We start from the raw sequence: 72,089 nt of genomic DNA, 5'->3' as shown, positions 1-72,089 counted from the left end.
GCCAGAACCAGAATTTTCCCAGCTCCCTTGCAGCGAGGGTTCTGGATGTGAACACACTGCAGTGTGAGACCCACCGTGGAGGGTGAAGAGGCGCAGGGGTCCTCTCTGTGCGGCTGAGACGGCTGCCGCGCTGGGTCAGGGAGGCGCGGAGGTTTACGGCATCCCAGTGTGCGGCCCGCAGTCCAGTGAGGATGTGAGGCGTCCGTGATGGGAGTGGCGGTGACAGCAGGTTCGGCCTCTGGTCTCTGAACCTCACCTGTGGAGGTCAGTCCGGTAGCAGCTCTCCAGCTACTCCTGCACTCGGCTGTGATTTTGTGTAGGTGCCCAGTATCCTGTATGAAATCCCATTCTGCTTGAAAACCTGGACTGTGACTGTTAAAACCCCACTAAGGACCCAGTCAGGCTACTGAGCTGGACTCTACATGGCTGCTTTGGGCTCTCCTTGGGGAAATAGGAAGTTTTCCTTGACACATAATAAACATTTATTAAACACACTGCTTGTCCAACGTGAAAGAGCTTCATTGAAAGATTAACTCATATGTCCTACATTAAGCAACTTACAGTATTTTAAAATCTCTAAATACTCCAATTTCTCAAAATATAAGGCACACATGGAGGATACAAGATGATGAAAACCTAGTTCTTTTTTAAAAATAAATTTATTTATTTATTTTAATTTTATTTTTGGCTGTGTTGGGTCTTTCTTGCTGCACGTGGGCTTTAGTTGCGGTGAGCAGGGGCTACACTTCGTTGTGGTGCACAGGTTTCTCAATGCAGTGGCTTCTCTTTTTTTAAATCTAATTTTAATCTTTTATACAGCAGATTTTTATTAGTTATCCATTTTATAGATATTAGTGTGTATTCGTCAATCCCAATCTCCCAGTTCATCACACCTGCAGTGGCTTCTCTTGTTGTGGAACGTGGGCTCTAGGTGCGTGGGCTTCAGTAGTTGTGGCATGTGGGCTCAGTAGTTGTGGCACATGGACTTAGTCGCTCTGCGGCATGTGGGATCTTCCCGGACCAGGGATCGAACCCATGTCCCCTGCATTGGCAGGTGGATTCTTAACCACTGCACCACCAGAGAAGCCCGAAAACCTAGTTCTTAATGAGATTGGTGGTCTCCAGAGGTGGGGGTAGGTGAAATGGGTGGAGGGGGTCAAGTGTAAAGTACATGGACCAGGAAGTACAGCACCTAGAAACCTTCCCAGCACACAGTTCACTGGCGCTCAGGAAACGTCTGACCCCCCTTTGGTTTTCCTCTATGTAATTTACCAGGTCCTTGAATATGGACTCTTTTCAGGCCGGAGCCCCCAGGCCGTTAAGTCCTCTCTCCGAGGCCACCACTTTCCATCTGTGCTCTCCCAGGTGCCGCCCACGCCAGAAAACCCCCACGTGCACTCTTCATGGCTCACAGGCTGGCCTCCCCCTGTCAACCCCCTTCTCAGAGTCAGTGCTGACAGTTTGGGGTAAATTTCATGCACAGTCTAATCTCAGCCCTTTACAGCCTTGTTGACTCACGTGGCTTCTTGCAATTCTAGTCACAGGATTAGACACTGGAGAAGTGGCAAACTTGGTTTTCAAGTAGATGCTGCATCAAAGATGTACCTCAAATCTAACAAAATAAATGAAGCCAGCACGAATCTCCTGCTTGGCACTGAGCGGGGCTGGCAGAGATTCTTCCCGGGCACAGCATGGAGGAACAAGTGAACAGCGGTCCCCATCGCAGCCCCAGGAGTTCTAAGCTGCAGAGTCGAGCCAGTTCAGCTGCTAACCCGACAAAGACTTGGTGTGAATATACATGTATATGCTACGTTTCTATGACAGCACAGAACACGCGTCTATAAATAGTCAGCTGAAGCTGGCAGTGACAACGGAAGCTCTGTACTTTCTCGGCTTACTAAACTGCACAGAAAGAGGGAACGCTGCGTGAGCCCTGCTGCTGGAGGGGTGTGTACTCAGCCCACCGTGGAGGAGTCTGCTGAGAACGTGACATCAGACGCCAGGGCCAGCTCTCGGCCGTGTTCTAGGCTAGTTCAGTGTGACGGCTTCAAGGAGGGCTTTGAGCTCAGGCAGGAAGGAGGAAGCGTTTCTCTAAGCTGGTGTAGGTTAGAGAAAAGCCCAGTAAATACCCAGGTGCTGGCGAGGGAGGGGTGGGGGGAGTCCAGGAGAACCAACACTCACAATGTGTGTGACGTTTACGTGTGTCCCACGGACGCACAGACACAGCTCTGCATCTGGTGCATGTGCTTTCGAGAACTCAGAGTTTCAGGCACTGGGCAAAACCTTCCGGTGATTATAAATATAAGTTGTATATAATAATTTGATTACAAATTAATGTAACTTTTTTTGACGTCTGTACCCTCTAAGGGATAGTTTATTCAACATGCATCTTGAGTATCTCCCAAGTTCCAGGCACCGTGCTTGGTGCCAGGCACAGAAAGATGAGTAGAGCAGGGTTCCAGTCTTTGGGGAGCCTGCAATCCAGTGACGAGGATTCTGCAGGGCTGTTGAGTGCTGTAACATTGGAATATACAAAGCCTTTGGGACTCACAGAAAGTTGCTCCAGTCCCTTTCGCTGGATGATAATAAATTAGCCCAGGACTTAGCGGCATAAGGCAACCATCGTATTATTCTCACAGATTCGGTGGGTTAGGGATTTGGAGAGGCACGGAGCATGGAGGAGGGGGCTGCCTGTGTTCCACCGTGTCTGGGGCCCCACCTGGAAACAGGACGACCAGGTCTGCCCACCAGGTGTGTACACGGGGCCTCTGCAAGGAGCTAGGCTTCCTCACAGCTCCAAGGGGATGAGTTCCAGCCAACAGGGTGGAAGCCACATTGTCTTTCAGGGCCCAGCCTCATAAGACACCAGTGTCTCTCCTGCCACAGACTCTGTTGGATGAAGCCCACCCAGAAGCAAGAGGAGGGACGTGGACCCAAACTCTCAGTGCGGGGAATGTCGAAGAATTCTGTGGCCATTTATAAAAACTGCTGTGAAGAGAGCACCTTCCTAGCTGGGGAGTCAGGGAAGGCTTCACAGAAGAGGTGACGTTTGGGCTGCATCTTGAGGAGTGGAAGTTTGCCAGGAGAAGTGGCGAGGGTGTGAAGAACAGCATCCCAGGCTCACACACCCATGGGGACACAGAGATAGGAGAAGGAGGAATCCAAGGGGGGACCATGAACAGATCAAGCATCAGAGGAAAATCAGTCTCGCTGCTCTCCCACGCCCTGGGTACATCAAGTGTCGGAACTGCTAACTCAACGCAACCACGGCTCACTGACCCTTAAACCAGGTGCATCGCCTCGGGACAGTGCCGTGGAGCAGGTGGGTTTAAAGTCAGGCCTGGGGCTTCCCTGGTGGCGCAGTGGTTGAGAGTCCGCCTGCCGATGCAGGGGACACAGGTTCGTGCCCCGGTCCGGGAAGATCCTACATGCCACGGAGCGGCTGGGCCCGTGAGCCATGGCCGCTGAGCCTGCGTGTCCGGAGCCTGTGCTCCGCAGTGGGAGAGGCCACAGCAGTGAGAGGCCCGCGTACCACAAAAGGAAAAAAAAAAACAGTCAGGCTTGAAAGTGAGGGGACGGCTGTTGTTTAGCGAACACCTGGCACGTGCTCCCTGTGGGCGCCAAGCACAGGGCCGTTTCCGCTCACCCGATCCTCACCACCACCCTACAAGGCGACTCCTGTTACTACCTCGCTGACAGATGGGGAAGCTGAGGTCCGGAGACGTGCGGTTACCCGCTCAGCTGGCTAGAGGCACACCTAGGATTCAAAGCAGGTAGCCTGACCACAGAGTCTGGACACCTGACCCCTGCACGGGGCCACGCCTCAGACAGCTGGGGCAGAACAGAGGCCGAAACTGAAGGCCACCCCGGGAGCTTGAACTTGATCTGTGTGGAGACCAGGAGCCGTTTCGGGCCACCCGAAACGGCAAGGAATGCGATCTCAACTGTGCGCACACAGCTCACGCGGCTGGTTCTCGGCTGATCCAGATCAGACAAGTCTCTCGCTTCCCTATTCAGGGTTCTTCCCTGTTCCCTAAAGCTCGCGCGCCGGAGAGAGTATTTTCTGGTCCAGCACCTCTTCTGATCTCTTCAATGATGATGTAAGAGTCTAGACTCTGGAAGAAACCAGCAATGGGGCTACCCCATGGGGTCACGGGCAGGGTCTCCCAGGCGAGGTCTTGACCTACATGGGATGTTTTAAGGCTAATCTAGAACAAGGCCAAGCATATTCTGTGGTTTGACTTGCAAAGATAAAATGCAATATATTACAACAGCTTAATTTCCCCGTCAACTCAGCACTCTTTTTACCGCCCTGAGCTGTGGCTGACCTAATGCTTTGCTGTGCCATGTGGCGCCATTTAGATGCACATGCTGACATCAGGACAGACAGCATCACATGGGCAGAAGGTCTGAACGAAAACACCACAATATTATCATCCCTCAGGTACTTAGTATAGAACCTAAGATGCACAATGGTTAAGAAAGTGGTGGAGGTACACTGTGACCTCAGGAAAACAGTGGGAGCAGCTGGAAGCTCACTTCCAGGTTCTGGGGAAGTGCTTTTAAATGGATATTGTGCTAATCTCATCATCTTCTATAAAAAATTTAGACCGTTTACTTTGTGAGGACTTTACACGTTCACTGAGATATATTAGAAAGTGGTAGGAATCATAAAAACAACAAAAACCATAATATCAAGCCCTTGGCTCAAAAACGTCCTCCAAGCAGACTCATGCAAAAAGACCAGGGCAGGTGAAGTGGATCATTTTGAAATTGAAGGTAGTTTAAAGGATCAAATCAACAGTTCTAGAATTTGTGTACAGAGTCTAAAGGCATGACCTGGGAGGGAAGTCAGGCTTGTTTTGGCAGGAGGTGTGTGATCACGGGGCTGGACCAAGCTGGGACCAGAACTGTGTGCCCTCAATCTCATGAATCACCTCTGGTGAGCTTCAGTGGACACACAAAATATGTAGTTTTGCTGCACAGCAAAGGAAACCATAAACAAAATGAAAAGACACCTATACACTGGGAGAAAATATTTGCAAATGATGAGACCAACAAGGGATTAATTTCTAAAATACACAAATGGCTTCTTATACACCTCAATATCAAAACAAACAAACAAACAACATAATCCAAAAATGGTCAGAAGGTCTAAATAGCCATTTCTCCAAAGAAGACATACAGATGGCCAAGAGGCACATGAAAAGATGCTCCACACCACTAATTATTAGAGAAATGCAAATCAAAACTACGATGAGGTATCACCTCACACTGGTCAGAATGGCCATCATCAAAAAGTCTACAAATAATAAATGCTGGAGAGGGTGTGGAGGAAAGGGAACCCTCCTGCACTGTTGGTGGGAATGTAAATTGGTGCAGCCACTATGGAGAACAGTATGGAGGTTCCTTAAAAAACTAAAAATAGAGCTACCATATGATCCAAGAATCCCACTGCTGGGCATATATCCAGAGAAAACCCTAATTCAAAAAGACACATGCACCCCAGTGTTCACAGCAGCACTATTTACAATAGCCAAGACATGGAAATAACCTAAATGTCCATTGACAGATGAACGGATAAAGAAGATGTGGTACATATATACACAATGGAATACTACTCAGCCATAAAAAAGAATGAAATAATGCCATTTGCAGCAACATGGATGAACCTAGAGATTATCATACTAAGTGAAGTAAGTCAGACAGAGAAAGACAAATATATGATATCGCTTATATGTGGAATCTAAAAAAAGAATACGAATGAATTATTTATAAAACAGAAACAGACTCACAGACTTGGAAAACAAACTTATGGTTACCAAAGGGGAAGGGAGGGTGGATAAATTGGGAATTTGGGTTTAACAGATACACACCACTATATATAAAATAGATAAACAACAAGGACCTACTGCATAGCACAAGGAACTATGTTCAATATCTTGTAATAACCTATAATGGAAAAGGATCTGTAAAAGAATAAATATATATAACTGAATCACTTTGCTGTACATTTGAAACATTGTAAATCAATTATACTTCAATAAAAAAAGTCTACACAACTATTCAGCCTTAAAAAGGAAGAAAATTCTGATACATGCTGCAACATGGATGAACCTTGAAGACACAGGCTAAGTGAAATAAACCAATCACAAAAGGGAAAAACAAAACAAAATAAAAAAACCCAAAACACATATTTTTGGCGAGTTTTCTAAAAAGTGGTTAATTAAATAAATGACTCTAAAAACTATGCTTCCTGCATGGATGGAGGGATGGATGGATGGAGGGATGGATGGATGGATTTCACTAAACGCCTTTCTCTCTAGTGAAATGACCTGCGTGGTCCCCTACCTGACTTCCTGTACCAAACTCCAGTGGCAGCAGAAACAGAGAAATCAAAGCACCTAGTACTGGTTTGTCAACCAGACCAACAGCCAGAAAAACAGCCTCCTTTTTCTCTTTCGTGAGCCCATGATACATGTTTTTTGGTGCAGAGTAAAAGTGATCCAAGAATACCCATTTGTATGCCACAAGCCTTCTGCACAGACTAGACATTCACACACACTGTAGCCGTCTCTTGGGGAAGCTATGAGAATATTCGTGGATTTCTAAGCTGTCATTTCAAAGACACAGTGGTGGGAAAATGGCTCTACAAGCATTAAAGCATTCTTGCTTTTGTGACATTAAGGTGACATGAAAAGATCTCATATTCTCTTCTAGACTTGAATCTACTAAGTACTTGTTTGGGTATATGGGTATATATCAATGTCTATTATAGACATTGAAATTTTTCTTTAGAAAGTCTTTCCTGCTGACAAAGCGAGCGTGTCATTAGCAATGGAATATCAAAACTTCCACTTAGATGGGCCTAAAGTAAACATAAGAGAGAGGACCGAGTGTTCCTTTTTATTTGTAAGTTATCTTGATAACAAGGGTTGAAGAGGGTATATCTCATGCCCAGGGCATTTAAATCATCGCTGTTCCCCAGTATTTACTCTCCAAGGTTTTCATGCATATTGAAACTTGGCTACTAACATGGTTATTCCATGCTGAAACCATACATGGGATGTTTAGAAAGAGATGATTATTCAATAGGTTGAGTTTTGGGAAGGAGTTTGTTTTACCTTCCAGACTGAATTTGCTTACAAGAAAGTGAGACTATTTTTGGCTTCCTTTTTATTCTATGAATGTTAGGCCTATTGAAGCTCTTTGATTCTTCTACCTTGTTGCTTAGAAACATTTTATTAAATACTGTCAGTGCTTCAATCTGATTTAAAATGTTACTTTTCTCTGACACTGAAGAATGAACTTGTGCTTTGCCATTTTTCCCAGCCACGGCCTTTTAAGTTATTTATAGTTGTTAATATTTTATTGACACAAGAATGCTAGGTCAGAGTGACCCAATAGTTCTGGCCTTTCTATTTTAAGGGCATCGGTCGGGGGTTGGTCTGGAAAAGTTTGCGGCAGGCGGACACAGGAGTGATGGGGTGTCGCCAACATCCTTCATCTCCGACAGTTAGAACCTAAGAGGTGGCAGGTAGATGCATAAACCCCATTTCCGATTCTTTCCCAGCACACCGCCTGGGTCCAACTGCCTATCCTCTGCCTGAAACCCCACCATTGGTGATATTTCTTGGATGTTGTTTAAACAGTTATCAGATTCAAACTTACTTGGAGAGTCACTGAATAGCTGGATGAGCATAAGGCCTGGAAGAAGTGTGGGCTGAGACAGGACTCTTGAAAGCAGGGGCATCAGGAAGGGGGGTGGGTAGGGGGGACTCGGGGAAGAAGGGAAACTGACAAAACAAAGATCACAGTTTAATTGGGTTTAATTTAGCCCAATTTCCTCAAAGAGCTACTTCACAAAAGAGTTAATTAGGCCAGTAACTCATGTTAAACCTGAACTGCTAGTCTGGAAAAACACAAATTCTGCCTTTAAAAGTAAGACCCAATTCATACCTTCTGAATAATGAAACAACTATACTTCAAATGAACGTATCTGTATTCTGTCCACTAATAGAGAGGATTTTATGTGGCTTAGAATGGTTACCTCAAGACTGGAAGCTTATTTAAAACCAAGTGAAATAAAACTTCCCAAATGATCACTCCAATTAAATACACACACACACTTCACCTTTATACGGTGGTCCCTGTACCTCATGCTCCCTGTTAGATAAAGGGCACTGCCAACTTACACAAATGACTTGACCATCCTGACTGAAGTACCTTGTGTAACAGGTAATTCTCACTGTTTTAGAATCTCTCATCCTCCAGGGTGATTAGCTTCAGTGTTACAACCCTAGACCTAAAATAATAGTAGCTATATCCCATACCAATGTTTTATAAGTAAAAAGCTTGTTACCATAACATATACAGTAGGTCAGACTTCTTGAAAGTTTCAAGTTTTATGGGTGAACTGACTAAGCTTAAGGAAGGATGCTTCGTTCATTTATGAGAGGCTTTCTAACTGAGAGCTGCTAATAGGGGCACAAGCTGGGAAGAAAATATTCAAATGGACTGTGATTTGATTATGCCAATATCACTTCTGAAGACAAAGAGAACTTAGCCATGATTCAGACAGAAAAAGCTAATAATAACTTAATGTGGAGTTATTATTTTTGCCCATAAGCATCTGGGTGGTTGAAGCAATCTGATTGTATGATTAGGCACAAGTCCAATCTGTAGAAATATTTTGGTCAAAAATAGTTATGTGGGAAACCATTGGAAATATGTCTCAGCTTCTGGGAGATTTCAACCTGGTGAATCAGTACATTTTTACCGTGATATTTCATTTGTATACTCCACTGGTAAACAAACACACAAAGAAACAAACAAAAAAGCATGTTCCCCAGAATTTTATATTAATGGCCCAAATCATGGCTGATATTATGTACCTCAAGACTCTGTGGAGCTTGTGATGTTTGACAGTTATATTTGCTCACTGATCCTTAAGACAGCTGAGAAGTACAAGGTAATGGCAAGATGCTATTTCCAGACAAAACTTGGGCCATCTCAGTGGAAAGCTGTTCATAAATAATACATCTATAGATAGATGGGATTCAAAAACCAGAGCCTCCCTACAAAATGTTGCTCTTTGTATATGATAGCTTCAACTTTCCAATTTTAAGAAGAGTCAAAATCTACAGCATGTATTCTTAATTTCCTTTCCCCACCCCCAACCCCTTTTTTTCTGTTGTTTCAACTGATGACCAGTTTCAGTGCCCTAAGACCTACCAGTCTGAAAAAGAATTGTCTGTTGACAGCTCTAGGGAGGTGGCCTGCTCAACTCAAGTGTGCTGACAAACTGAAGATGGATGGAGCTTTCAAATCTGGCTGGGACATCTGGGAATGTTTTTCTCTTTAGCAGCAAGATGCCAGATCAGAGGAGAGGAAAAAAAAAACAAATATAATTTGTACAGACCCAAGGTTCTATGTTTACAAAGTCTATGAACCGATTTTAGGGATGACAACAGTTTTAGATTTAGAGAATTCAAGTCTTTTCCATATATGGTCAATTAATTTATAACAAAAGAGCCAAGAACATAAAACGGTGGGAAAACTGGACAGCTACATGCAAAAGAATGAAACTGGCCCCTGTCTTATGCCACATACAAAAATCAACTCAAAATGGAGTAAACACTTGAATGTAAGACCTGAAACCATAAAACTCCTAGAAAACACAGGCAGTAAGCTCCTAGACACTGGTCTTGGCAAAGATTTTTTGAATCTAACACCAAAAGCAAAGGAAACAAAAGAAAAACATAAACAAGTGGAACTGTTTCCAACTAAAAATCTTCTTCACAGCAAAGAAAACCATCAATAAAATGAAGAGGCAACTATGGAATGGGAGAAAATATATGCAAATCATATATCCGATAAGGGGTTAATATAAAAAAATATTTTAAGAATTCCTAAGACTCAGTAGAAAAAAACTGACTTAAAAATAGGCAAAGGGGCTTCCCTGGTGGTGCAGTGGTTGAGAGTCCGCCTGCCGATGCAGGGGACACAGGTTTGTGCCCCGGTCCGGGAGGATCCCACATGCCACAGAGCGTCTGGGCCCGTGAGCCATGGCCGCTGAGCCTGTGCGTCCAGAGCCTGTGCTCCGCGAGGGGAGAAGCCACAACAGTGAGAGGCCTACGTACCGCAAAAAAAAAAAAAAAAAAAAAAAAAAAAAAATAGGCAAAGGACCTGAATAGACATTCTTCTGAAAAAAGACATACAAATGGCCAACAGGCACATAAAAAGATGCTCAACATCGCTAATCATCAGGGAAATGCAAGTCAAAACTACAATGAGATATTGCTTCACACCTGTCAGAATGGCCATGATCAAAATGACTAAAAATAACAAATGCTGCTGAGGATGTGAAGAAAAGGGATCCCTTGTGCACTGCTGGTGGGAACATAAATTGGTGCAACAACTCTGGAAAATGGTACGGAGTTTCCTCAAAAATTTTAAAATAAAACTACCATATGATCCAGCAATCCTACTTCTGGGTATTTATTCAAAGGAAATGAAATCACTACCATGAAGAAATATCTGTACCCTCATGCTCACTGCAGCAGTATTCACAGTAGCCAAAACATAGAAACAACCTAAGTGTCCACTGACAAATGGATAAAGAAATTTATACATCTCTATCTACAAATATATATGTAATACATATATACATACTATACATATATCACTATACATATATACACACACACATATGTGTGTGTGCACGTGTGATGGAATATTATTCAGCTGTAAGAAAGATGGAAATCTTGCCATTTGTGACAATGTGGATGGAACTTGAGGCGATTATGCTAAATGAAGTAAGTCAGACAGAGAAAGACAAACATGGTATGATCTCATTTATATGTGGAATCTAAAACAAACAAACTCATGGGAACAGAGAACAGATTGGTGGTTGCCAGAGGCGGGGGTGGAGGGTGAGGGAAATGGGTGAAGGGGGTCAAAGTGTACAAACTCCCAGTTGTAAAATAAATAAGTCCTGGGGATGTCACACACAGCACAGTGACTATAGTTAACAACACTGTACTGCATGCCTGAAAGTCGCTAGGAGAGCAAATATTAAAAGTTCCCTCACATGCTCAAAAAAACTTTGTAACTAGGCGAGGTGATGGATGTTAACTTACTGCGGTGGTCATTTTGCAATGTATACATACACAAAATAATTATGTTGCATACCTTAAACGAATACACTGTTATATGTCAACTATATCTCAATAAAACTGAAGGGGAAATAAAGTACAGTACGAAGTCAGTGAAATGTTATAAACACCCCAGGTACTCCAGCAGAGTGTCAGTGTATAAGGAATAAATACTCCCTCTGCCATTATTTATTAAATTCCCTCTCTCTACATTAAAAAAATTAGACCTAAATGTAAGACTGGAAACCATAAAACTCTTTGACCTACCTCATAGCAATATTTTTTTGGATCTGTCTCCTAAAGCAAAGGAAATAAAAGCAAAAATAAACAAAGGGGACCTCATGAAACTTAAAAGCTTTTACACAGCAAAGGAAATTATCGACAAAATGAAAAGGCCTACTGTGTGGGAGAAAATATTTGCAAATGATATGACTGATAAGGGGTTAGTATCCAACATATATAAACAGCTCACACAACTTAACATCAAAAAAAACAACCGAATCAAAAAATGGGCAGAAGACCTGAACAGACATTTTTCCAAAGAAGACATACAGATGGCCAACAGGCACATGAAAAGATGCTCAACATCAGTAATCATGAGGGAAATGCAAATCAAGATATCATCACATACCTGTCAGAATGGCCGTCAACAAAAAGAACACAAATAAACAAATGTTGTCAAGGATGTGGAGGACAGGGAACCCCCCTACACTCTTGGTGGGAATGTAAACTGGTGCACCCACTGTGGAAAACAGTATGGAGGTTTCTCGAAACATTAAAAATAGAACTACCATATGACCCAGCAATTCCACTCCTCGGTATATATCTAAAAAAAAAAATACTAAGGGTGGGGACCCTGCCTGTTCACTGCTGGTTTCCAACACCCAGAATAGCGCTTGGCAGACATATGAGTAGGCAAGAAACAACATCTGTTAAATGAACAACAGTGGTCATCATGCCCATCGTTGTTATGTGCTGCAGTATTGTATTTTGATATCGGTATATTGATATATAGTCTTCACGTTGATTTATAAGAACGTGGCTATAGAGGAATGGAGAAAAGTCCAGCCAGCAAGTGGGCCAGGGTGTCCTGGATAACCTGGTAGTGGTAGTATCTCTATGACCCAGCGAGTGTAGACAGGGTGGTCTATTACCCTGCTCCTAAGAATAGGTGTCCAGGCGGTTGGCTTTGGACAGTTGGGCATATGCATTTTTCAGGCTTTCATACTGGCCGGCGATGGCCAATGCACACATCTTCAGATTGACGTGAAGACGCCAAGAGTTCAGTTCTGCACGCAATCTTCATGCTACCCACACCTCACACCTGTATCAGCCACCCCCTCATCAGGTAAGAAAAGTCCCGGAGGCACGACAAACAGAAAGGCAAGCTGGATTCACGTGGAAATACTCTCATGAATTTGAGGAGGATGGGTTTAAACAAACCCGAGACAGTCTGATGTACCGCGACGCTTGTATCAAGCAAGTGTAAATGGAACATCAGAGGCTGCAGCACTTCTGTTCTGAACCACAGCATAATGACTATTAGGCATTCGTGACAGAATCAATGACTCCACTTTTCTGACAAAGCCTGCCTGCCCGCTGTTCCCACGGGCTGCCTTCCCTCCGCTCCCAAGAGGGCATTTAGAACCAGAAGCCCTTTCCCTGCGCTGGGTGACTGTGCTCGTTGCAGAGCTGCCCGTCCCAGCCAGCCTGGCAGCCCCAGTCCCACGTCCTCCTAGGAAGAGCGCCAGCTCCCTGAGGGGGTAGAATTCCCTGACAAACCATGGCTGTGGCTGGAGAACTTGATTCCAAGTGGTCCTCGTTTCTATGGCTACGAGACGTCCCTGAGTGACAGAAAATCAGGGCAGACTGCTCTCAATTTCTCAATACATTGATGTAAAATGTTAAAAGAAAACCCACCCTCTAGTTGCTCATCCTCCCCCTCTCCACCTCCTACCACTGGCATTACAGCGAGTGCCACTGAGGCCTCCCAGCCTCCATCTGCCTCTACTGCCCTCCTTTCTAATATAACCCTGGTTTTGCTCAGCCCTCCTCACCCCTCTTCATAGCTGACGTGGTTAGATTTCAGGCGAGGCTGGCCCTGTCCACGGGGGATTCATCATGGCTGACATAAGCCAGGGACTGATTTAGGGACAGGCATTTCACTCAGTCCAGGAAAAAAAGAGATGTCTGCTCAGCTCAGCTGCGTGTGCTTCTGAGAAAGACTTCCCTTCCTTAAAACAAACAAAACAAACAAACAAGAATAAGAAGAAATGGCCCTTTTGTGTTTTCTGTTTCCGCATGCCGAGTGTGAAGGGTGATGCCTGTACTTGCTTTTCCACCTGGAGACCATGAGGGCAGCCAGTGAAGGTCCAGGGGAAATGGAACTGTTGGAGGCTGGATAAAACCTCAGTACTTAATTATGCTGATGATTTAATCACCCTGAGAAACTCTCCACCGCCAGAGCTCTTATCATGTGAGAGTACAAAAAAAAAAAAAAAAAATCCTAACGTTGCTTCAGTCACTTTGAATTGCGTTTTCGACCTTCCTGGCAGCCCAAAGCACCCTAACTAAGCCATGTGACTCAGCTGTTTGCTCAACATGTCTTTATAATCCCCTGGCTTGGGGACTTTTGAACAGTAGGATTTGCTAGTAGTTAATACGTCAATACATCAAATAGATGAGTCTCTACCTCCAACAGAAGACAAATGACTGATTCTATTTTTCAGTGTTGTTTGTATCGTATTTTCAGTTTACAAAGCCCCACTGCACACTCTCAAGTCCTGCCCTGTGAGCAAGTCCAAGAACAAGCAGGCACTTCCTAACTGCAAAGGTACTGAGGGAAAGCAGTGGTCAAACTACGTGTTTACAGACATGTATCTGTCAATCTCAAGCAGCCGGAAAGGACTTGCAAAAATCACAGCAGTAATGGGTATAACTGTTCCAAGTGTTCGATTTTTCTTACGTTTTCCTCCCCACTTCTCTGATGGCAATGTGATTCTCTTAGTCATCCAGGCTTAAAACCTCCAATTTATTTCTGCTTCTCCTGCCCTCTTACTCCAGAAACTACTGTGGCCAAGCCCCCGGCGAGGCCCTCAGAAACATCTCTCAGGTCCAGGCAGATCACCCTGCCGTTCCTGCCAGTCACCTGGTTCAGACCCTCATCAAGAGCCTCTGAAATCCCCACGAGGGGCTTCACTCTCTCCCGAGCATCTTTCCAAAGCAGAGGTCTGTCCTGTCCACTCTGCACACTGGCCTTCAGGAGACCTCAGCCCACGTCCCCCCTGCACCCCACGTTCCCCACTCCAGCCCAATAGACGGCCCTCTGGGCCCTTTATTGCCTTCACCCCTCACCTCACATCCAGTCCATCTCCATCTGCCCAAATCCCAACTACCCTTCACAGATTATCTGAAATTACTTTTTTAAAAAAATTTATTTATTTTTGGTTGCATTGGGTCTTTGTTGCTGTGCACGGGCTTTCTCTAGTTGCAGCAAGCGGGGGCTACTCTTCGTTGCGGTGCGCGGCCTTCTCATTGCGGTGGCTTCTCTTGTTGCAGAGCACGGGCTCTAGGCACACAAGCTTCAGTAGTTGTGGCACATGGGCTCAGTAGTTGTGGCTCGCGGGCTCTAGAGAGCAGGCTCAGCAGCTGTGGCTCATGGGCTTAGCTGCTCCATGGCATGTGGGGTCTTCCCGGACCAGGGCTTGAACCTGTGTCCCCTGCATTGGCAGGTGGATTCTTAACCACTGCACCACCAGGGAAGTCCCCTGAAATTACTTTTTTATTCAGAGTTCCCTGATTTCTCCCAGTCAAAAGTATGGCATTCCTCCCTTGACTTTTACTAGGATTTCTGTTCTCTATCCATGAGGGCATTCATTATTTATTTATTTATTTATTTATTTTACAAGATTCACTTTTTTTTTTTTTTTTGCGGTACGCGGGCCTCTCACTGTCGTGGCCTCTCCCGTTGCGGAGCACAGGCTCCGGATGCGCAGGCCCAGCGGCCATGGCTCACGGGCCCAGCTGCTCCGCGGCATATGGGATCCTCCCAGACCGGGGCACGAACCCATATCCCCTGCATCGGCAGGCGGACTCTCAACCACTGCGCCACCAGGGAGGCCCAAGATTCACTTTTAATTGATTTGATAGTCAGGTGCAAATTTGAGCATTATATATAAGAGCTGATGCTTCTATAGAGCTATGTCTGTTTGAACAAGAACAGACTTTCAAAATACAACATAAACCTGAACCAACTAGATTTTTTTTCTGCAAGTTATAATATTCTGATCAAATAAAATATAATAAAATTCTTGCTTCCCCACAGGTGTAGTGTTTCCTTATAGGCACAAGGAATGGTATCTTAGGTGCCTGACCACAGTTCTAGGCATTTCTTGAGAGCTGGATTAAGTGGATTTATGCATCACAGTACATAATCAGTTTTATCCACAGAGCAAAAACCTGTCTTCATTCTGGCCTCTCTTTAACATTAAGTAAGGGTTTTTACCAAGAATGGGGTGTTGGTAGTTCTTCCCCTTGTAATGAGATCCATGCTGCTCTGGAGGTTTCACACTCTGTGATTACTAGTAGCAGAAGACAAACATCTGAGGCACGTGTTTCACAATGATGTTGCAATCTAATCTTGAGCTACTCTTTTCAATCCCTAAAACCTCTGATGGTGTGCCACCTTTTTTCCAACATTTATTACTTTTTGAAAAATCATCTATTGTAGATATTTACTACATACCTTAAGTACTTTCTAAAAAGGTGAAGTTTTAAGGACAGGAACCAGGTCTTTTTCATTTTTATATTCTTGGGGCCTAGTATTTCCTTGACCCTTACAAACATCCAATAAAGATACGTGTCTGTAAACACACAGTTTGACAGAACTGCTTTCTCTCGGTGCCTCTGCAGTTAGGAAGTGCCTGCTTGACATTGGACTTACTCACAGGGCAGGACTTGAGAGTGTGCAGTGGCGCTTTGTAAATTAAAAGAAAGCTGAGTTACTAAAGAGGGACTGGCTTTCTGCTGAATCCTGTTTTGTGTGTCCAAGCCTTATCATCATCTGATTAATTAAAATGAAATAAAATTTTGCAAAAAAATAAAGGGACATTATTTGGTTCAGCTGGTCACTGATTGACTGACTGTATGAGGGGGAATTCTTTAAGGGTTGATGAATGCAGAACCATATTAACTGCAAAACAGGATAGATACCTTTGTTTTCCATTTCAGAGAGATTCTTATTAATCTGAAAGAGTTTGATAACATACATACTTCAGGATTATTCCCCCAAATTTATAAGCACTTTTTGGCCTTTCATCTGAAGATTATCATTTGAACTTTACAAAAAATGACTGTTTTGCTTTACTGAAAAACACTTTTCAATGAGTCAAAAGATTATGTGTACCAATATCAATATGAAGGATGCTTTTATTATTATTATTTTTTTGCGGTACGCGGGCCTCTCACTGTTGTGGCCTCTCCCGTTGCGGAGCACAGGCTCCGGACGCGCAGGCTCAGTGGCCACGGCTCACGGGCCCAGCCGCTCCGTGGCACGTGGGATCTTCCCGGACCGGGGCACAAACCCGCATCCCCTGCATCGGCGGGCAGACTCTCAACCACTGCGCCACCAGGGAAGCCCTGAAGGATGGTTTTAAACAAGCAAATGCCTATTTCTTCGCTGGGCAGACTTCTCTACTGATCAAGGCGATGTCCTACTGTTCACGTGTAGGCACCATGAGACGATGAGGTGCATGTTACCTAGTGGGCAGTTAACACCAGGACTTCCTGTTGGACCCCAGGAACCTGTACTCAGCTAATCTGCAGAAAAGAAACGCACCACAGACTCATGCTGGGGGAACTCTGAGACACATCTAGGTTTACCCTCCACATTTTCTTACCCTTAATTTTTTCCCCTACTATTTAGATTGAATTGAATACACAGTGTAAAACAGAAGTAGACCCAGAGGTTATCAGATCAGGAAAACTGTAGAGTAAATAAACCCTATTCATTTCCATGAACTTACTGCTTATTGGGTAAGAAGATAATGTAACTAGATACCATAGTAGGATTTGTTCTGACTCAGTTTAACGAGAGGTGACGAAGTAAATACTTGATAATTGGTAAAACTGAATTCCTGAGTATTTAATAGAAGCAATTAAGATTTTATTTGCACAATATTCGTGCAAAAGTAAAAACCAACTGGACCCACCTTTAATCCATATCAGGATGGAACAGGCCCTTTATCGGGTGGAGATAAAGAAATCAAGGGCAGCTGAGACACAGAGCAAAGTAGAGAGAAGTCACAAAGGGTTCAAAAGGATTTCTACCCTATAATAAATACCTAGAGTCTAACCTCTTGTGACTGCAGAAGCCAGGAAAGAGGATTTACAGCGAGGTTGGGCAGGGCTGATGTTACATAAGCAAGTAGGCACCCAGTCACCCTGCCGGACGCCAGGGCAGTGGACAGAGCTCTGGGTCTGGGCCCTTCTCCGGTCTGGGCAGCAGCGATTACGGAACCGGGCTCCACAGGGGAGTGGGACAGAGTGGCCGCCGTGGACCCCAGTGGAAATGTTCCCTCTTTACTGCCCCTGGATGGTTACTCAACTTTCGGATGGGACGGTGGTGTTAGGACCAAGACAGAGACCTGGATGACCTGGTGGCAGGTGCATTTCTGTGCAGGTGGATGCCATGGAGGGGGTGCCAGGGGTTCTTATAGTTCAGATCTCGGTCCCCGCATTGCAAGACCGCGTGTGTGCCACTTGATCTTCCATAGTTACTGTTTCTGGGAGGGACCAGGAGGGATCACAGCCCTGGAAGAAGCTCTTCTTCCTCCTCGCCTGCCTCTGGTTGCAGGGGGTGCTGGGTGTGCGTGTGTGTGTGTGTGTTTGTGTACATGTGCAGCGTGATGGGAAAGTCGGGCTCACAGCACCTCAGCACTTTGATATACAGGGAAGCAGTTCAGGGCCCAACAGCTCGAGGCCTCTCAGAAGGGTCTGCACAGTTCCCGAGGTCAAGGGTGAACAGTGACGATGATGCTCTGATGCTGATGCCGGGGCCGGGGCCGGTCAGTGGAGGGAGGCTGGGTTTGTGCGACCCGGGCTAGGACAGTAAGGAGGAATCAGCCCTAGTGGAGGTCAACTTGGCCTGATCCCCTGTGAAGTTTGGAAGGAAAGGTGGAATTGAGCAAGTAGGCAGGCTTCTCTTTCAAAAAGCCTGGTAAGCACCAGGGCGGGGGGAGGTAACTCACAGCATTGAAAGCAGTCGATGTTTGGACGTGTTTATGTGCCTTAGTAGCGGCACATGGTGACCAAAAGAGTGGCTGGAGGGGACCAGAGGTCACTAAGATGGAAACACAAGAGCCGGTGAAAGCCTCCACCTCCTGGGCTGCATTCTGGGGTCTCCTGTGTGAGCCTGAGTCCAGCCCGTCCCCAGGAAGCATCTGACTTCAAGACAGGAGGAAAACACAGGAGCTCCCTGCCCACCGGGGGCTGAGGCCCCACGACAAGACCAAGATGGAGGGGAAGCTGGGGAGGAAATGATGGTGACCCCTTGAGCGAGGCTGCCGCCGCAGAGGCCTTCATCTCCCCAGGAGGGTGGCGAGCGGTGGCCCTTCACAAACTCCAGGCACCGGCAGCACCAAGCAGCCCTCGTGGGCGACGCCACAGCACGCAGCTCAGCGGCAGCACACGTGAGTCGGGGTGACATGCCTGTTATGTCACATCCTGTCCCTCCTCAATCCTGAAATAATTCCCTCACTTAACGAGCCCGGTTTTCCCGCTCCTACAATGAGGCCCGTGGGCAGCGCTGCCCTGCCGTGTCCTGAAAGCAATTCAGGGGGGTACACACCCCTGGTCGTTTAGGAACATTTAAACCCATCAGCTGTGTGTGGGTTCATTTTCCACTGGGGCTGGTCTGCCCCGGTGAAGATTTAAGGAGAGGGCAGCTTGGGCTCGAGCAAGGGGCTTCTCCACTAGAACTTTGTTGTTTCTTTTGAGGTAAAAGAGACTTAGAAGGGGGCCAGGGCAGCCTGGGCGGTTAAGCACTGACCTGTCCCCGGGATGCATGGACTGTCCCCAGCAGCATCTGAGCTGCAGAAAGGATGTGGTTTTTATTCTGCTCGACCCTCCAGGGTCTGAAAAGTGCCTTCAGAGAATACGACATGAAATGACATAGAGGTGATTCCAGTGTCACTATTCCTTTCTGTTGAATTCACTGCAGGTTTCTAACTGTGGAAAGCTGTCTCACCAAGACACCACCAGAGTGGACAGAAGACTTTTAAACGGCACTTTAAAAAAATATATTAGGTTAAAGTTCGACAAAAAGAGAAGAGTTATATTCTACGCCTTGAAAGAGAAACCTACCCCATCCTGTGAAGCGGGGAGTCTGTACAAGTTTGGTTTTAGGTCCCAAGAGATTCTTCAAAGTGTACTTTGTACCCTTCACTGGCCCTATGAATGAAGACATTTAATCCAATATCAAGAAATCCTAATTAGCTAGAAGACAGATTTGTTTTCATTTAATTAACGTTTACTAAAGGCTAGTAATCTTTACGCTTCTGTAGGAAGCACTGTGGGGATACAGACATGATTGCTGTCTGCACAGAGCTCACGGTCTGGTAGCTGTAGATTCTCGTATGGTCTTGGGAAAATGACTTTTTTGTTTAGAACATGGGATCAGCTGTTAGGCTACCCTGCCGGTAAGACAGGGAAGAAGAAGAAGTGTGTCTTGTTATGAAGGGGAAACCAAAGAAAAGACTTAAGGGTTTATGCAATCATATATCTGATAGGAGACTTGTATCTAGAATATAATAAAGAACTATTACAATCCAACAACAGCAAAAAGACTTAAGGGTTTACCCAGCTTTACCTAAATACTCTTTGATATGAAAAACGACAGGAAATGTTACATCCCACTGCTGATGAATGGCATAAACAATTTTGTAAGGCTGTGAAATACTGCCTATACAGAGGAAATAGAGCAAAACTTAGGTGGTACAGAATAAATCTGATCATAGCCAGTGCATGGTGTGCACATCTCGTGCTTAGTCCTGAGTTTGGAGTGGAAAATACAGGACAGCAACTTTTCTGATGCGGCAATTATGACGAAAACATTTTTCAACTTGATGGAGACAAAGTATCCTAATGTAGCACACTCAAAATAAATATTCGAAAGAGGCTTCAATGTTGCTGCTTAAAGGAAAGTCTGCCATCCAGTATCACTGGGAATCATTTCTGAGTACTGGTTTAATAACTTGAGTTTTGAACAGGACCCTACTGATTAGCTTAGAACAAAATGCTCAGTCGTTGAGGTTCGTGTCACCAAGGGGACAACCAGGACCAAAACTGGAGGGGTTTCTTGGCTGGAAATTAGGTTATGAGTATAATTTTCTGTAATTTTTATGACTGATTCACACAAGCTAATGCATTTATCATTTTCCGTATTTTAAAAATTCCCTTTTATCTGGGCACAGCTGCCCCCGGCTAACAGTACGAACGAGAGTTTTCAGTTTTCTCCTGCTTTCCTTAGGCTGCTCGTCTCCTGCTTCCAAGAGGTCAGAGTCCAGCTCCAGGCTGCTCAGGACCTCCAGCCAGGGCTGACCTCCTGGAAGTCCCATACCCTCAACACTCCTGGGTCCTGGGCACTCAGATTTCAGCTGGTTATTAGATAGAGTCATAGGAGCAAACCAGCCCACACTTGTACCCATAATGCCTGATGGAAGCCAAATGTGATGACGAGTCCAGGGCATTTGCACAGTGAGAGAAAACTATTACTTAGAAGGCTTCTATCATGGCGCCTTTCCAGTGGCTTCGAATGAGGACTCTTCGGGACTCCTCAGATGTCCCCGTTCTGGAATCTGCCTCCTGTGCCTTCCTGAGCTGGGCAGAGGATCTTTTCCTCAACACTGTGGCCGGCTGTCTTAAGTTCAACACTTGAGATGCTTTCTTTTTTTTTTTTTTTTTTTTTGTGGAATGCGGGCCTCTCACTGCTGTGGCCTCTCCCGTTGCGGAGCACAGGCTCCGGACGCGCAGGCTCAGCGGTCATGGCTCACGGGCCCAGCCGCTCAGCGGCATGTGGGATCTTCTCGGACCGGGGCACGAACCCGTGTCCCCTGCATCGGCAGGCGGACTCTCAACCACTGCGCCACCAGGGAAGCCCTGAGATGCTTTCTTAACATAACATCAGAAGTGACAGGTACCTCATCACGGCCTAGGGGCTAGCACTTACCTGCCCACCCCGTCTTACCCAAGGGAGCGGAAAACAAGGCTATCGAGATCCCCAGCATCAGAGGTTGTCTGAGCCTTTACCCATGACTCGTTAGCACTCTGCGCCTTAGTCCTGGAACTTCTGGACTGTACCTAGACGTTGTACATTTGGGAGGGAGGACTTTCTCTTTGAGACCTTTAAAGGCATGTAGCAACCACGCCTTTGTTCTGTGCTCCGCATCTTCTGGCTGCTCTAGAGTGCAAGGCATGAGCTGGGCATCCCAGAGCTCCTCCACCAAGACACCTGCCTCAGGTTCCTCCTTCTCAAGGATTTTCTAGGATTTCAAATGTCTGGCTGTCTTTCCTTTGTGTTTCAGAAACCACACCTGTCTGTCTTCATTGTACAAGTCCTTTTAAAGCAACAGGAATTCAGACATCAAGAAACTGATAAATTTCCATATATTTCTATTGGTAAAACATACTTATTACAGTTGGTTCCAGACAAGCTTCAGTTATCTAGTTAAGTTTACTGATGTAAAAAAAAAAAAAAAAAAAAAAAAAAAAGGGCCTCCCTGGTGGCGCAGTGGTTGAGAGTCCGCCTGCCGATGCAGGGGATACGGGTTCGTGCCCCGGTCTGGGAGGATCCCATATGCCGCGGAGCGGCTGGGCCCGTGAGCCATGGCCGCTGGGCCTGCGCGTCCGGAGCCTGTGCTCCGCAACGGGAGAGGCCACAACAGTGAGAGGCCCACATACCGCAAAAAGAAAAAAAAAAAAAAAAAAAAAAAAAGTGTTCTCTGGTGGGAGGGAGGGAGGTGTGCTTGTGAAAGGGCAACTCAGGGGTCCTTGTACTCATGGAATATTCTGCATCTCGCTGGTGGTGGTGGATGCACAGACCTACATGTGTGGTAAAATTTCACAGAACTAAATGCTCACACACAAATGAGCGTGTGTAAAACTGGGGTGACCTGGTTAAGACTGGAGAACTCTATCAGTATTGATGCCCTGATTGTGATGGTGTGCAATGCTTTTGTGAGAGAGAACCACGGGGGGAACTAGTCAAGTGTACGTGGGATCTCTCTGTAGTATTTCTTACAACCACGTGGGAATCTAGAACTCTCAAAATAAAAGGCCTAATTACCATAGACTGGCATCTTAAAAAAAGCATTTATTTCTCAGAGTTCTGGAGGTTGTTAAGTCCATAACCAAGGCTCTGGATGGTTCAATGCCTGGTGAGGCTGGCTTCCTGGTTCAGAGATGGCTATCTTCTTGCTGTGTCTTTGGTGCGCTCTGGGCCTCTTTTATAAGGACACTAACCCCATTCATAAGGGCTCCACCCTCATCACCTTCCAGAGGCCCCACCGCCAAATACCATCACATTGGGGTTTAGGATTCCAACATATGTTTTTTTTTTTTTTTTTTTTTTTTTTTTTTTTTTTTTATGGTACGCGGGCCTCTCACTGTCGTGGCCTCTCCCGCTGTGGAGCACAGGCTCCGGACGCACAGGCTCAGCAGCCATGGCTCACGGGCCCAGCCGCTCCGCGGCATGTGGGATCTTCCCAGACCGGGGCACGAACCTGTGTCCCCTGCATCGGCAGGCGGACTCTCAACCACTGCGCCACCAGAGAAGCCCCAACATATGGTTTTTGAGGGGACACAAACATTCAGTCTGTTTGTGAGTATGACATAATCATCTTATTCTTGCGTTACAGCAGAAAACCTTCCATTTTTAGCTACAGATAAAGAAAAGCATTTCTAGATCATCCAGCTGTTCTGCTTTTATAGTCATACTGAAAATCTCTCATGGATTCAAAATGATTGGGAATAAAATGTCTGATTAATAAAGTAGTCTGGTTATTGAGTTAGTGAACTTGTATGAAACACAGCAATTACTATTGTCAAAGGATGCACAGAGAATAAAATATATGTAACTCAATCACCTCAAATCCATTATGGGATGAGAGAAGGTAACATAAAATCATTAGATGATATCTAACTATTTATCTGCATGTAGTTTTTAAAAACTTGGGGTTTTTTTTTTCAGGATCTGGTGGGGTTTCAGAAATATCACTAATGTATCTCAATAACTACTATAATGACAAAAAGGAAAGTTGTATTCTGAACACACAAAAAACCTGATCCCAGACTTTCCATATGAGCTGTCATCTTTTTCTTTTCCTACAAATGTATTTAAATTTTCTATAATTTCTGAGGTCTTAACACTTTCAAAATTTCTTCTTCATTAGATGAAGACATTTCTACAAATAGGGTGCCAGGTCTTAATTTTTGTAATGTTTCAGCTTTAAAATAATCTCACGTGGAGCCAATATTAAAATGTACCTCTTGTATGTTCACGTGTCTACTACATGGTGGATGAATTTTCTCAGTCTCTAACTGTAATCAAGCATCTTACTTCATGCATAACAGCTTGGTCCACTGGCCCAACAGGTGAGGTATTGCCAGCAGGAAAGACAGGAGACATCATCTGACAGTGAGGGCTATCTGCACAGCTGGTATGGAAGAAACGTACCTCTTTTCTTCAAACTTGTCATTTCTTTCCGACTTCATGTAAAAACCTTGAGGTTTAGAACTAGGAATATTTTTAAAGCTTTGGGACAACTTTATTCACCTCATCAAATGGCTGGGTGGAATAAGTATGCCACAGTAGAAGTAATAATCCATCAGACCTAAGAATCAGAGACGCCGATCACGTCAGGGTCTCCAATGCATGTGAGCGTCATACGAATCATGAAAACTTTCAGGAAACAGATGCTGTACAGCATGAAAACTGAACAACAGAAAGACCCTCAATCTAGCTAGAGTTCTATGCGCAGGTAATTTTTTTTTTGCATGATTCATGTGAATTCCCATTCCATAATGAGCTTTAAAACATGAGTCTATTATAAGAAAACCTACGCCATTGGTAGTGAGAAATTTGTTTCTCGACAAATTCGTATTGCTATGCATCAACCTTCATTCATATTTTTAGCTTATTTGAGTTAATATCTTATGGAAATCCTTACTTTACTCTTGGCATCTTTATTTTACCTAACAGTTAAATGCAATTGGTACTGGCTCTGATTCACCTATTATTGAAAAATACCCCAATAAGCCACTTAACACATACATACACTTCTTTCATTGTGTCATCTCTAATGGTCCTTCCAAAACATACTCATCTCCTGAGGCACTTAATCTGCTGGTTCTTTCATTTTTCTGGCAGTTGAACCATCCTTTACTTAATGAGCTGTAGCATCAGGGCATCTCCAGGGTTGGGGGAGCACCTGATTTGCCTACTTCTGCCTCCAACACCATTGGCAGAAACCATTTAAACTCAAAAGGGTCTGTGCCACATGGCGTGTAATTCATGTAGTGGTGCCAGGAGCACCCACGTTTTTTGGTAATCCTCTCTTTGACATGAATACACTTATAATTTTCATTTTGCGTTGACAGTAAAGGAAAATTTTATTGCGGCAGGACACACTCACACTTTCAGCTCCAGATGCTCAACAAAGACCAGCGTGGAATCACTTTTAAGATTTCTGACTTAGCGCTCAAAACCTGCCAACACCGGAGCATGTCCTAAACGTGGTCACAGCCTCTGCCACACCAGAGATGTTCAAGCAGAGCTGAACCCCTGTGTGTTAGGGACTCTGCCGAACAGACAGGGAAATCAGAAAACCTGACACTTATTTTCCAGCTCTGTGACTACACGCTTTGAAAATCACTCATATTAATATTAAGCCTTACCTAGGCTCCTCTGATTAAGGCCCATGAAGAATGCACTATTCCAAAACCTGTAAAACAAAAAAAAATTAGCAGCTGTTTGTTCTGGGTCTGAACATATGTACCAGTCAAAATTATGCAGTTAGGACAAAACTTTCCTATTTTCTTTTCCCTGGTGGCACAATTGTTAATTTTTCCATGAATGCCACCACAGTTCTCTTAAACCATTTTTTTGCTTGACAGAACCTATGGATCTTATATGCACAGTTTATCCGGTAACCCATTCAATAATTTTGTTGGCCTCTCCAGATCTACAGCAAAACACTAATTTTCTTTCCCATTTGGTGTTGTCCTTTCTTGTTTTGTTTACTTGACCTCATCCTATCTGAGAGGAATCCAGCTTTCAAAGCTTTCAAAGGGCACCTCCTTAGCATATTCTTGGATTTGGTCTGGACTGGGTTCTGTCTAGGTATTTCGTATTGGATCTATGACTAATGCCTTCTCCCATGGAATGTTCTGGGTAGGTGAGTTTCCTGGTCTTTGTGGATTTTCTACAATAAGCTTGATGTTACATGTTAAAAATTATTTCTTCATATAGATAGCCATTTATAAAAAATAAATGGCTATCACGCTTGTCAGGACAGTTAGGATTTTTGAATTTGGATAAAGTTTGTAGATTCACATAACAATTACTTCATTTTTCCCTTTTCCCCAAGATATGCCACAGATGCAAAAGGTAGGGATGAGGACTGACTACAGATTTCTTACCACTGGACAGAGTTAATCAGGCCACATTCACACAGCCTTGAGCTGGGACACGACACGCTCAGCACACCTGTGCAAATCCTTTATTAAAGCAACAACCAAAATACAGGATGGCTCACATGTTTTTTTTTGCTGCTATATCAATTTAAATATTAGTCATTTGTTTATACCTTTAAATTATTCTTAAAAGGTGAACATTTATAGCTCACAAATCAACAGTTTGACATTTCCGCCCAGATACATTTTTCCATCTTATTTCCTGGCTTTAACAAAGAAATTCCAGAACCAGAGGAACAGCATATCAAACGTTAAGTGCCAGCATCTTCTGTGAGCAGTGCTGGGGTGTCTGAGAGATACACTGAAGGTTTTAATTCCTCGTTAAATAAAAATAATTTATGCCAGGACATGCTTAGAACGATTTCCTTTCTGTTTTTACATACTCTGTGAGCTTCAGTTTCGACTGTGGCATTCTAAGCATTAGTCCCCTTAAAAATGACATTTCTAAAATATCTCAGTTAAAGATCATTATCACCCTCATACAACATTTTCTTGTATAACAGACACTCAGTCCTTCAGAAAGCATAAGGAGCAATTGTTTTTTTTCTATTTTTTCCCCACCACTGATTTGTTTAATTCAAACCTTGTTAATCACTGGTTTAACCCTAAGAGTCATTAGGAAGATGAACTCTGTTATCTACTAAAGGATTTTTAAATGAATAGATGAATGTAAAAATGACTAATACCGTGAAGGTAACAGGCGCTCAAAACACGTGTGTGAATACACAATGAGATTTGCTGGCTATTTAAAGAGTACCAATGAATTAGTTTAAAAAGCAAGAACAGAAACCAGGATTATGATCTAAAGGGACTGACAAAAGGGTACGTGAAGACAGGTACAGGGAAGTCGCTGAACTGCGCTGAGTATAAAGTAGAGTATCTGAAAGATAAGGTAAATGCCCCATTTTCTTACCCAATGACACACTGGGAGGAAACCCCTGTTCACAGAACCACAGGGGCTGCCCTTTAAGAGTTTTAGCACTGGTACAACACTGAAATTCAACCTGCACACACAGGAGTCTGATCTGCCTTTTGAAACGGCTCGTCTGCTGGCTGGGACTGGGGTTTCTATGGCTCAGCTGGTTTGTGTTGGTTGCACTACATTTAGAGGCTGTCTGTCCAAATCTTGCAAACATTCTTTCTGCCTAACATTTTCTTCACGAGCTAAACAGCTGAACAGCTCTGAGATCACCAATCAAGCACAATCCAAACATTAGATTAGAAATGCTACCAGCCCAGTGAATAAGTTACACAGCCATCCTTCAAGCCAAGTCTCTCCATCAAGTTGCTCTTATCTCACATTTGCCCTTCAAAGGAAGTCTGAATAACACTGGGATGTCTACAATTAAAAATGAAACACACAATGAAAAAGATAAAGAAGGGAAGGATTCCAGACTCCACTGTGTGGGAGGCCAGGCCTTTTGCCTTGGTTTTTTGTTTTGTTTTGTTTTGTTTTGTTTTGCGGTACTTGGGCCTCTCACTGTTGTGGGCTCTCCCCTTGCGGAGCACAGGCTCCGGGCACGCAGGCTCAGCGGCCATGGCTCAAGGGCCCAGCCGCTCCACGGCATGTGGGATCTTCCCGGACCGGGGCACAAACCCGTGTCACCTGCATCGGCAGGCGGACTCTCAACCACTGCGCCACCAGGGAAGCCCTTGGCTTGGTTTTGAAAAAAGAAACGCTCACCAGCAGTCATTCTGGGTGTAATGACACAGCACAATAATGCTCAGGACGGGTAAGGACATTCCGTTATTTGCAGAGTGATTTCTATACATTATAGATGTCACATTTGGTTCCTAGAGAGTTAGTCAAGTATTACTATTTCTTTTTGTCAAGCATGATATACAAAAAGATGAGAATAGATGTGCCCTAAAAATATGAAAATATAATATATAAAACAAAACCATTATAAATTACATAGATTTGCAGTATAAAATTTTTTCCCATTTAGAATAAATACCATCCAAGTTTACAGATCATCTAAGTGAATTAAATATGCACACACATCTGAATCATTTTCAGAACTTCAAGAAAAAAAATCACTGGAGATATGACCAGATGACTCAGAAACCAGAAACTGCTTACTTTTGAAAATAATGACCTAAGACCCAAAAGACATGGCTTGGGATTTAGTGCTAAGCTGTTAAAACTGCCCAAATGAGCCTGACGTATGCATGTGTGCATACACACACACACACACACACACACACGCTCACATGCAGCCATACTTTTATGGATTTCTATGAAGCTGAACAGTTTATCTTTGAAAAATCAGCCAAAAGTCACGAGATCATCTCTGTTCCATATTCTAGCAGGAGAGCTTTCCTATTCTGTAAAGAAGCTACAGGATGAACAGGAAGAGTGTAGCCTTTCTGGACAGAGAAATCTTCATTGTAAGCCAGCCTCCTCTTTGGTTGGCTGTTATTCTATCAAGAGCTTTCTGATGCCTTAAAGAGGGGAAAGGTTTTGGAAAATCTATCTAACCTCGCCGGTCTAAAGAAGCTAAAACCAACCTGAAAACATTCTTTGGTCACACATTTCTGCCCCTGCTTCATAAAAAATCTGCCCATTTTTAACTTTTCTATCCCTAATCAGTGTCTAGATGGGAGAGATGCCTTTTCCAGTAAGTTCCACGTGGAAATGTGCACATGGGTTTCGGTGGACGGAGAACTGGACAGAAAGGGAAAAAGTTCATGCAGTGTCACAAAATGAGTGTGGGTCCCTGCTGGTGCTGTGGGCATACAGATCCATGGTGAGAATCTGCTGGCCTCCAGGACAAGTGGAAAACTCTAAGAGGTGGAGATAAAACGCTTCTGCAACCCAAATACAGAAAACCCTCGTCCAGAGAGTGCAAGTGGGCAGTCAAGGTTGCTCTGGACTGTTCACTACTTTTTAGGTGACCACCCGAGACACTCCTAAGTGATGGCAATGGGTCATGTGAGGCCACGAGGACTCGGATCCGACTCTGAATCTTGTCAGACCCCCTGTCACACCAGTTATCTATACATAGAGAAACCCCTGAAGCCAAACCCTCTGCCCTCAGCTACAGATTCAGATGCTCTTGCTGTGAAGGCCGGCAGCAAGGCTATCTAACCTCACGTGCCCATGTTTGCTCCCAAGACGGCTCGTCGCCTGCAAGGGGGGCCATCACAAACTTCCCGTAAGACTCTAAAATGTCTGAGCCGGATGGGATCTGGGGGCCCATCAAGTACCACCTCCATGTTTGTCAGATGAGAAAGATTAAACCCAGGGGGGTGTCGAAGGTCACTTATCCTGAAAGCGAGAGAGTGAGGACTAAACATCAGGTCTGCTCTCACGATCCGTGTGGCCCGGGGAACCTCCACGGAAACCATGATGTGGCCGTGACCCTCAAGACGACTTCAGGGTTATGGCTCCCCTGCTCATAAATGGAGATGAACTAATACCTCTCCTTCTTCCCACGATGACATCTAAACTGCAGACGCTGCCCTAAGGATTTGGGGTTTTGAGTTTTTGAAACCGATCCTCTTGATTTGCATCAATACTAACTTTCAGCAGAAAAGATTAGAGGAACCAGAGAGGAAAGTGAAACATCTTTCGAGTAATTGTGGAGGAGGCCCAGGTGATTCTGCGGGAGAGGAGACCATCTAGATGGAGCTCGAGCCCTCTCCCAGGGAAGGAACGGAGGCCCCACCTGCCCAGAGCCTGCGGTGCTGACTGGCACCGTCAGACGAGATGCTAGCCTTTGGGTGACTAGTTTTGTCGTTTCTATAACATCATTCTGCCACCCATACAACTGCTTTCTTGTGGGACAAAATTAATTCAAGAATTCTGGCGTGAAATTTGATGCCATCACCCTAACCTTTCACTCTCCCCTTCAAGGACGGACAAGCTAGCCCTGCAGTTCAGAGAAGTGGGCCTGGCTAGGCGACCCCACGGACCCTCACACTCGCTGCCCCAAACCAAGTGTGTGGGTCACAGGACGGCCCCTGGCGGCCCTCGAGGGAGGCCCACATTCTACACGTACACGGATTCGTCAGATGCCTCTGTCTCTGGAAGCAACATGCGTTCCAGATCCAGCAGCAGCCGTGTTTGGAGGATGCCGTTACTTACACGTAAACACAGCACTTTTCATGGACAGTTTGCGTAAATTCAAGTTTACAGTCTCCCTGCAACCGCAGCTGAGCTCACCTACAGGCTCTCAGGATCGGACAGGCAACACATGTTTATGTGGCTATTAAAGTGCTATCCTGGGCAAGGGTTTTTTTTTTCTCAGTTTCACAACAGCAGCTTCATTGGAAACAAACAAAAAAAGCGATAGATGGAGACAGACCTGGGAAATGACAAAAATCACGAGGCTGGTAACTGCTTTGGAACATTACAGATGACTTGTGGGTATCAGCCCTGACACCAAAGCCTCTGAGGTAAAAGTCTGGCGGGGGGTTTGAGGGGGTCGGGGGAGAGAAATAAGGACAAAGTGGCAAACGGGACGAAACCAGAAGGAACGATTAGCATTCGTGTCACGACGACGCGGTTACAGGGGAACAGGGAAGGGGGGTTAAAACTGGGAAGAAAGTGCAACAGGCCCGCGGACGTGCAGCTGCTCTCGTAGCAGACCTATGATTTTTTAAAGGAAAAGCGCTGCAGTGTGCACTGGATAGGGCTCTTGACCTCAGGGTCTCTCGCACCAAAAGGGCATCAGCGATTAAGGTAGCTGGCAGAGAAGAGCCTCTGAGATTCGTGCCGCGCGCACAGACACCTGCCCAAGGTCGCCGGCTCTGCATCCTGCCGCTGCCTGCATCCTCTGTCACGGGGCGCGGTCCGGGCACACAGCATGCACACAGGCGCTTCCTTGTGAAGGGGCCTGGCTCCTACCTACGGGACAGGCGTCTCTGGTAAGGCTTAGCGGCGAGGGTGGACTGCGTCAGGCCCTGGGTGGGTGGGGGGGCGGCCCCGATTCTTGGGGTGTGCATAGCTTCTCGGGGGGGCGCTGTTAGACATGGCTTTCATAGACGACGCGGGTGTTCCTGTCGCATGTCCCGGCAGGCTCTGTGGCTTCCAGGAGACCCGGGGGCAGGACACGGTCCGGTACCTCGACAGGCGTGGGCTCCTCGGAGGTCAGCGCCGCGGATGTGACCTCGGTGGAAGGCGCCGCGGACTCGGGGGAGTGCTCGGCCGACGGCTCGGTGTCCTCCTCGTCTCTGGCCTCGAGGGGCCCCCCGTCCCGGTCATCCGTGGGCTCCCTCCGGGCCTGGGGGTGCACGGACACCTCGATGGCAATCTGCTGGGGCTGCTCGTGCAGCGACGAGGCGTCTGAGTCAGCGGTGGGGGACTCGCTCCGCTGCAGGGCGTCGGGGATGGTGTAGACCTCGTCCCCGCTGGTGGCCTCCTGGCCCTCAGGCGCGTGGCGCACGAAGTTCTGGCCCTGCTCCTCCAGCCCCACCACCTCCATGAGCTCCTCCACGATGGTCCTGCAGTTCATGATGAGCGGGGGCAGCGGCACGCTGCGGGCCAGCTCCTCGATGTAGCGGGCAAACTCCATGGTCTTGAACTGTGTGACCTTGGCCAGCTCCAGCGTCTTGGCCGAGGTGATGATGGGGATGCGCTTGGCGATCTCGAAGGCCTTCTGCAGCTTCTCGGCGCCCTCCGTACGGAAGAACTCGTTGATGGCCTTCTCGGTCTTCTTCAGGTGGCTGCTCATCATGCAGAGGCGGGTGATGTTGAGGACCAGCACCACGGCGAAGGCCACCAGGCACACCACCATGTAGTACACGCCCATATCCCCCGACGTGAAGACCACCCTCAGCGTCACCGTGTTGTTCACGGTGCCGTGGATGTTGGCGGCCACACATGTGTATCGACCTCGGTCCGTGAAGGACACCTTGGTGATGTTCAGGAGGCCGTCGTGCATCTGCCACTTTCCTGCAGGAGGAAGAGGACAGAGTCAGCCGGGCCCTCCGCTCCCTGCAGCCACTGCCCCGCACGTCGCCGAGCGCATCTCCCACCACCACGTCTGCCACTGCCGACGGCGCCCACGGCCAACGCCGACCTCGCCAGACGGTGACAGTGCTAGCTTGCCTAATCCCCACAACTCGGGGAGGAGCTTCCAGCGCCAGCCCATTTCACAGGATGGGGAAACTGAGGCACTGAGGTCCACTAAGCCACCTCCCCAGGGCGTCAGTTTGGAAGCAGTTGAGCTAGACGTGAACTCGAGCCCAAGAGGCTGTACTCTTAATACCAAATCATACTGTGTGATTCCACATCCTAGAGAAAAATTAGAAACATAAACAGTATGGAAAATACTTGCTCTTACCAGAGAATTTCTTAATGTAGCATCTGATTTTCTAGCCTGCCTGTGAGCATGGCTCTACAGAATATATATGTTCATTGTGGAGAGTTTTAATACTTTTCAGAAGATAAAGTACTTTAGCATCAACATAAAAACTGGAGTAAATCAATTAAATTGTAATTGTTCACCTGGGTTTCTCATATTTGAGATTGAAGTAGTCCTGGTATGACCTCGGTTGATGGAAACATGAATAATTAATTTTGAGAAGCTACAACGAACTATGTCACTTACAGTTACAAGCTAACGCTGTGGAGATTCAGAGGCTGGGTGCGAATAAGCAACAATTTGGTTTCGCTTTGCAAATAAATCGTAGACCCATCAGGTTGAAACCAGGCCTCACACAATGGAGAATGCACATTGAAAAGCGTTGTAATAGATAAGAATTCTACCCCGCTCTGGCCTGGAAAGGATTGTTGTCCTGGGAATGCGGTTCTTCATCTGAATTAATCTTTGCTAGGGATGAATCCTTAGTCTGCCTGAATACCCGCAGGTCAGAGGACCCCGGGAAACGTGATCCTAGCTTTTGCCTTCCAGGTCTTGGGTCTGAGCCTTTCTGAAAACCCTCCACCTCCCTAGACTGTCCTGTAGAGAGAGGAGGGTCCCGGCCCGGCCTCGGGGGAGCTCTGAGCAGCGGGAAGATCTTTCTGCGTAAAAGCAGTCGCGTCCCCAAGCAAGCCAGAGGCCTCTCCTGAGATGCGGCAACTTAGCGTGTGGTTTCCTTTTAAGGGTGTATTCTCGCTTTGTATTTCCGCTTGTTTCATCCCCTTCTGGCAGTAACTTAATTCTAATTAAAGTCTGGTAGTTCCCCAAAGCAACAAGCAATGGTTTTTTTTAAAAAAAGAAGAAATCTGTGAGCACCAAAGTGACCAGGGTTCTCCAGGGACTGTGGGATGGGACGGCAGAGGCCCCCGTTCTCCCAGGTCCTCTGCGCCAAGGACCACCCTTCGGGAGGCTGGCCGGAGCCGTGGGGGCCGTCGGGGACCCGCAGCCCCTGGGGAGCCTGGCAGGAAGCCCCTTGCAGATGCCGTCACATCCCTCTGCTTCCTGAAGGAACCTCTGTGAAGAGCGGTTCCTGGTGTCCCCAAGGACCCTGCTTCTAGTAACTCAGCCAGTGTACTTTCCCGAGAGTAGGAAACGCTGGTTTGGGAAATCGAGCGAATTTCCGTCTCTCGTGAACGTGTATGAACAGACCAACCTAGCGCCCGGCCTGTGAAACCTTCTCTCGTCCAGACGGGCAGAGGCAAGCCTCCCACCCTGTCCATTCGTTCCCGAACATGAAACTTGATACTTCAGTGGCAGATTTATCCAAATAGAGAAGAATCTGAGCAAGGGAAACGATCAGTTTTCTTAAAATGTGCATGTTTCATCAAACCACACGCTACAGCAGTCATAGAAAAAAATAACTCCGGTTGCTTGAAAGCTTATTATAGATGTGGAAAGTACCGGGTGCCAGAGAATTACAGACTCTACCTACAGGAGTTTCTCATACTGATTGTTGGAAAACAACAGAAAATAGGAAGGGAGAAGGTGTGAAGGTGAGGTGATTTGTATGAGGAATAGTTAGGATCAATTGGTCCACCTCCTAACCTCCCACCCTCGCTCCCTCTGTGAAGGAATTATTATCTACAAATTCAAGGACACAGAGGAATTATCTACAAATTCAAGGACAGGGTAGGGGGAACCAGGGTGTGGAGGAAGGGCAGAAAGGAGTGCTGAACCCAGAAGGCAGGCACCCGACGGTAACAGAAACAGCTCTCTCCCCACACCTAGGCAAGGCGCTCAGCGGTAACTGCACCTAATTGTGATAGAAAAGTGAAGTGTAGAGGGCTTCCCTGGTGGCGCAGTGGTTGAGAGTCTGCCTGCCAATGCCGGGGACACGGGTTCGTGCCCTGGTCCTGGAAGATCCCACATGCCGCGGAGCGGCTGGGCCCGTGAGCCATGGCTGCTGAGCCTGCGCGTCTGGAGCCTGTGCTCCAGGTGGGGGAGGCCACAACAGTGAGAGGCCCGTGTAACACACACACACACACACACACACACACACACACACACACACACACACACAAAGTGAAGTGTAGAAATGCAGGCCAGTTACAAGATGCCAACAGTTTCCTCTACTGACTATTCAAAGGGTTTCTGAACTTGGATTTTATAGTTATCTTTAGGCATGTTTTTTTTTTTTTTGTGGTACGTGGGCCTCTCACTGTTGTGGCCTCTCCTGTTGCGGAGCACAGGCTCCGGACGTGCAGGCTCAGCGGCCATGGCTCACGGGCCCAGCCGCTCCGTGGCATGTGGGATCTTCCCAGACCGGGGCACGAACCCGTATGTATCCCCTGCATCGGCAGGCGGACTCTCAACCACTGCGCCACCAGGGAAGCCCTAGGCGTGTTTTTAATCGTCTAGTGATGCATATTTATCTCTCCTTGACCCAAGTGATTCAAAGCAGATACCGACTCAGACAGTCCAGAAGTTCCCTGTCGCACGGTCAAAACAGGCAGAGTCTGGAATCAAACACAATTAGGTGACACTCGTGGATTGTCCTGGGGAGGCCGGTGAGGTGTGGAGGCCACAGATTATGACGTCGGCACCTATTCTGCTTCTCAGCCCAGGGCAGCGGGTCCCTGGACCAACACCGATCATTACCTTAGCCAATAATTAACCTCGTTTGCTCTGGAAGCCCGAAGCCCAGCCATGAATCTGCGAAGTGACTATATTTGCCTAACGATAAACCACAACAATGAATCACATAGGATTATCCTGAAACAGGCAGGTAGTACCCCTCATAGGAGCTGTGGCACTATAGTTAAATAACTGAGACCCATCTCTCTGCCAACAAGTCCCTGTTTCGAGTCCACGACAAGGACACCAAGACATCCCTCTCTTCAGGGTTCAGTCCTTCACTGTATTTCTCTTGAAGCAAAACACATATCACATTTACTTTATGGATTAAGGTAATATGAATGCTGCTTAGGCTTCTCAGGTACCACGAGGTAAAGTGAATGTGTGACCTGGACTAAACATTCTTTTGCCAGATCTCAAAGCGAGTCTTGGGAAGCCAACGCGCGCGCGCGCGCACACACACACACACACACACACACACACACACACACACACACTCTGATGACAGAAGATTCTGACCCCAAAGGTGATGTATGTCTGTATCACGTCCTGTTTAAAGGCTGATACATTCCTTCCCTCCTAGGAACTAAGACTCTAAATACTTCCTCTCAGCCTCAGCATGACCTTCGATTAGTGAGAAATAAAGATTTCTGCATGTTCTCCTGCTGTATGCAGCCCGGAACACTATGAACCCCACCCTGGGGGTCCTCCCACATCAGTAGGGGCCCAGGCTCATGGAGAATCACTGGCAGCCGCCCCACTAGGATCGTCTCGAAAACATCCCCAGGCCACATGTTGCCTTTCTCCTTAGTCTGTAAATACCTTGTCCTGAGACCCAGCCTGGAAGGTCTGACTTCAGCCATCAGGAGGTCGAGGGAATTAAAAGGGCCACAGTGACTGTCAGAGGGACCTGAAGAACCAGCCACCTGAGGCAGGGAAGCTTGGTGCTGCTGCTCCAGGGATGATTTTAAACTGGAGTTGAACAGGGATGTCACAACCATGTGCTGAATTCTCACTAAGCTGCATCACTTCAGCACAAATAAACACCTAAAATGTGAGCGGCTGATGCTGAGTCACTTCAACAGGCAATGATTTTGGAGGAAATGCACAACTAAAAGATCCTGCACGCCGCAACTAAGAGATCCTGCATGTCACAACGAAGATCCTACATGCCACAACTAAGACCTGGCGCAGCCAAATAAGTTAACAATATTTTAATTTTATTTTTTTAAAGGCAGATGTTGAGCCATCACTTTCTGATTCTAATACCAAAGATTCTGTGTCAAACGTTTCCCTGACAGACTGGTTCAAGATGGCCGACTAGAAGGACGTGCTCTCACTCCCTCTTGCGAGAGCACCAGAATCACAACTAACTGCTGAGCGGTCATCGACAGGAAGACACTGGAACTCACCAAGAAAGATACCACACATCCAGAGACAAAGGAGAAGCGACACTGAGAGGGTAAGAGGGGCACAATCACAATAAAATCAAATCCCATAACTGCTGGGTAAGTGACTCACAGACTGGGAAACACTTATACCACAGAAGTCCACCCACGGGAATGAAGGTTCTGAGCCCCACGTCAGGCTTCCCAACCTGGGGGTCTGGCAACGCAAGGGGAAATTCCTAGAGAATCAGACTTTGAAGGCTGGCAGGATTCGACTGCAGGACTTTGACAGGACTGGGGGAAACAGAGACTCCACTCTTGGAGGGCACCCACAATGTAGTGTGTGCATCGGGACCCAGGGGAAGGAGGAGTGACCCCATAGGAGACTGAAGCAGACCTACCTGCTAGTGTTGGAGGGTCTCCTGCAGAGGCGGGGGGTGGCTGTGGCTCACCGTGGGGACAAGGACACTGGCAGCAGAAGTTTTGGGGAGTATTCCTTGGTGTGAACCCTCCCAGAGTCCACCATTAGCCCCACCAAAGAGCCCAGGTAGGCTCCAGTGTTGGGTCACCTCAGGCCAAATAACCAACAGGGAAGGAACCCAGCCCCACTCAACAGCAGACAATCAGATTAAAGTTTTACTGAGCTCTGCCCACCAGAACATCACCCAGCCCTACCCACCACCAGTCCCTCCCATCAGGAAACTTGCACAAGCCTCTTAGAGAGCCTCATCCACCAGAGGGCAGACAGCAGAAGCAAGAACTACAACCCTGCAGCCTGTGGAACGAAAACCACATTCACAGAAAGATAGACAAGGTGAAAAGGCAGAGGGCTACGTACCAGATGAAAGAACAAGATAAAACCCCAGAAAAACAATTAAATGAAGTGGAGAAAGGCAACCTTCCTGAAAAAGAATTCAGAATAATGATAGTGAAGATGATGCAGGACCTTGGAAAAAGAATGGAGGCAAAGATTGAGAAGATGCCAGAAACGTTTAACAAAGACCTAGAAGAATTAAGGAACAAACATCTAGAAGAATTACAGAACAAAAAAGCAGAGATGAATAATACAGTAACTGAAATGAAAAATACACTAGAAGGAATCAATAGCAGAATAAATGAGGCAGAAGAATGGATAAGTGACCTGGAAGACAGAATGGTGGAATTCACTGTCGTGGAACATAATAAAGAAAAAAGAATGAAAAGAAATGAAGACAGGCTAAGAGACCTCTGGGACAACATTAAATGCACCAACATTTGCATTATAGGGGTCCCAGAAGGAGAAGAGAGAGAGAGAGGGGACCCGAGAAAGTATTTGAAGAGATTATAGTTGAAAACTTCCCTAACATGGGAAAGGAAACAGCCATCCAAGTCCAGGAAGTGCAGAGAGTCCCCAGGCAGGATAAACCCAAGGAGAAACACGCCAAGACACATAGTAATCAAATTGACAAAAATTAAAGACAAAGCAAAATTATTAAAAGCAACAGAGGAAAAATGACAAATAATATACAAGGAAAGTCTCATAAGGTTAACAGCTGATTTCTCAGCAGAAACTCTATAAGTCAGAAGGGAGTGGCACGATATATTTAAGGTGATGAAAGGGAAGGACCCACAACCAAGATTACTCTACCCAGCAAGCGTCCCATTCAGATAAAACGGAGAAATCAAAAGCTTTACAGACAAACAAGAGCTAAGAGAATTCAGCACCGCCAAACCAGCTCTACAACAAATGCTAAATGAAGTTCTCTAAGTGGGAAACACAAGAGAAAAAAAGAACCTACAAAAACAAACCCAAAATAATTAAGAGAATACATATTGATAATTACCTTAAATATGAATGGATTAAATGCTCCAACCAAAAGACACAGGCTCGCTGAATGGATACAAAAACAAGACCCATATATATGCTGCCTACAAGAGATCCCCTTCAGACCTAGGTACACATACAGACTGAAAGTGAGGGGATGGAAAAAGATATTCCATGCAAATGGAAAACAAAAGAAAGCTGGAGTAGCAATATTGGTATCAGACAAAATAGACTTTAAAGAATGTTACAAGTGACAAGGAAGGACACTACATAATGATCAAGGGATCAATCCAAGAAGAAGATATAACAATTATACACATATATGCACCCAACATAGGAGCACCTTAATACATAAAGCAACTGTTAACAGTTATAAAAGAGGAAATCAACAGTAACAGAATAATAGTGGGGGACCTTAACACCTCACTTACACCAAAGGACAGATCATCCAGACAGAAAATTAATAAGGAAACACAAGCTTTAAATGACACAAGAGACCCGATAGATCTGATATTTATAGGACATTCCATCCAAAAACAGCAGATTACACTTTCTTCTCAAGTGTGCATGGAACATTCTCCAGGACAGATCACATCTTGGGTCACAAATCAAGCCTCAGTAAATTTAAGAAAACTGAAATCATATCAAGCATCTTTTCTGACCACAATGCTATGAGACTAGATATCAATTACAGTGAAAAAATGTAAAAAACACAAACACACAGAGGCTAAACAATACGTTACTAAATAACCAAGAGATCACTGAAGAAATCAAAGAGGAAATCAAAAAAAGCTAGAGACAAATGACAGTGAAAACAGGACAATCCAAAACATATGGGATGCAGCAAAAGCGTTTCTAAGAGGGAAGTTTATAGCAATACAATCCTACCTTAAGAAACAACAAACATCTCAAATAAACAATTTAACTTACACCTAAAGGAAATAGAGAAAGAAGAACAAACAAAACCCAAAGTTCGTAGAAGGAAAGAAATCATAAAGATCAGAGCAGAAATAAATGAAACAGAAACAAAGAAAACAAGAGCAAAGATCAATAAAACTAAAAGCTGGTTCTTTGAGAAGATAAACAAAATTGATAAACCATTAGCCAGACTCATCAAGAAAAAGAGGGAGAGAGGGCTTCCCTGGTGGCGCAGTGGTTGAGAGTCCGCCTGCCGATGCAGGGGACACGGGTTCGTGCCCCTATCCCGGAGGATCCCACGTGCCGCGGAGCGGCTGGGCCCGCGAGCCATGGCCGCTGAGCCTGCGCGTCCGGAGCCTGTGCTCCGCAACGGGAGAGGCCACAACAGTGAGAGGCCCGCGTACCGCAAAACAATAAATAAATAAAAATTTAAAAAAAGAAAAAGAAGGAGAGGACTCAAATCAATAAAATTAGAAATGAAAAAGGAGAAGTTACAACAGACACCACAGAAATACAAAGCATCCTAAGAGACTACTACAAGCAACTCTATGCTAATAAAATGGACAACCTGGAAGAAATGGACAAATTCTTAGAAAGGCATAACCTTCTAAGACTGAACCAGGAAGAAATAGGAAATATGAACAGACCAATCACAAGTAATGAAATTGATTAAAAATCTTCCAACAAAGAAAAGTCCAGGACCAGATGGCTTCACAGGTGAATTCTATCAAACATTTAGAGAAGAGCTAACACACATTCTTCTCAAACTCTTCCAAAAAATTGGGGAGGAAGGAACACTCCCAAACTCATTCTATGAGGCCACCATCACCCTGATACCAAAACCGGACAAAGATACTACAAAAAAAAAAAAGAAAATTACAGACCAATATCACTGATGAATATAGATGCAAAAATCCTCAACAAAATACTAGCAAACAGAATCCAACAACACATTAAAAGGATCATATACCATGATCAAGTGGGATTTATCCCAGAGATGCAAGGATTCTTCAATATACGCAAATCAATCAATGTGATACACCATATTAACAAATTAAGAATAAAAACCATATGATCATCTCAATAGATGCAGAACAAGCTTGTGACAAAATTCAACACCCACTTATAATAAAAACTGTCCAGAAAGTGGGCATGGAGGGAACCTACCTCAACATAATAAAGGCCATATATGACAAACCCACAGCCAGCATCATTTCAACGGTGAAAAACTGAAAGCATTTCCTCTAAGATCAAGAAAAAGACAAGGATGTCCACTCTCATCGCTATTATTCAACATAGTTTAGAAATCCTAGCCACGGCAATCAGAGAAGAAAAAGAAATAGAAGGAATACAAATTGGAAAAGAAGAAGTAAAACTGTCACTGTTTGCAGATGACATGATACTATACACAGAGAATCCTAAAGATGCCACCAGAAAAGTCCTAGCACTAATAAATGAATTTGGTAAAGTTGCAGGATACAAAATTAATGCACAGAAATCTCTTGCATTCCTATACACTAACAATGAAAGATCAGAAAGGGAAATTAAGAAACAATCCCATTCACCACTGCAACAAAAAGAATAAAATACCTAGGAATAAACCTACCTAAGGAGGTAAAAGACCTGTACTCAGAAAACTATAAGACACTGAAGAAACAAATCAAAGATGACAGAAACAGATGGAGAGATATACCATGTTGTTGGATTGGAAGAATCAATATTGTGAAAATGAGTATACTACCCAAAGCAACCTACAGATTCAATGGAATCCCTATCAAATTACCAATGGCATTTATACAGGACTTGAACAAAAAATCTTAAAATTTGTATAGAGACACAAAAGACCCCGAATAGCCAAAGCGGTCTTGAGGGGAAAAAACGGAGCTAGAGGAATCAGGCTCCCAGACTTCACACTATACTACAAGCTACAGTCATCAAGACAGTATGGTACTGGCACAAAAACAGAAATATAGATCAATGGAACAGAATAGAAAGCCCAGAGATAATCCCACACACCTATGGTCACCTTATCTTTCATAAAGGAGGCAAGACTATACAATGGAGAAAAGACAGCCTCTTCAATAAGTGGTGCTGGGAAAACTGGACAGCTACTTGTAAAAGAATGAAATTAGAACACTCCCTAACACCATTCACAAAAATAAACTCAAAATGGATTAAAGATCTAAATGTAGTCCAGACACTATACACTCTTAGAGGAAAACATAGGAAGAACACTCTTTGACATAAATCACAGCAAGATCTTTTTTGACCCACCTCCTAGAGTAATGGAAATAAAAACAAAAGTAAACACATGGGACCTAATGAAACTTAAAAGCCTTTGCACAGCCAAGGAAACCATAAACAAGAGGAAAAAACAACCCTCAGAATGGGAAAAAATATTTGCAAACGAATCAACGGACAAAGGATTAATCTCCAAACTATATGAACAGCTCATGCAGCTCAATATTAAAAAAACAAACAACCCAATCCAAAAATGGGCAGAAGACCTAAATAGACATTTCTCTGAAGAAGACATACAGATGGTCAAGAGGCACATGAAAAGCTGCTCAACATCACTAATTATTAGAGAAATGCAAATCAAAACTACAATGAGGTATCACCTCACACCGGTCAGAATGGCCATCATCAATAAGTCTACAAACAATAAATGCTGGAGAGGGTGTGGAGAAAAGGGAGCCCTCTTGCACTGTTGGTGGGAATGTAAATTGATACAGCCACTATGGAGAACAGTATGGAGGTTCGTTAAAAAACTACAAATAGAATTACCATATGACCCAGCAATCCCACTACAGGGCATATACCCTGAAAAAACCATAATTCAAAGAGTCATGTACCACAATGTTCATTGCAGCACTATTTACAATAACCAGGACATGGAAGCAACCTAACTGTCCCTCGACAGACGAATGGATAAAAGAAGAAGTGGTACATATATATACAATGGAATATTACTCAGCCATAGAAAGGAACAAAATTGGGTCATTTGTAGAGCCGTGGACGGACCTAGAGGCTGTCATACAAAGTGAAATAAGTCAGAAAGAAAAAAACAAATATTGTATGTTAATGCATACATGTGGAATCTAGAAAAATGGTACAGATGAACTGGTTTGCAAGGCAGAAATAGAGACACAGGTGTAGAGAACAAATGTGTGGACACCAAGGGGGGAATGCAGGGGGAGGGTGGTGGTGGTGGGATGAATTGGGAGATTGGGATTGACATATATACATTAATATGTTTAAAATAGATAACTAATAAGAACCTGCTGTATAAAAAGGAAAATTGAAAACAACAGGGCTTCCTTCCCTGGTGGCGCAGTCGTTGAGAATTCTCCTGCCAATGCAGGGGACATGGGTTCGAGCCCTGGTCTGGGAAGATCCCACATGCCGCGGAGCAACTAGGCCCGTGAGCCACAACTACTGAGCCTGCACGTCTGGAGCCTGTGCTCCGCCAACAAGAGAGGCCGCGACAGTGAGAGGCCCGCGCACCGCGATGAAGAGTGGACCCCCGCTCGCCGCAACTAGAGAAAGCCCTCGCACAGAAACGAGGACCCAACACAGCCAAAAGTAAATAAATAAATAAATATTTAAAACAACAACAACAAACCGCCTCCTTGACACTTGGGAGGGCAGTCCCCAGCTCCCGTCTTGTGCTCGGATGGGAGCTCCCCCGCTGCCCCTCGGGATGGCCTTCCCCATCCCATCCTCCTGCTCTGTCCTGATCCTGATGCACGGCTGGAGGCTGACACCCCAGGAGACGGGCCGTGTGGCTCTCGGGCATCCTTCACGGTCTCCCCGGATACTCCAGGCACGAGAGGCCCATGTGGAAATCTCCCCCATGTGAACTGGGGCATCACCTTTGCAAAGACAAATGCTAACAGAGGTTCGCTTATAGCTGAACCACGCTGAGTGCTGCGCTATGTGACGAAGCTGACGTCTTTAGAAGGACAGCGGTATTTTTTATCTTGTTCATGTATTCGGTCAACAAACATTACTGAATACACTGTCACCAGGCTCCCTGCCAGAAGATGCAGCTACAAAGATGAGTAAGACGTGACCCCCGGCTGCAGAAACCAGTGGGCCCCGAGAGGGCTGCAGACTCGCAGCCAACCCGGGGCACGTGGCGCGGGCCCTGTGTGGGTAGCGGGGACGGTAAGGATGCTGCTCAGCGGGGGTGCAGTCCCGAGCGGGACGGGGGTGCAGGCAGAGGAGGAGGAGGGAGAGGAAGCACATCCACGGCCAGAGGGGGCAGCAAGGCAGGTGAGCAAAAGAGGGGAGCCCGTGTGCACTGCTGCAGCTGACAGATGCTGTACAAGCCAAGAGGGGAGGCTCCATCTGCACGTCCCCCGCTCTGACCCCTGGTTCAATCAGCAGAGGAAACCTCAGAGTCCAGAGGAAGATGCTGGCAAGCGTGGGAATTTTAAATGAAGGAAGAGGTCATTTCAAATCGGGGGGAAGAATACTGGGATCACTGCCTACTCGTCTGAAAGAAAATGAAGTTAAATTCCTAGTTTATGTGATACCTAAAGATAAATTCCAAGTACTCTAAACATAAAATTAAAACTATGAAGTTAATAAAAGATATGAGAACATTTTTCTAACCTTGGGACCGGAAAGCCTTTTTCAACATTTCAAGAATCCCAGAAACGCTAACAGAGAACCCTGATGGGATCGGATTTCTCCCAAATTACAAGTTTTACACTGTAACACGTTACACTAAAGTTGAGAGGAAATGAAAGGGTGGGAGAAAATTCTGGAATATTTGATAGACAAATGCTTAATAACTACGAAACATAAAGAACTCCTATAAATCAAGACAAAGAACCTAAAAGGAAAAAAAAAAGGGAAAGGAGACGGACGGAGAAGTCACAGAAAAAAGGAATGCAGGTAGTGTCTAAGTGCACAAAATCACTCGTGGTTAAATCATAATTAAATTTAAAGGGATTGAAGTAATTTTTAAAAACAGATGACTTTTCCACCTTGCCAGAGGAAGGGGGGCCCTGATTATACAGTGTGTTGCTGGGAGGATGGGAAGGCACACTGCAAGGCTGGGTTTTCGCATCGACCAAAGTGCAAGATGAATGGAGCCTGTGACCCACTTTTAGAATTCTTGAAACGCTTCAAATCAGGCAGGCCTAGATTGACTGGGAAAATATCAGTGAGTGTAAGAAAATCAAGGTAGTGAAAAAAATCTCCTTGTCAGCATCTTTCTCCCCAGGGACACAGTTCTAGAGCCTTCCTCACGGCCAACATCCTCTGGGCGAAGCCGTCACCGGGGTCACAGGTGAGGAAGGCGGCTGACCTCGTATCACTGTGTCACTGCGGGGCCCAGGCACGGGGAGGGGGAAGCACTGAGGGCGGCACAAGGTCATGTCGCCCAAACTGGATCAGGGGACCATCCAGCAACTAGAGAAGCAGGTCAGCGGCGTCACGTGGCGAGTTAAAACCTGTGCCACCAAGAAAGGCCATGGCACACGGGTTATTGTGACTTGACATGACAGATCAGGACAAACGCTGGTGCCAACACCTTCCAACCAAATGACCGCTAGACAGAAACAGCAGCACCAAGTCCTCCCAGAACCCAAGCATCATGAGAAAGGTGACAGCTCAACCACAAAGACGCTGTAACTACAACTTTCCTCCAAACCCATGTCTGCCGAAACCCCCAATCTTTCCAGCAGTCCTGAGGATGGCTCAGCATTAAAAATTAACACCATGCCCCAATGAAAAGCTCTTAGAATTTCCCTCAAATTATTATTATTATTAATTTTTTAAAGAAGATGTTGGGGGTAGGAGTTTATTAATTAATTTATTTATTTTTGCTGTGTTGGGTCTTCGTTCCTCTGCGAGGCCTTTCTCTAGTTGTGGCGAGCGGGGGCCACTCTTCTTCGCGGTGCGTGGGCCTTCCACCATCGCGGCCTCTCCCGTGCAGAGCACAGGCTCCGGACGCGCAGGTTCAGTGGCCATGGCTCACGGGCCCAGTTGCTCCGCGGCATGTGGGATCCTCCCAGACCAGGGCTCTAACCTGTGTCCCCTGAATTAGCAGGAGGATTCTCAACCACTGCGCCACCAGGGAAGCCCTCAAATTATTTATTAGAAAAAAAGGATTTCTCTTTTTCCTTGGAGATATCTTTCCGTGAAAGTGTCAACAAGCTGATGTGTGGTTCGTCTACATTCCCGATAGGTGGTATGAGAACGTTAAGCCTGTTCACAATGCCATTTAGACACGGAGGCTCTTAAACTTTTCAAGGAGGAGAGTTCAGTCTGCTAAAACAAGGTTATTTTCCTGAAACCACCTTAAGACTTTTCAGATAGTGAGCGTTCCAATAACGTTTATGCAAACAGAAAGGAAGCGCAACACTCACTTGAAGGATACCGCACTGAATCCACACTCTTCAAGTAAGAACCAAACACGCGCGAGTGTCTGTAAGCATGGGGTCTATTTTCCAACATGTGAAATAGAAGCTATTGAGGGGAAAGGATCCAAGCCTTTTTACAAAACAGAATTGAGAACAAATGGAGCCCCGCATGGCTGCACCTATTACGGGGCTTCTGCAGGAGATGATAGCTCCCCGAAGCCACTGCAGAGGCCCAGGTTATAAACACTGCAAGCTGCACAAGGGCTCCTGCAACACCACCCCCAGCTTCCCAAGGGGGCTCTTCGGATGGCCCTGGGGCAGCTCTACCAAGCTGCTTCCTACATCATGTGGGACAGAGGTGGCCTGGGATCATCAGGGATTAGCTCAGCTCTCAGCTCAGGAAGGCTGGGGGGAGGCCCGGGCTGTTCACAGCCTGCAGTTGTGCTTTGCTTCAAGGCATAAATAATATCTGAAAAGAACCCGTCTTTTCATTTCCTGGCAAAGGAAACATCTGACCCTCCGGCTCATTCGGCCTGATAATCTCCATTTTTAAAAAAGTGCCAAGCACGTCACTCCATGCAGGCTGGCAGGAGTCTCTTCTGAGTGTGGGCGCAGGTGGTCTTCTGAGAGCACCCGGCACTGGGTGGATGGAAATAGCATCTCAGCCCTCACGTCCTCATCTGAGGGGGACGGGGAAGGGTCTTCCCACTGCTAAGACTAAAGCAGTCTGGGCTCACACCCCAAAGGGGGAGCACAACTCATTAAAAAAACACCACTATAAATGGTGGCTCATTACCAGGCCGGCCCTCGACGTGACTCAATTTGGAAAATGAACCGAAGTACGACTCTTATGGAAAAATACATTATGGGCTCACACAAGTGACTTAACCGACTTTGGAATGATTCTTTAGCTGGCTGAGGACGCTTCTTTAGTTGAGACCAGGGTTTCTTTTCCTGGGCTGGCATTTTGCATCAGATAATTCTTTGTAGGGGTCTGTCTGTGCATTGCAGGATACTGAGGACATCCCTGGCTTCCATCCTCTAGATGCCAGCAGCACATCTCCCCGGTCCTTCCCCTCCTGCCCCGGCTATGACAACCAAAAACACCTCCAGACTTGGCTGGTGTCCTCTGGGTGAGAGAACCAGTGGGCTAGGCAAAGGGAAAGTTCATCCTGTGCATAATATACTCCGTAACATGCACACTCACTGCTCCGAGGCTTGGGTGTGGTGGAGGGCAGCGGGCCCCTTGCATGCGGGGGGGATGTGTTGGGGGGGGATGTCGCTGGTGGAGGGGGAAGCGCCACTCTCGCCATCACATCCGTTGCAGCGTTAACTCGAGCTTCTAAACAACACTTAGGGATATAAATGTTTTTGGTCTTTACTGAATGTTTTTATAAAAGGTTGAGAACTTGAGAGTGAATAAGAAATTGCCCAGAAAACTATTTCCTTTCTTTACAAAACACACCGCACTATGAAGCAGAGACAGACGCACTTGGGATCTTGACTGTGACAACACAGGACATTGGTGATGTGACCAATGACGGTGGCAGCTGCCGTTTACTGATGGCTTGGTGTGTTCCACGTACTGGACTGACATTTCATACACAACGCAAATTGCACAGCCCTGCCTGGTGGTAAAAGAGGATGATCTCTGCTCTACAGATAGGAAAACTGGCTCCGAAAAGTTGAGGAACTTGCTCAAAGAGATGCCATTGTGCTGTTCTGCTGAATTTGCAGCAATATATTTATAGTTACATAAATTTTGTCTAATGCCTTTTGAGGAGTTGATTTTTAAAATCTCAAGATATTGAACATATTTAAGAGAAATTCAGTATAACACTTCCATAGGTTAATGCACTACCCCACGCTTCATCTGCGAGGCAAAGGATGATGTGAACTTAGTGCTGTGGGCGCTGACCCCCTCCTGGATATGCTGCAGGGGGTGATACACGCAGGTCTCAAGACGTGGCTGGCACAGTATGTTGAGGCCCCCTGACAGAAGGAGTTGAAAGCATCTCACGGGCTACTAAAAACATTTGCAAAGCAGAGGATAAAAACACTAGAGCCATGTAAACGAAAGCAAAATTTATAACAATGAATTCCACAAAGGTCGAGTAGCTGTGAGCCAACTGTGAACTTTGTACAGTTCAGCTCAGCTTACTTACGCTGTGCATGTTTATTTTCAGAGATAATGCTTAGTTATTTTTGGTGGCAGAATGCTACAGGGGAATGGAAAACAAATCCCCAGGAAAGTCTAAAACCCCACCTGAAGGAAGAATTTCCAAGTTAATCGCTAACGAAGCAGGCATGTTTACAAAGGCCTATGCCTTTTCCAAAGCCGACTTTTTTATTTTTTAAAAAATTTTATTGGAGTCTAGTTGCTTTACAATGTTGTGTTAGTTTCTGCTGTACAGGAAAGTGAATCAGCTATACGTATACATACATCCCCTTTTTAGATTTCCTTCCCATTTAGGTCACCACAGAGCACTGAGTAGAGTTCCCTGTGCTAAACAGCAGGTCCTCATCAGTTACCTATTTTATACATAGTAGTGTGTATATGTCCATTCCCATCACCCAGTTCATCCCACCCTCCCCTCCCCCCGCTTGGTAACCATAAGTTTGTCCTCTACATCTGTGTCTCTATTTCTGTAAAGCTGACTTTCTTGAAATGCTTCTTATTTATCATCTGATAAAGGTGCCAATGTGCATTTCAATGGTTTAAAGTCAGAGTATGAAGCTACAGCAAAAATACACCGGATAACTGGTACCTGAAACAACAGGGAACCACTTTCTGGCACCTATATATTCCTACTTTCCTCCAGCAAAAGGAAAATTGAAAACAGAACATTTTGTGGCCATTTGTGGTTCCTCATGGTATTGGACTTGTGGGTTATTTCTGTAACATGATTGGTGGACCACCCCAAACGTGTCCTTTGGTGAACTCCAAAAAAAGTCTTCCTCCAGAAATAGCTCACACATCAGCCTCTCCTCATCTGTGGGAATGAAGTGACAACACGAGGGACACAAAGCAAAGCAGCTGCTGCTGCTCCTGCCAGGGACAGCAAATAGCCCATCCCTTCTAGGACGCGTGGGGCTGGCGCCAGGAGCAGCCGTCTCACTTTCTCAAGCACCTACAAGAAACGGAACTCCTCCTGGAATCACAAAGCACACGGGGTGGGCAACTCGCCCGACGGCTCTGAACACACCTGGGGGTGTGCACGCCTTGTACGCAGGTCACGGCGGGGTCCTAACCCTGCTTCTTTGTGACGGTGACGGGGCTGGTGCAGCAACCATCCAGCCTCTCACCCACTCCGTCCGGTCAGAGGCTTTCACCACCCCTCGCCTGCCAAGACCTGGAGGATAAGCAGGTGCTGGTGGGCACAGCGGGCACCACGCACCTGCTTCTCATCTGGATGTGTGAGCACCAAGGCCACCAAACCCTCACACTCACGGGAAGGACCAGAAACAAGGTGTGCAACGTGGTACAAGGGCTTAGTCAACGGGAGTGGCTGCTAATGGGAATTACACTCACTTTGTTTGGTTTCAGCAGTGGTCTACTGTGTACACAGGTGACATTCCAGGGTAGCAGCACCATTTTCCATGCTGTGTCCATCACCTCCTTGTTGAGTTATTAGCACTCTGCTGCATTTAAACTCCTAGCCAATCAGCCCAGAAACGAAATCTACACCCTGGTTAGCACGTGGGCATCCTCCTGTCAGAAATGGAGACTTAGAGACCAGGGGTCCTCGAGTGGCACCACCATGCACGCATTTTACGATGAGGATAAATGTTCTGCCGTTTCCTCTGGTTGTTGCCTGGTTGTTCTGAATATTGTCCCGTGTTACTTGTGTCCTGAAATGCCTGCTACTATGCACGGTAACTGCCAAAGCTGGGCTGGAACACCAAGTGCCAGGATCACGAGTTCTTTTAAAATCTCCACAGTGTGTCTTCCTTAGGAGGTTTGAGAACAGCCAAGTGATTTCTCAGCACGGCCACCGGCCGCCAGCAGGCCCCGAGGGTTGTGATGCCCCGCCTCGCGCCCAGGCGCTGTCTCCGAGGCACTGGTGTGTCTGCTCCTTCCTCTCCCGGCGCCCATGGACGGAAGAGAAGTGAGCCCGGGGGACCCTGGCTCCGCCAACCTCCCAATGAGAGAAACGACATACAGGGGCCACTTGCCAAGACCGGACCCCTACCATCAAGACTTCGCGCAGTCTCCCTGGCGGGGCCGCTACGACTCCAAGGCAGCCCTCGCAAAGCCATGGTTGAGGTCCAGGCCCCAGCCCCACTCTGTTCCCACGCTTCCCTCCTCTCCCGGCTACAGGGCTTAGAGCCCCACCCTGGCTCTTTATAGCCGGGACCACCTCTGCTCCGGGCCCATGGGAGCCGCAGGCTCGGTCTGGAGTCCCTGGTCCCCCGAGAATCCTCCCCGAGGCCCAGCCCAGCGGAAAGACCCCGTGGGGTCCAGGGACCTGCGTGTGCACACGTTGCCACGGTTACCGCCCCTGCGCAGGTGTGACGTCACTTCCTCCTGACCTGCAGTAGGAGGAAGGGGCTGCGCCGTCCCATCTGCCCACTGTCAGCACGGAAGGTCCGGTCACAGCCACTTAAGGACCACAGGACCGGGGAAAAGTCACGTAAAAGAGGGGTTCAGACTGCACTGTCTCCAGGGTCCCGTCTAATGGGAAAGTTCTGCGGTCCCATCGTTTTACTTGGTGGGGAGGGAGTTCCCCTCTACCAGGGAAACATGCAAACATACACATGGTATTTTCGTGACCATGATACTTGCACTAGAGGGGAGAAGCTGCATGACACTGCTTGGCCTTGAACGGCTGTGTAAGGAGCAGCACAGGCAGTGAATGTCGGGGCAGGACTGGGAGCCGAAGCCTGGACTTGTCAGACACCCCATCACCTGGCACCTATGGAGACAGAGTGTTAGCCTCTGGTCTTTTTTTTTTTTTTTTGAAGATTTTTTTGATGTGGACCTATTTTAAAGTCTTTATTGAATTTGTTACAATGTTGCTTCTGCTCTGTGTTTTTACTTTTTGGCCGCACGGGATGTGGAATCTTAGCTCCCCGACCAGGGATCGAACCTGCACCCCCTGCATTGGAAGGCGAAGTCTTAACCGCTGGACCGCCAGAGAAGTCCCAGCCTCTGTTCTTTTTCAGAGCGATTAAGATAAAATGAGGAAAAGAGATTAGCAATGCAGGCCTTCCTGGGGCAGAGACTCTTCTGGGGGTTAGAGGGCTGTGGGCTGGGAGGTACACGAGCGAAAGGGCAGCAGAAACGGAGCAGCTGCTAAGTCAGATCCGGGTCCTCTCACCCTCACCCCCACCTGCCAGGTCATCACCGGAGACGCTCACAAAGTACATCCCGGGCCTTCAGGCCAATCAGTCAGGCTTGGTTCTCACACCTGAGATAGGAAGCATGTAGACTCCTGAGGACCCACGGTGCCCCCTCCGGCCACAGTCCTTCCTGAAGTGAGCTGGTACATGGGAGGGGGATTTGCACCTTTTGGCCAGAAACTCATTCACGAGAAGCCAAGCACTCCCCCTGTGCCACGGGTTACTTCTCCCCGCTGGCCAACAGTCCAGAAACTTCAGCCAGGTCCCCGGGAGCACACGTGACCTCTGGCTGCTGGTGAGAAGCTATACAGAGACTGCTCTCAAAAGATGTGACCTTTAAACCCACAGTCCACGAATTAAACTGACCTTTAATGATAGACAACTGCTATGTTCCTTGAAACAAATGAAAACTCCCATATAAACAGAACATATACTTAAGGAAAATCCACTTTACATCCACCTCTACAATATTCTGTACACATTATACTGCAACATTCCAAGAGGCCTTTTAAAAGACTCAAACATACATACAACATTTTCGTTACTGTAATACTTTCATTAGAGGGGAGAAGGTGTTTGCGTTTTGTCTTGAGTCAAGAGTGAAAGAATGAATTCGTTACTGCTTTGAATCCATAAGGAGATCTACTTCTTGGATCTCTCTCTCTCTTGCCTTAGAAAAATAAGACAAAAGGAGATGTTGAAATGACCTGCATAAGAACAACGGACATTGAGGGGGCCGGCCCCCAAGTGCCTCCCCGTATTTTCTGACATGGGACACAGCTGGACAGCCTACCTGCCCCTCGGTCCTCGCTGTCCTCATGCAGCAGCTTGCCCACGGAGTTATACCACTTGAGCTGGGGCTCAGGGAGGCCATAAACACTGCAGTTGATCAAGGCACTGTTCCCTTCCTTGACGATGATATGGTCGGTTCTGGCAATGACCACGGGCACTGAGCCCACGACCATGTCAGTGCCATTTAAAGTGCTGTTGGCCACACTCGTAGCAGTCGCTAGAGTGGACACTAGGATTAGCAAGGGCACAGAAGGCAGAAAGCACACAGGCAGAGGGCACGTCACTCCGTCCATCTTCTTTGCTTGCTCTGTAAGGCAAGAGAGCAGGTCGGCCAGGGGAGTCTTCTAGCAGACAACACCCTGCTCACAGCAGGCCAAGGGCCAAACCCGGCCTGGGTCCATGGAGTTGGCTCTGGATTAAGAACCTCTGTAAAGAAAACAAACAAACAAAAAAACACGTAAATGTTAGCGCACATACTTTAAAAGGATTATTTATAAAATGTTAGAAACCCAGCTAAAGTACACATCTGTGTCATTTTTAAATAGCACACAAATTCAGAAGATGTTCCAAATATTCATGGAAATCGTGATGATACACATCTGTTATTTTTGCTACTGAAACATATGACTCTTAGCAGGAACACGTTAACTTTGTACCACATGACTTCCTGGGGCTCAAAAGCTGACCCCTGCTTCTTTCATCCCGCACCTCGAGGCCTCCTCCCACCCCTCACCTGTCCCCGCCGTGGACACCAGTGGTGCACCTGGGCCCTCCTAACCTCTCTCTGCTGGCCGAAATGAATTCCAGCTCCTGCAGTGTGCACCTGGGCCCTGCCACATCGGAAGGGCCCCCCCGAACCAGTGCGGTGTCCCCCTCACCCCCACCAGGACACCCCCTTCCCCTTTCAGGCAACTGCCCCGCCTCCTGGAGCTTCCGGGCCACCCTCACCACCCGCCCTCGTCACTCACTGAATGCCTTGCTTTCCATCTTCACCTGCCTCCCTGGATGCAGGGGGTGCCATGACGGGTGGCTGCACTTCTTCACCCAAGGACCTAACCTTCACCTCCACCTCCACTCTCCATTTCATCCACTGATCACCCCACCTTATCAGTCCCCTCGCTGGGCGTCCTGGCCACCCTACTCTCCTCAGGTCCTCCCTCCCATCCAGCTGGCTCACTGCCTTCCCGCCCCCGCCTGCACCCGGGCACACAGACTGTGCCCCCCCGCGCCCTCAGCTCTCACTCTCCCGCCACAATCCCTCTGCCGGCGCCCAGCCGTGATCCACCCGTCGCTTGTCGTCCCAGCTCCTACTCCCCAGAGGCCGGAGCAGGACTGGGAGGGCATCCGACACCCGTGATGTGACCACAAAAAATAAGGGGATGGTCGCCAGCCCCAGCCAGGCCCTCCGTGACAGCTGGCAATCCAGGAGAACTTCACTGAGGAGGTGGCCCCGGAGCTGAGGGCTCTTTGGGAATCAACCATGCCTAGACCCAGAGAAGAGCATTCCAGGAAGAGCCAACAACCAAAGGAAACGGGGCGCTACGAGACAGGCCCAGATCACCTAGGGCTTTGGAGGACACAGTTAAGGAATCTGGATTTTAGCTGACGTTCATTGAAAAATGTTAAGCAGAAGAGGGACAGGATATAACTTGTCTTTCTTAAGATCAACTTTACTGTGGCATAACTTACAAATTTAAAAAGTGCCCATTTTACGTATGCATTTTAATAGGTTTTGACAGATTTGTACACTCACATAACCACCACAATAAACAAGATATAGAGGGCTTCCCTGGTGGCGCAGTGGTTGAGAGTCCGCCTGCCGATGCAGGGGACACGGGTTCGTGCCCCGGGCCGGGAAGATCCCACATGCCGTGGAGCGGCTGGGCCCGTGAGCCATGACCACTGAGCCTGTGCGTCCGGAGCCTGTGCTCCGCAACGGGAGAGGCCACACAGTGAGAGGCCTGCGTAGCGCAAACAAACAAACAAACAAACAAACAAAAACAAGATATAGAATGTTTCCATCACGACCAAAAGTTCCCTTGTGTCCCTTCCCAGTTTTAGTTTTGCCACGGACCCATTCCAGTTACTTTCGTGTACGGCGTGAGGGAGGGACCGAGGTTCATTTCTTCCCCACACGGACATCCAGCCATTTCTGCACCACCTGTAGAAAAGACCATCCTGTCTCAGTGGACTGTGTCTCAAACACAATGACTCTATTTCTAAACTCTTCCTTTTGTTCCACTAGTGCCAATGCCTGCCCTGAGGCCGATGTCATCCTGACCGTACTGTCTGCCTCATCTTTCTTAGTATCTACAGAGTCTGAAATTGTCCCTGACACTTTACATGCCCAAAGGATTGCTGAACGAATGAATCTGTCTGCAAAAGCAGAAAGCAGAAATTATCACTCCAATCGTATGGACAGTAACACTGAAGAGGTACCAGGGGTGATAAAGCAGCCTCGGACCACAGATTTCTTGAGTCGGAAAGAGACGCGTTTTCTTAGAGCTACAGCCTTCCACACATACACCCCACGGGGCCGGGTGCCTTCCTGCCCAGGGCGGCCCACACGCTACTTCCCAGTAGGAACTGTAGGGCCGAGAAGCATGACAGACACCCTGCCGTGACTCTGTCAATGGTTTTCTATACTTGGGCTCATCTTGTGGTTTCCTTTTAGCAGGAAAGCTGACCTGCGCCATACAGAACGCTTAAGAGCATGGCCTCAGGTTTGAGAGCGACTGGGATCCCACCCGGATCCAACCACCCTGAGGGCCTGGGTGTTCCCGGCCCAGGACCTACCACGTAAGGACTGTTACAAAGATTCATGATCAAATATACATCAAGCATGCATTGCTCAGCTTGAAAAATAAAAATGACTAATATAGCATATAAAGCATCCTTTACTGAAATTACGCTTCTCGAGTTTATCCTTATTTCAGGCTGTTATCACACCTTGTTTTCGGTTTTGCTGAATACATGATGACTACCATCCCACCAGAGAAGTCATGACAAATGGTTTCTGGCACTGGTTCTCTTGGTGGGACTCGGGTCTGAGAAGCGTGAGCGCCACGGGCAGTGAGCGTCTGGGGACACGCACTCCCTGGCACGAGGCCAGGGCAGACGCCGACCAAGGACCTCAGGGAGGATCAGAAACAAGTCGGCAAGGGAGACAGGTTCTCATAAACATGTGCAGTAACTACACTGTGACCTTTTTTCCCACAACTAGGGAGAATGCAGCAAATGGGAGATCACAGTGGGTTTTTTTTTTTTTTTTTTTTTTGCGGTACGCGGGCCTCTTACTGTTGTGGCCTCTCCCGTTGCGGAGCACAGGCTCCGGACGCGCAGGCTCAGCGGCCATGGCTCACGGGCCCAGCCGCTCCGCGGCATGTGGGATCTTCCCGGACCGGGGCACGAACCCACGTCCCCTGCATCAGCAGGCGGACTCTCAACCACTGCGCCACCAGGGAAGCCCCACAGTGGGTTTTAAGGTGCGTCAATCAGAGCTGTTTGCAAAGGCTGGCCACGTGGTTTCTACTTCCCGACACACTGTCCAGCCGGGACAAAGGGAAGGGGAGACGGCTGTTGTGTCATCTTTTAATCACGTCAGTGGGTGCTCTGGGCCGGACCCACAGCGACTGCTCTGAGACGTCACTAGCTGGCTGCGAGGCCTGACCAGGCGAGGGGAGGGGCTTCCCCTCTGCTGCAGGCACGCTGGACAGCGGACTCATCCCTCCCCGCCTTTCCCACCTGAAAAGTCACTGAGGTGCTTGGAAAACACAACGCGTCACCTCTGCGCTGCTTGGAAGCCAAGCGTTTGTACCCTAAAACTCTCTGTGATCACTCATGTTTGAAAAGAAAGCACTCATTCTTGAAAACGCGCACTAACGAATGAACAGGTTTCGGTAAGAATTCACCGTATCTCATGCCATGGCCTTTCAGTTCGGATTTTCAAAAAAGTATTTATTATGTGTTGGACACAGCGCCAGGGCTTGGGGGCGGCAGGGGGCGTTGGGAGCGCTAGGACTTCAACAAGCCACAGGCCGTGTCCGCTTACGATGCCTTGTGGAGATAGGTCAATTCAATGCGCTGTGCAGGCTCTGGGAGACGGGGCGTGGCTGTTTGCCGCTGGCCTCCCCTGCAGCGTCCAGGCCCACCCCAGCTCCACCGCCCCCCACCCCGCCACCTCCGGGAGGCCCACCGCTCACCCATCCCAGTCCTAATCGTCCCGGGGCAGATGCAGCTTGCGCCAGCCTCCTGGCACCCCTCCCACCCAGGCCCTTGCCTTTTCTCAGTTCCGCGCTGGGGAAACATCCGCTCAGCGACAAGGAGAACACGTTGAGGGCAGGAACTTGGCGCGGCTCTGCAGAGTTCCCTCCATCTCGGCCGCCCGCGGTCCTGCTTCCCTCCCAAACCTGCCCTGTGGCCACACTGGGGTGGGATCCACCGGCACCTGCTCAAGAGAAGGGAGGGGCCGGAAGAACATAAAGACGTCGCGTCCCTCTGGATACCGGGGAAACGTTCTACAAACGTGCTTTGTTCAGCTTGTCGGACTCTGCAGACAGCATCGTGACAAGTTCAGTTGATAACACCGTGTCACGCTGGGAAAGACATTTCAGCCACTGTAGAATTAACCACGAGGACTGTAATCCGGCAGCTTAAAACGCAGTCCTTCAAAATCCAACAACGAAGGCCACAGATTCCCAAACTGGGGTTTAGAGACAGCCACAATGGACAAATTGTTAAGGTTCACATGTTTGCTCAGGGCCTTTGGGAAAACGTTCACAGAATACTTGACTTTTTTTTTTTTTTTTCCACGAATGAAACAAAAGAGAAAACGCTTAGCAAATATCAAATGTCCTTTCTTTAACTTGACCCCTTTCTTACTTTCCAACAATTGCATCTTATCTAAAAGCATTTTAATAAAATGCTTTGTGGAGGCTTATTTGCTATCTCTGCACCTATAATAAAACATGACTACTGACCATGAATTTCTGGAGTTGGAAGGAAAAGGGCCTCTTGTTTCAGGGGGTTTTAAACTACGTGAACGTACAGGACTTTTTTGTCTTGGCAGCGTTCACGCTGGCATTTCCCCATCAACTGTGATGAATAATTTTATACTTCACAGATGAGGGTTTTGCCACAAAACCTACGAAGAGTTATCACCATTTTACACTTGTGCATAAATGATGTGACGGGCACAGAGGCCACCTTTTAGATAAGACACAATCTTTTTTTTGTTTTTCACGGTACGCGGGCCTCCCACTGTTGTGGCCTCTCCTGTTGCGGAGCACAGGCTCCGAACGCGCAGGCTCAGTGGCCATGGCTCATGGGCCCAGCCACTCCGCGGCATGTGGGATCTTCTCGGACCGGGGCACAAACCCGTGTCCCCTGCATCGGCAGGCGGACTCTCAACCACTGCGCCACCAGGGAAGCCCAAGACACAATCTTGATAGGTCCCTACTCATCAGGCGAGGTGGGAAATCTCAACTTCCGGTGGAATGGACAGGGCTTGACGTGCTCATTACATCATAGATGCTAATGTTCAAAACTGGTAGCCAGCTGCAGCCCCCCTAGTTACAGGTATCTTTCTGCAACTTCCTTTCCCATGCATCATAATCAATGAAAAATACCTATGCTAACCTGTTTTTTACAAACATGGTTTAAAAAAGATTTTCTTTTGCAATTTTGAAGAAAAATGACAAAATTCTACCAGCCCATTCTTTCTCCCCTAACTTGAGTTTTTAGGTAGTTAAGGTGATGTCTGAACATGGGCTACGGGAATCCAAAGTCAAAGATAAAGAGCTTTGCAGAACAAGCACATTCCTGCCACGGTGACTGCAGCCCAGCATCACATCATTTAAGCTCTAAATCAGCTAAGTTCTATGTCAGTGTCCAAAGTCACGCTACAGAAAGAGGTTCATCTGGGCCTTCTTTCTTCCTGACCTGTGTCCTAGAGTCCGTCTGTGCAGGGACTCCTGATGTCTCTAACCGCACAAAGGTAACTCTTGACTCAGATGGTGATCGTTACATGAAAGGAGGAAGAGCATCCTGTTTAGGTGACTTTCAGAAGCGCCCAGCACCAATCCAAATCACTACACTTTAACTGAGAAGATCCCCTGTGCGAGGCACACTGCCGGGCTGTGGAACACACAGGGAAGACACGGTCCTTACCCCTGTCACCCAAGCGTCAAGGAGGAGTACAAAGTACATCAGTAATTACAGGACAGCGTGGCAACTGCCCCATCAGGGAGAGGCCGAGGATCCACATGGTACAGGACAGGAGACCCAAGTGGTAGAGGGTCCAGGAAGAACTTTCTTACAAGAAGTGACCCTGTGGTTTAATTACAAAGGAGTTCACCAAGGGGGCCAGGGGCCAGAAGCTGACCCTATAAGAGGAAACGGTGATTAGAGAGGACCCAACACACTCGGGGAAAGGTATGCATTAGGCACCACTGGTGACGTGCACAAGACGGGGGGCTGGAAAGGCAGAGTGCCCGGATAGCAAGGGGGGGCCCTGTAACACCAAGGATGGGGCGCGCCCACAGACAAGGCCGGCAAGCTCGCTGAACAATTCAGAAGGAGCTAGAACAAAAGGTCTCATTCCTACTTTATCAGCGACACTGATGTTCAGGCCTCTATTTTTCTGATACACAAAAGGCACCCAGTTTTCCAAAACGGATCTGTTTTAAATCACTGTTTTTCAAACCTAACAATGAATGACAGGCCCAGAGACGCCATCTGTGTAATACGTCATTTTTTACGGGTGCATCGTATGAAGAAACCCTTTTTGGATAATCATCACGTTTTTTCCACAGGGTACGTTTTTCTGGTCAAAAGTAAGAATCATATAAAATAAAACTCTCATAAATATAATGGTTAGAAAAGGAGAAAGAGAAAAAGAAGAGTATTAAAGGCTTCCCCCTACAGACAATGAATATCGTCAGGTGACATAAAAATGGTCCCATCACATGGGTTTGTTCACAGAACAGGAGCAGTAGATCTGGAAGAACCTGGGTGTCTCCTCTCAAAGGCGTTTTTTTAACGCAAGATGAGAAAGGGAGACCAAAGAGGGTAAGCAACTGCCTAGGGTCACACAATTTATCGCCTTCAAACCAGGATAAAACGTCACGCCCACGTCAGACCTGATATCACATTAAAACCTCTCGTTCCGTAAAGGCCATTTTTCATTGTTCTAGCAGCTGAGACAGGCACGGAGGACTATTCTAATCACAAGCGTGTCTTTTAGAAGAGCTTATTGATGTTTTAGGGTGTATTTAATGTCTTCTAATTGTCATTCTAAATGAATAAGCTAAAACACTTTTGGGCCCAATTAATGTAAATTCTTAATTGCTCAGAGAGATACTTCTTCCTCAGGAATCTGACGGGCCAGGGAATAAGCCAAACCTGGGAACTGAATACAGATGGGACACATACACTGGTGGATGGTGCCTTCGTGCTACCAGACCTGTTCCTGAAACACATCAAGATGCAGATAAAAGGTGAGGAGGCTGTGTTGGCATTTTTCTCTTCCCTTTGAAACTCTGATGGTCAGATCCCACACGGGACCTAAGGCTGGTCCAGAAGCACCTGGAGCTGCCTGTCTCTCTCTGCCAGCTCTACCACTAGACATTCTGTCCAGCATCTCCCACCACCTCTTAAAAAACGTGTCCTTTCCAAACATCCTCCCTGCTCTTTGGAACGTGTATGGAGGGAGATACATATGTTCATCCTAGTTCAGTTAACTTCTCTTACTGGCTAACCTACAGCACGACTTCAGCCAACCTTCAATTCTTGTTCATTGCAGGCCCGTTTCCCGAGACGCTCTTGATGTATTTCATGCATAAGCTCCTCAGTCCAGAGTGAAGCCAGACAGGAGCTGGTGGGCCTATGGGAGCCTGGACACATCAACAGGCCAGCCTGGAGAAGTGGCCAGAGCATTCGACGTCTTGGGGTGATGTTGGATGGACACGCTGACCCCCGGCTGCCTGGACAGAGGGGCAATCCGCTCCCCCACCCCGCCTGCCAAAATCAGAGACCAATATTCTTAACCTGCTTCCTAAGTATGATGTTTAGGCCCAAAGCGATTGCGAGTTTAGATTTTCTCGCGGATTCTGGCACATGCCGTAAACACTTAAGGCCGTGGCAGTGAAAGCCCCTTTCTCAACCCCATCTGCCTGTACAGGGACCACCTCCCAAATGCCAAGGGTGATGCACTGTGTGCACTGAGGGGGGCCCTTTCCCACAGAATCCTTCCCTAAGGGATGATTATTTCTCCTCCAAATCCACCATCCTGTGACCGCAACGAGCAGGGGTGTGGCTGAGCTGTGGAGGGGAGGAACAGGGAGGTGTCTGTGTCCAGACCAAGGTCCCCCTGCAGGGAACAGTCAGGGTACAGCACCAGGTTGCCAGCCGTCCGGGACTTGGTGGATGGCCAGGAAGTGGCCTGGGTACCACACAGCACGTGGGGACTTGTCGTTTGCTGGGGATGCACCTTCCTGAGTGTTCCCTCCATCCTGTACAACAGGGCGCCAGCTCCCGAAGCCTTCAGACCTCCACCCACACCCTCCAGATGCCTCACCTCAACACAGAGGGGAAGCAGCTTGGGTCCCTAGCGGCGCCTGTACGTGCAGGTGGGATGGAGTGGCTGGGGGCTGCGGGGAGGGACCCTCCTCCCGCGGCAGGGGCGGGGCTCTCGCTCAGCGCCACCATGGAGCCTCGCTGCTCGCGTGGACGGCGGTGAGGACCTGGGTGCCGTGGCCACACCACAGAGCGCCCCCTCTTCAGACCAAGGCCCACCACGGAGTTAGGCCCTGCTGCGCCCCTGCCCGGGCCCTGCCAGCTCCACTTCACTTGCTAATGCCCGACAGAGAGGCCCTGCAACTGCTCTTGTGACCGGGGGGGTATCACTGTTATCCTGGCGATGCTGTGACCGGACAAACTCTCTATAAATTCTATTTGAGCTACAGAAAGGTGTGGTTGGTGCTCAAATACCTGCCGCCATCCTGGGCACCAGGCGTTCGTTACGTACTTTTGTAAATGTCTGGTAGCGGCCTGTGCATGGGGAGGCCTCAAGGAAAACACACCAGGAACACTCTTCAGTTAGCACAATGCACATTTCCCAGGGCTCCTCACTGAAGGGTAAAAGTCAGAGGGCCGGGACTTCCCTGGTGGCGCAGCGGTTAAGAATCCGCCGGCCAACGCAGGGGACACGGGTTCCAGCCCTGGACGGGGAAGATCTCACATGCCGCGGAGCAACTAAGTCCGTGCGCCACAAACGCTGAGCCTGCGCTCTAGAGCCCACGTGCCACAACTACTGAAGCCCACGCGCCTAGAGCCCGTGCTCTGCAACAAGAGAAGCCACCGCAATGAGAAGCCCATGCACCGCAACGAAGAGTAGCCCCCGCTCGCTGCAACTAGAGAAAGCCCGCGCATAGCAACAAAGACCTAACGCAGCCAAATATAATAAACAAATACATTTATAAAAAGAAAAAAAAAAGAAGCCAGAGGCCTTCCCACGGCCACTACAGTATCTGCTCACCGCTGCCTCCCGGCCTCAAGTTCTGACCTTTTTGCCCCTCTCGCTCCCTGCCAGCCACTTAGGCTCCGCTAACCCCGGAAGACGCCAGGCTCGCGGGAAGCCGCCTGCGCCATTCCTCCCTCTGGTCCGAGCCCCTGGGATGCCGGCAAGGCTGCTGCTCGCCCCCATTCTCACTCTCAAATGTCACCTCGTCAGCACCCTCCCCCTTGTGTGATGTGAGTCGGTGTGCTCCTCCCGCCCTCTCCCCGGGGGCTGGGCTTCTGCCCCTGACGAGGGCGGTTTGTGGTCACGGTGGGTTGCCGCCCCCCTCAGGGCAAGCACCTGGCTACCCACTGGGTGAGCTTAAACCGCTCTGGGTCCTTTCCTTTAAACAGCTGACTAACTCACTGGGCATCCACGTTGGCCCTGCTTTCCTCCAAATTCCACCCATTGCTTAGGAATTCCAGGTAACTGTGTCCATTCTTTCCCACAAATCTAACTTTAAAACATAAACCAAGGTTTCCCCAGAGCTCAGTCTTCACAGCACATCCTTCCCTTGCAGGAGAGGAAGGTGCTCCCGCGTGGACCTGGGAGCAGAGGTCCTGGGCAGGGACCACGGGGGCCACAGGATCCGCCGTCGGAGGACTCGGGCCTGCGAGGTGAGTGAGGTTTACGGGACTCTCTTCTACGCCTGAAATGTCCATTCCTGTGGCTGCTGAAATGGAATTTATATTTCACAGCGTCAGGACCATCCCTCATCCCTTGTCTTGCTGGTGTCTGATTAAGGCCATTCAGAGTCACGGCAGAGGAACTGGATCACCCAGGGTTTCTTCTTTCATCAGGATAGAATCTCATCTATTTGAGAAAATATGCTCAGTAACGGCAGAGAGTAGTTAAAATTCTTTCCTTTCTCCCTCCTTTACCAGCCCGTTTTCACAAAGTGTAACTGTACGACCAACGTGTTTCCAAATCACACGAGTGTTCTTACTAGAGTCTCTGAGAACTGGATGTCAGGGAAAACAGATCAGAAGAGATCCTGAATTCACACTCTGCTCGATTTCATTCTTATTAACAGCATGAAGGCAACATCCCTTATACTCACCTAGCATTTATGGTTTACAAGACACACCAAGGACGTTACCCAGCCTCGCCTTGCCACGAGCCTACGACGTGGGGAAGGACCATGTAGATCTGTCTACAGTGACAGCCGAAGTGGCAGAGGCCAAGCCACCAACCTGTGCATGGAAGCCACTCCAGGACCACATCACCCCAGGGCTCCATCACCTGCCCACGGTGACCTGGGAGTGGACACCACAGCCCCGGCAAACCGGCTAATTGCCACTAACATCCAAACTGTCATAATTGTTATTTTAAAATGATAATTTAAAAATATTGTGATTATGTATTATTTAAAGAATTATTATTATTTTAAAATTCTGTGCATAGAGCAATACTTTTCAAAATTCAGTTGGACCGGAATAACCTTCTAGCTGAGTTTAATGCGTATCTCCTAAGGCCCATCTTCCCCCAAAGTGAAGTGGGTTTCAGCGGGGCACTATGGAAAATTATCTTAACAAAAACACCAGAAGAAAGTTGAAAATGTGGATTCAGTCGTTTCCACGTGGAATCTCTGAAGGAAGCTTTGCTTTTCTCTCAGCTCTGACGGGAGAAGGCCCTGCTAGGCTGAGCACACTCTCTGGGTGTTCTCAACAATTTCTCAGTGGGGCAGTCAGATTCATCTGAGTGATAAAAACAGTTAGGACTCAGTCACCCCAATTAAGCGGAACTCCAAGTATTTAAGAGGCCACTATTATCACTTCGGTTCCAACTGCTGTGGGGCTTAAAAAAACTTTTAAGACCAGGTCTTTACCCTAAAGGTGCTTACAATCTTGGTGATAACCTGTATACAAAATGATACATACTTAAACACTACTGGGTAAATACCACAGAAATTCAGATGAGGGCCAGCTGGAAAGGTCAAAGAACGTTCACTGGGATTGGCCAAGTCTTGAAGGGTGACTAAGGGAGACAGGACAGTTTCCCCAGCAGGAGTAATGGCTCAGTTTAGCAAGCAGGGGTGGAATGAGCACGGCCTCGCAGTTAAAAACAAAAATCTTCATTACAGGGCTTCCCTGGTGGCGCAGTGGTTGAGAGTCCGCCTGCCGATGCAGGGGATGTGGGTTCGTGCCCCGGTCCGGGAAGATCCCACATGCCGCGGAGCGGCTGGGCCCGTGAGCCACGGCCGCTGAGCCTGCGCGTCCGGAGCCTGTGCTCTGCAACGGGAGAGGCCACAACAGTGAGAGGCCTGCGTACCGCGAAAAAAAAAAAACAAAAAAAAACTTCATTACAGTATGTTTCCACAGGACTCATGCAGTGGATCTGCTGTGTGCGCTCATCTCAAGAATGCTGGCACGTCAGGGCACATCTCCAGAAGCTCTACTTAATAAGAGGGCCTCCGGCGCTTCTTAGGAGCAATGATAAAGAGGACTTTGGGACAGAGATCCATTACCCCAGTGAAAGGAGAAGGGGAGACAGCCAAAATCTGGAGGAAGGGATGGATGCCCTACAAAGGCAGGAGGGAAGCAAGTCCACGATAGGTCCTGGGGTCAGATGTACAGGGAGAAATGCCCAGCCCCCAGTAAGGTAAAGGACTGGTAATATTCAGATATTTTCTGGAAATTAATTTCAAGTTCCTCAAAAGTGTTTTAAAACGGAGAAAGCCATGTTACCTTTGGGGAGTCTAACAAGAGCCAGACTCACTCAGAGACCAAGTCATCTAGGGCTGTCCAAACCCTGAAGGACAAAACCGTTCCCTCCAGCACATCCAGTAACAGGGCAGTGCAGCCCAGCCCGGGCTCTAGCATCGCAGGAGAAATCTACAAAATGAAACTAACAACAGCATCTGAGAAGCAAGCAGGCTCCATGGCTGCTGGAAGTTTAAGCCACCCCACGGCCATCCCAGGGTGTGAAGACCCAGAAGGAGGGACTGGGTGGGAGCCAAGCACTAACGCAGTCAGTCTTCACTCCAATACCGTCTCCTGCCGAGGACCAGAGAAAGTGGGCTCTGCACCTGTAAGAAAGCACAGCGGCTGTACACCTGCCTACCCCTTTGCAGGGGAGAAAGGGGTTAGCTGGCCAACTTGGGATGGTCCCCACTGCCACAAATACCACAGAGTTTCAATAGGGTACAGAAAGGTACAGACGTGGGAACATGCACATCCCGTCTTGTCTAGGAGACCTACTGCTTTAATGAATCCAGCCCGCCACCTCCAGCGCTGTCAATGGGTAACTACTCCAACCCACTGATTATTATTATTATTATTTTTTAAGGAGCAATCTCTTCCCTTACAGTCTTCCTCGAGCCCTCAGCCAACTCAAATCCTCAATGGAAGGAAAGGGCTGGGATGGTATCTAAACATCTGCTCAGCAAGCTTCTTCTTTGCCACTGATGACAAAGTCAACTGCAGCCCAGCTTCTACAAGAGTTACCTTCTAAATCCAGAATTAGTAAGTCCACCCACACCGACTTCCTCTCAGTCTCACTGGCAAGCCCCAGAGGCTTCTGTCCAAAAGCTGGACAACCACCAGGGACTTAATCCCTTCTTTCTCTCTCCCACGCCTGTCTCACAAAGTCTGTGCCCTGCAGCAGTGCAGTTCCGTCTACAGCCCCCCCTGCGTGGGGGGCTTTCCCGCTCCTCCAGCCTCAGGTCCCCCTGGTTGAGCACCTGAGGTAGAGTCAGTCTCTCTGCCCGCAACCCCTCCAGAAGGTGTCGGCACACACCTGACAGATGCTCCAACTGCACGGGCGTTACGATGCCTGCTTTCCCTCCCTGCCCACATGGCGCCACGTCCAGGTCTGTCCCTGGTTTAAGTGCTCCGCATCCCCTCCACCAGCATCACTCTGATGGACGCCCCCATCCTGGCTGACTTGCCTCGCATCCTGCCTCGCATCCTGCCTGCCTGCAATCCACACGCCATGCGCTGCTGAAGTGGGCTGACTCTGAGAGATCTGATTCAGGCGTATTCCAGGTGCTCATCCCGCCACCGGCGTACACCTGAAGTCCACGGCAGGACACACGTGACCCTTCCTGCTCTGACTCCCGCCCGCCTCTGGAACCTCATCCCTGGAGCTCCCTTGGCACCTCTGCGCCGTGCTTCCTTCCATGTTCTCACACGTCTGGCAAACCCCTACTCAGCCTTCAAGTTCAAAGCCACCCAGGACTGCCCAGGTAGCCCCGGAGACCCCTTTTCTCACCAACCTTCACCCAGAACTTCAGATGTTCACTGTAATCGTCTTTGTGCACGTCCATCCCTCCGCTAGGTTATAAGCTCTCAGGTTATATTTGCTGAATGAATCAGTGAATGAATGAGAGAGGCTTACCTGAAGGTACAGATTTGGGGACATCGGTGTGTGGGGGACTGATGCAGTCATGAGGAAAAATAAATCACCCAGAAGGAGCACAGCGGGCCCCATAATGAGGGGACTAAGGTTAGAACCCAGGGAGGACAGACCCTCAGAGAATGAGGGGCCCGTATCCCAGAGCCCAGGGGAGAGGAGATTCAAGACAGATAGAACGGTTTACACTGAGCTTGTCCTGTATAGCGGAAAACAATAATTATTGCATCACTATATAAGTATGGGTAAAAATCTTACAAAGTTATGCAAACGGAAGCTAAACAATATAGATCCACAGTTTCATTTTCATTAAGATAAGTTTTCATCAAGTCTTACTGTCATTCCCAGGATCGCATTTTGCCAACGCAGGGCTTCCTGCACCATGTTGTCTGAAAAATCTGTTCTCTCTTACTAATTTTTCTACATATAGTTAGGTTTCAACTTGGAGCCACTCCTGTAAACTAAGGTAGAAGACTTCTTCAGATGAAGTTTTCCAGACACACAGAGATGTCAATTCAACCAGACCATACGTATTTTTTTTTTCTTTTGCGGTACGCGGGCCTCTCACTGTTGGGGCCCCTCCCGTGGCGGAGCACAGGCTCCAGACGTGCAGGCTCAGTGGCCATGGCTCACGGGCCCAGCCGCTCCGCGGCATGTGGGATCTTCCCGGACCGGGGCACGAACCCGCGTCCCCTGCATCGGCAGGCGGACTCTCAACCACTGCGCCACCAGGGAAGCCCAGACCATACGTTTTTATACACTGTTAAGCCCTTGTACGTAAAAGAGACTGAATAATATGTTTGGAGAGAGTGACTGAATTTCTTATATTTAAACCCAAAGGTTAGGGCATCTGGTAGTGTAGCTGTTGCCCATCCCCCAGCAAATATGGAGCCCACAGCAAACACTGCTGACAGGTTGTTGGAATTTCCCAGCTGAGCCTGTACAAGCCCATGACATGGCCAAGCAGCTCCTACCAACTGGTCAGAGTTGGCCCAGGCGATGTGGCATCGTTCTCAAGGTAACTATGTTAACCCTGACTTTCCCGTAGGTCCCTGCCCACATCTGGTCTCCACGGGTGTGTATTCAGCAGAGCAGCTGCCGGTTAAGAGGGCAATGAACAGCAACAAAGTAGTCCGAACGGGACTCGCCCTCTGCTTCACTTTCTACGTCCTTCCTGCATTGCTAGCTGTGAACACAAGTCTTCTTAAGCTCTTAATTCCACACATGCACACTAATGTCATTTCAGATCAATGGAGAGAACTGAATTATACGACACGCTGGTTCCAGATTCCCATCTGCCCCCGACCACCTCTAGTTACACACCCTTTGTCGAACTGCCCTGTGAAACCTGGGGTTTAGCTGTATACTGCTTTTTTCAGGAAGATAAAACTGGCAGCGGTTTGTCCATCACATGCTCCTGTTTAAAAATCCTCAGTTGATTTCCCATCATGTATCTTTAATAGGATGAAATCCAAACTCCTTTGCCCTGACCCCTGATTCCATCACACCAAATCTTTCTTTGTATGTGGCTGGATGACCTTTCTATGGCTCCTTTCTAAGGCACCGAGTCGTTTATTGACTTATACACATTTGTTATCTTTCAGTTCTGTGGGTGAAAAGTTCCACATGGGTCAGGATGGGCTAATCAAGGAGCCGGCAGGCCTGTGCTCCTTCTGGAAGCTCGGGGGGCGGCAATCTGTGTCCTGGCCTTTACCAGCTTCCAGAGGCTGCCCCCGTTCCTTGGCCCCTTCATCTTCAAGGCTAGCAATGGCCAGCCAGTCTTCCTCACGTGCATCTGACACTGACCTCTGCTTCCCTCTTGCGATTACATGGGGCCCACTGGATAATCCAGAATAATCTCTCCATCTCCAGATCCATTTAACCACATCTGCACAGTCCCGAAGTGGACATCTTGGGTGGGAGGGGCATTACCCTAACTACCATCATGGTGGTCTGTCTGCCTGGACTTCCCTGGTAGAAGACGCCTAACCAATTCCTTAGGCATTCCTTAAGATCCTACGGAAATGTCACTATTTTCACGAGGCCCCTCCCCTCCCAACCCAAGACACGTCTCTGGCAGCACTGACTTTGTGCTCCAGCCTGTCTCTCTGACTAGACTGTGAATCACTGCGTCTCACTCATTTTTGCAGCCTTAGGGGCCTAACTATAAAAGATTGTGGGGAAGAAAAATGAATAGTTTAATGAGTAAAGGGCTCAAGCAGAGGCAGACCAATCAACACACAGGACTTCTGAGTATAACTTAGAAACTAGTTCTGACAGCTCTTAACTGGCTCTTATCACATAATCAACCAAGCCCCTTAATCCTTTAACGATTCCAGGGAGGTCTTCCTGCAAACTTAAAATCAATCATTTGCACCTAAGGCTGTTTCTGACTTTAAAGTGATTTGCCATAGATCACAAAGTGTTGTCAAGTGTCCTCCTGGGCTTGGCTAGAAAAGGGCAAGCCACATCCCAAATGCTTGGTTAGATGCTGAATTAGGGAAGTGACCTTATTTGCACTATTTCTGAATTCCAAGAAAATGCTTCTCATCTAACAAATCTGACTGCACTTTGTTGGGGGTTAAAAGCAACTTTGCCACAATATTTGTTTGATATTTCAGTATCTGGAAGTTCTTGCATAGAACAAAAAGTTCAAATTAAGCAAAGTTTAAATGGCCTCAAATCTTTAAATTGCAAGGCAAACAAGGAACTGAATAAATTTCGGTCTCGTGAATGGGCAAAGCTGTACTTTTAAAGGCAATAGTTTGCCACGAATATCCAATGTGACTAATAGGACTATGCACTATAGAAACCTAAAGACATGGAATTCAAAGTAAAATCTATGTGCCCAGCAGTTGAGCTGCAAGAACCCAACAGTTAGGTACAAAAGAGGAGAGATTATCACCTGTTTCCGAATTTGAATACAAAGTCTACTCTGCTATTTTTTCTTCATTAGCAGTAATAAAACCTCTCTTCAACCTAACTCCTGTTGGTTTTGTTAGTTTCAGTTTCTGAATTTGAATACAAAGTCTACTCTGCTATTTTTTCATTAGCAGTAATAAAACCTCTCTTCAACCTAACTCCTGTTGGTTTTGTTAGTTTCAGGTTAGCAGAATGTGGAGTTCCCAAAGCCAAGAGTAGTGTTTAAATGTGCCTTCTGTTAAATTTCATTGTCTTTCCTAACACTGATAAAATAGGTAGAATTTTCAGATCCACAAGGCGGGGGCCTATGGATCTGTATCAAACCTCACATTCACAAAGCGGAAACTCAGGCCTAGCTGCTTCCTCCAGGTCAGCAAAAAGCCAAGGGTGAGGGTAGACGGTTCGAACACCCACTGAGGAATGGAGCCTGAGAACACGGGCCCTGCCGGAACGGATAAGCTGTACATACATGTAGTACACACGGCAGATTTTGAACTGGATGCATTTTTATAGAAAAGGGAAGCACAATTTCTCAGTATTTGTGTCGGGCTTTTTTCAAACTTCTAAATTCTTATATAACTATATTAAGAAAAATATTTAGGGCAATGAACACCACCAACCAAACTCTTTGGCTAAAATGGAGGACTGCAGGCCTAATTTGCAGAAAGAGTCATCATGTTGCTGCTCTTACTGTCTGGACACTTCACTCCTGTTATTACATCTCGGTCATCTACAGGCACGACACAGACCCCACTTGGGGAAATGGTCTGGAGCATCTGGAATGAGAGCTGGAGCCATCTCACGAAAGAACAAACATTAAAAGCTACTCACAACCCAGTGAAAAGCAAATGCACCTCAAAAGTCTAAGTCTATGAAGAACGCAAACCGGATGTTTTGTAATAACCTTAATAAATAAAACAACTGAACCCACTAAGTGGTACTTATGGAAACTGGCTTGAGAGTTAGAGCTTTAGTCAGAGGTGGAACTAGTTCCCACTAGGAAAAAGGTTGTTTGCGCTGCTCCTAAAATCCAGTAATCCTAAGGGTGATAATAGTACTAAATGTTTTAAGAACCAGCAGAAACGGTGGTGGGACCTACAAATTTCGTTTTCCATAAAAGTAAAACACCCAGTAGAACTACATTGTTCTAACTTAATCCCTTCTGAAAATAAATTTTCTCTTGCGTTTCATCTTGAACAATTTTACTATGTTCAGCATAGTAGCAACTGAGAAAAAAATGTTTCCTTTAGAAACAAAAGTGAGAAAACTTCACACACAAAAAATTGCGCTTCTGCGACGCGACGCTTCCAAGTTCTTAACATAAAGCCAAAATAACGCACAATATAGATGGCTACAGTAACCCAACTTTTCTGCAACGAGTATGCTTAAAAACAGTGACCATTCAACCACAGTACATTACTTTCTACAGTGTGAGCGGGTACTGGACCCGCATACATTTTTTTCTTTTTGGCTAGCTTGCTTTAAAAATTCTGCAACTTGCAAGCTCAAGTTTTTCGGAGGGGAAGGCCGGTTAATGGTCGAGCTTAAAATAAATCGGCTCTGCAATTTTTTAAGCCGATGAAACACGTTTACCCACTCCACGCCATGAAGCAATTCGATGTCAACTTGCTATGGAGTCAAATGCGACAAACTCCGAGAGCTCCAGTGGAGGCGGCGGCTGGCGGCGCCCACAGATCCCCGCACCCCTGCGGCACCAGGACGCGCAGCCCGTGCTCAGGGCCTGCGGGCCGGGGACAGTGCACCACCGCCACCCCCCGTCCCGAGGACACTGAGGCCCGGTGACCCGGGCGACCTGAAGTCGGCGAAGGCCCCGCCACGGCTTGGCGTCCCCTTTCCCCGGAGACCGGGAGGCTCCTCGGCAGCGCGCTGTGGACACCACGCTCCTATAGCCGTGGGAAGGCTATGGCACGAGCCTGGGACGCCGTGTCCCCTACCCGCCGCTCCCGGATCCCGCAGCATCCTGCGACCCAGGAGCCCGCCGCGGGGACCCGGGCGCCTCCCGGAGCGCAGCCCCGGCCGCGGGCCCCTCCAGCCCGAGAGTCCCAAAGTTGCGCGGCCGCGTTGCCGGCGGCGGCGACTCGGCCAACACGCGGTGCGGGGCTCCCCGCCGCCCGCGCCCCCGCCCACCGGCGCCCGGCTAACCTGACGCCGCCTCGCCACCACGGCGGCTGCCGCGCGCCCCTAGCCATGGCCAGCCCGGGAGCCGCGCCGTCGCCCGCAGCCTCCCGGCGGCCGCCTCTGCCCCAGCGCAGGCGGCGGCGCGGGCTGCGGTCGGCGGGAGCGCGGAGCCTCCCGCAGCGCAGCGGGGCCGAGCGGCAGGGCGGAGCATGCCCAGTGCGCGCGGCGTCGCCGGGTCTTCGCGGCAGCGCGACGAGGCGGGGCGGGGCGGGGCAGCGGGCCGGCCCGCGGGGGAGGGGCCAGGGCCGGGGGGCGGCTCCTCGGTCCCCGCGGCCCCGCGACTGGACCCCGCGCCCAGCTGTCCCGGGCCGGCGCCCGCCCCGCGCGGCCGTCTCGGCGTGGGTCCCGGGTTCCCACACGTGGGGCTCTGGACCCGCCCTGGGATCGTGACCCCGGACCTACCCCGAGCAGGGCCCCCTTGCGGCCGCGGTGCCCGCGCCGGCAGCGCCCCCGCCGCGCGCGGAGCCGCAGGAGCGGGACGTCCACCGGAGGCTTCTGAGCGGCGGGCTTGGGGTTCTAGTCTCCTCCTTTGTGACTATCTGGAGTTTCTAAGTTTTCTCTAGTGACCACTGTGGTGTTTTGTCAGTGAGGAAAGACGGGCTTTCTAAGGCGCCTGCAGAAGTTGAGCGGCCCGGCCCTGCAGTGCAAGCTGCTCTTTTCCAGACTGCGGGACCGCTTGGTGCCAGGCCGGCCCCCAGCTCCTCCTCGGGCTGCCCCCGCCCCTGCCAGCCCCGCCCCTCCCCGCCCCGAGCCCCGCCCCCTCAGGCTGAGGCGAAAACATGGAGCTGCAGATTTCTCACGGCGCCCGGGAGCCGGTAGTCGCCGGTAGTAGCCAGGCGGGAGCGCTGCCGGGGGCGGGGTGACGCAGCTCCGCTCTCCTCTCTCCCCGTACCCGGCGAGCCTCGCGGGGGAGCGCCCCGACCCCCGCCGCGGGCCCGGCCGCAGAAATGGGTCAGGATCCGACTGAGCATGCTCGCCGGCTCGCGGCCGCGTCGGGCCCCCAGGTGGACCCAGCCGGGCCTCCGGTCGGGCCGCGCGGGGGCGGCGCAGGTGCGCGGTCCGGGAGCAGGTGCGCGGTACCCGGCCGGGCCGCGGGCCGGAGGGGGCGGGGGCGTCTGGGTCACAAGTGAGAATTAGAAATCCTATTTCAACATTAGTTTCATTACCTCAAGAACTTTCAGCTGGTTTCTTTTTCAGGAAACCCAAATCTTTCATTCTCGTATTTAATAAGCATCCTTGACAAGTGCTTGAGGACACGAAGTTTTCACCTGCTTTTTCGAAGATGAAGCCCTTGTTCTCACCCTCAGATCATTGCGCGGTGTTAGAGTCCATGTTTTCTTCAGACAGTTCTTCCTTCCTCTGAGACTCCACGTTCTCCAGGACGCTGCAGCGCGCGCTCGCGCCGCCTTGGATGCACTTGGGTGGGCGTGGGAACCTGCTGCTAGCCTTCGGTTTCCGAGGAGAAGACGGGAATGGAGAGCTTCCGGGGAAGGGAGGCTACAGGCAGGAGCGGAGTAAACTCAGGAACCCCGAGAGATGCTTTCAGGTGAGTGGGGACTTGCGGGTTTCCTGTCCGGGGAGGGGACGCTGC

The 72,089-nt window shown here is 48.0% G+C and overlaps 1 protein-coding gene across 2 annotated transcripts; it reads right to left on the bottom strand.

Annotated features, from left to right (window-relative positions):
• Window positions 1–27,866: 27,866 nt before the first annotated feature.
• Window positions 27,867–71,082, bottom strand: MFAP3L (microfibril associated protein 3 like). Of its 2 annotated transcripts, none has more exons than XM_060101574.1 (3): window positions 70,901–71,082; window positions 51,470–51,894; window positions 27,867–31,803 (listed from the first exon to the last, which is right to left on the bottom strand). In XM_060101574.1, exons 2-3 carry the CDS (start codon window positions 51,759–51,761, stop codon window positions 30,875–30,877), a joined length of 1,221 nt encoding a protein of 406 aa, XP_059957557.1. In that variant the 5' UTR covers window positions 51,762–51,894; window positions 70,901–71,082; the 3' UTR covers window positions 27,867–30,874. The 2 variants fall into 2 exon arrangements, with proteins under 2 accessions (XP_059957557.1, XP_059957556.1); XM_060101573.1 differs by lacking the exon at window positions 70,901–71,082 and adding an exon at window positions 70,463–70,549.
• Between the last annotated feature and the right edge of the window lie 1,007 nt (window positions 71,083–72,089).

Source organism: Mesoplodon densirostris, chromosome 6, assembly GCF_025265405.1.
Source record: "Mesoplodon densirostris isolate mMesDen1 chromosome 6, mMesDen1 primary haplotype, whole genome shotgun sequence".
Lineage (NCBI taxonomy): Eukaryota > Metazoa > Chordata > Mammalia > Artiodactyla > Ziphiidae > Mesoplodon > Mesoplodon densirostris.
The sequence above is the reverse complement of the archived record's forward strand: the minus strand, read 5'-3'. Positions and strand labels throughout refer to the sequence as shown.

Excerpts from the sequence above, each read along its gene's own strand:
- MFAP3L (XM_060101574.1), bottom strand. The coding sequence starts at position 51,761 with ATGGACGGAGTGACGTGCCCTCTGCCTGTGTGCTTTCTGCCTTCTGTG. Across the intron at positions 31,804-51,469 it reads CAGCGAGGACCGAGGGGCAG|GAAAGTGGCAGATGCACGAC; the intron begins GTAGGCTGTCCA and ends TTCCTCCTGCAG.